This window comes from Amborella trichopoda, chromosome 11 (genome assembly GCF_054954075.1).
Source record: "Amborella trichopoda isolate Santa Cruz 75 chromosome 11, AtrichopodaSantaCruz75HAP2 v2.0, whole genome shotgun sequence".
Classification (NCBI taxonomy): domain Eukaryota; kingdom Viridiplantae; phylum Streptophyta; class Magnoliopsida; order Amborellales; family Amborellaceae; genus Amborella; species Amborella trichopoda.
In genome coordinates this window covers 10,636,342-10,693,741 of record NC_142346.1, presented here as the reverse complement: position 1 = coordinate 10,693,741, position 57,400 = coordinate 10,636,342, and the positions used below count along the sequence as shown (strand labels likewise).

Below are 57,400 nucleotides of genomic sequence, written 5' to 3'. Positions count from 1 at the left end.
AAAAAAAGAAAAATCTAAGGAACAGATTGAGCGAGATATTTAAGGAGAGGGGGATAAGTGAGAGGGTAGAAACAAATGAGAGAGGAGAGAAACTACCTGAGTGATTGTTAGAGAGAATTAAGGAAGCGGTAATCTTTGGTTTTAAAACTTTTTGAAAAATAGAGTTGGTCGGGCCTAGATCTACCTCACTCGGGCTACCTCGGGGACCCGAGTTCGATTGATCCCCTCTCAACTGCCTGACTTCACGAGCACGTGTGCGGTTCATGTATCATGTGTGGATAGGTAAGTCCAACTATGAGACGATTTTAAAGCAATAAAGGGATGGACTCAACCACCTATCTCACTGCGGTTTGAGTTCGTGGGATAAGCTCAAGCTATTGCCCTCTTAGATCAATTAACGAAAGCCCTCCGGCTGTCCAGCAGCACGGTTTGGATGCCGCCCCCTCTCTAAACTCAACACCTCACCTCAACTCTCACTTGAAAACTGCTAATGAAATCCAAATATAATGTACTCCTTTTTTATGTACTTCTTATGGGTAAATGTCTCTAGTTTTGGGGTAGAATGGTAGGACAAGAATAAAAGGAGATTGATAAGAAATTGGATTAGAGATGAGAAGAAGAAGAAGAAGAAGTAAAAGAAGCCAAGGGATGACGCAAAGAAAATTGGGCAACCTCCGGGTGTAACCTCTCCCAAGAGGTATTACCGAAGATAAGAAAAAGTACTAGGCACGAAGCCTTGGTGCCCAGATGATTTGGAAAGTGGAGTTTGAGGACTGAGCCTATAACTATGTCACTAAACCAAATAGCCTTCTAAATGTAATCAAGGAAGAGAAGAAAATGAAAGAGAGAGAGACAAAGAGAGAGAGAGAGATGAGAGATGAAAGTCTCTCACAACCCAAACATTGTGTGAATCGGTGGTTAGAGTAGTGGAGGGGTTAGAACTCTAAAGGAAGCTGACTCAAGATAACCCTAACCTGAGTGATCGAGTGTAAAAGAATCAATGTCTCTTAGAACCCGACTTCACTGTATGAGCTGATGGTTAAAGTAGCTATCCAAGAGTTAAAACCCTAAAGCACTATCTCAGGATGACCCCAAATCGAGTGCTCGAGAAGTGAAAGAAACAACGAGTAAAGAGAGAAATAAAGGAGTGATGAAATGAAAGAAAAGTAAAATAAATGGGAAGTTGAAGTATGATTTAGAGAGAGAAGAGAGTGTTTAAGGTGAGAGAAAATGAGATGAATGGACTCAAGGAATGATGGACCCACCTATGGTACGTGTTCGGACTCTAAAGGGGAGATGAGAGGATAGAGTTGGTGAGAGAATGGAGAACATATGAGGCTAGTATGAGAATGTGGGGGAGATAAAGTAGTGTATAGAGCTTGGGGCGGATAGGAGAGCATGAGAGTAGGGCGTATAAGGGTGTGTGAGGGTAGAGTAGATAAAGGAGTATGTGAAGGTAGGGCGTATAGGGAAGAAAATAAGCATATAGGGGTGTGTGAGGGTAGGGAGGATTGGAGTGTGTGAGGGTAGAGCGGATAGGAATGATGAGAGGGAAGGGCGGAGAGGGTAGATAAGAGGATAGAGAGGATAGGGCAGATAAGGGCTATGAGAAGGTAGAGCGGATAAGAGAGATGAGATGGTAGGGCCGATAGGGGAGATGAGAGGATATAGGGAAGATGAGAGGGTAGGTCGGATAGGAAAGATGAAAGGATTGGGTCGATGGGGGAGATGAGAGGGTAGAGCGGATAAGGAAGATGAGAGATACGACAGATAAGGGAGATGGGTGGATAGGGAAGATGAAAGGGTATGGGGGATATAGGAGATGAGAGGGTAGGGTGGATAGGGAAGATGAGAGGGTAGGACAGATAGGAAGGAAGAGAGGGTAGGGCCGATGGGGGAGATGAGAGGGTAGGGCGGATAGGAGAGATGAGAGGGTATAAGAGAGAAATAGAGAGAGAGAGAGAGAAAAGGTAGCCAGGCCCTCCCTAGGTGCGGATCCGAGGGTTTGAGCGTGAGAGAGAGAGAGAGGTGAGGGCTCAAACTCGCCTTTCGAGCAAGGGGAGAGAGAGAGAGAGGGAAGAAAGAAAAAGAGAGAAAGAGAGAGAAGAGAGAGGAAAGAGAGAAAGAAGAGAGGGAAGAAAGAGGAAGAGAGAGAAAGAGAGAGAAGATAGAGGAGAGAGAATAGACCTATGTCACACCCCAAGAATTTACAATACTATTATTCCTGAGATGTGACGGACAAAACATATATACATCTATTGATAGGACAAATTTACAGTGGCGAGGTCTTACATAGTAAATAAAGAAAGCTAGCACAACAACAGTATCTTCCAAGGTTGATCTTGACTAGCACTCAAAATGAATCCGTAGTTATCCTGAAAAAAATGTTTACCATAGTTTGATGAGTTTGGCTACTCAGTAAGTGATCATCATAATCCTAAAAATAATCATGATTGAAAGATATCAATATTTTCCAAAATGAGATCTATTAACAGAAATGCATCAACAGTTTCACTTTCAATAAATGCATAATTTAAGTATAATCCGAGTAATTGAAATGCTTATAACACTTTTAACGGCAGTACATAATTCAAAGGATTTCACAAAATACCCTACTGGCGTCCCAAGTAGGTCACCTATATACCCCATCAGCATCCTGATGGGTCCACTTAATCCCTATCGACGTCCCAGATAGGTCCACTTAATCCCTGCAGGTCCACTTATACCTCACCGGCGTACCGGATGAGTCCACTTAATCCCTACCGGCGTCCCAGATAGGTCCACTTATACCTCACCGGCGAACCGGATGAGTCCACTTGCACACTTAAATTATTTTTAAATCTCTTTAAACATTCGAAAGCAGCAATATCATGTACTCAACATATCACTAAAATCATTAATATGAATTTCACTTAAACCATTAATAACAGTCACTCTTTATAACATTTCAAAAATAACCAATCAAATATTTTTGGGCTCAAATTTAGAAAGGTAGCAGTTTGTAAAGGCATTCTAGCATAATTGCCAATTTAATATGTATAAAAAAACTCTTATAAAAATTCAAGAATACGGAATTATCACAATTTATGGGATATCAATCCACAAATAAATATTTCACAACAATACTATAATCAATTGCAAGAATGTCAATTTTTTTAAATAATAAGGCAGTCATTTGCACATGAATTTTACAATGTCTAAATATTCAAAACAGTAGAAAGAAATATCACAATTTTACTAAAAGCAGAAATATCACATTTATTTCTAACAATAGACAAGAAAAATAAATAAATTTATTTTTCTAATTTACAGCATTCGAAATTTCTAACATAGATAAAATATCACAATTTTTATTAAAACGATTATTTTTCAAGATAATGAGGTCACGTGCGCATAAAATTTATCGCGCCTAAAATTCATGATAATAAGCAGAAATAATTATTTCATTTTATTTTTAAAAAGAATGGATTATTTTTCGAGACAATGAGGTCACTTACACACAAAACTGATAAAATAAAGATCCTAGACGGAAATATCACTATTTATTAAAAATAGACTATTTTTCAGAAAGACGATGTCACTTACCCACAAATGTTTGAGAGGAAGCTTCCGATAAAAAATTCGGTTTGAGAGAGGAGTTCACTGTGTTTCGACCAGAGAGAGAGAGATCTCAAAATTTTGTTTTAGGGTGGGAATGCTCACATCCCCTATTTAAATTCTTATAACGTATTATTATATTATTTTATTACGCTCTACCTCATACCTGCGGTGTCGCGTTAAAAGTCTGCTTTTATCGTACAAAAACCACGTCCGCTAAAGGACGTTGCCAGCTACAAGCAGGCAAAGCAAAAGTTAAACCAAAGTAAAAGTTTTGAAAATAGTGATGGTCCCCAAGGACCATCATACTCAATCAGACCATCACCTATTAAAAGCATCATTTCCCCCCCTTTTTTTTTTTTTTTTTTTTGAAATTTTAGGATTGTTACAACCTAGAATGGGCTTGAGCCTGGGTACACCTTCGTCGATCCCTTTATGTGCACATGAGAGAGAAAGAAGTCTAAGTCTGGGATCCATTTGTGCACACATGAGAGGACTTTAAAGTGATGAAGGGATGGACTCAAGTACCTACCTCACTGCGGTTTAAGTTCATGGGATAAGCCCGGGCTATTGCCCTCTTAGATCAATGAACAAAAGCCCTCCGGCTGTCTAGCAGTGCAGTTTGAATGCGACCCCCACTTTAAACTCAACACCTCACCTCAATTCTCACTTGAAAACTGCTAACAAAATCCAAATATAATGTACTCCTCTTTGATGCGCTTATTATAGGTAAATGACTCTAATTTTGGGGTACAGTAGTAGAACAGGAATAAAACGAGATCCATAAGAAATTGATTTACAGATGAGAAGAAAAAGAAGAAGAATAATAAGAAAAAGAAGTTAAAGAAGCCAAGGGATGACCCAAAGAAAATTGGGTAGCCTCTCGACGTAACCTCTCCCAAGAGGTATTATCAGAGACAAGGAAAAGTACCAGGCATGAAGCCTCGGTACCTGAAGGATTTGGAAATGGAGTTACATGACTAAACTTATAACTATGTCACTAAACTAAAGAGCGTCCTAAATGTGATCAAAGGAGATAATAAAATGAAAGAGAGAGAGAGAGAGAGAGAGAGAGAGAGAGATATATATATATATATATATATATATATATATATATATATATATCTATATGAGAGATGAAAGTCTCTCATAACCCAAACAATGTGTGACTTGGTGGTTAGAGTAGTGAAAGGGTTAGAAATCTAAAAGAAGCTAACCCGAGTGACCGAGTGTAATAGCATCAGTGTCTCTTATAACCTCAACCCGAGTGACCGAGTGTAATAGCATCAGTGTCTCTTATAACCCGACTTCACTGTACAAGCTAATGGTTAGAGTAAAAATCCGAGAGTTAAAACCCTAGAGCGCTATCTCAAGATGGCCCTGAATCGAGTACTCGAGAAGTGAAAGAAACAACGAGTAAAGAGAGAGAAAAAAGAGTGATGAAATGAAAGCAAAGTAAAATAAATGGGAAGTTGAAGTATGATTTAGAGAGACAAGAGAATGTTTAAGGTGTGAGAAAATAAGATGAATGGGGTCAAGGAATGATGGACTCACCTATGGTACGGGTCCGAACTCTAAAGGGGAGAGATGAGAGAATAGAGTAGGTGAGAGAATGGAGAACTGATGAGGCTAGTATGCAAATGTGGGGGAGATAGAGTAGTGTATAGAGCTTGGGACGGATAGGGGAGTATGAGCGTAGGGCGTATAGGGGTGTGTGAGGGTGGAGCGGATAGGTAGGGAGAATAAGGTAGAAAATAGGACGGATAAGGGTGTGTGAGGGTAGGGCGGATAGGAGTGTGTGCGTGTAGAGCGGATAGGAGAGATGAGAGGGTAGGGCGGATAGGGGAGATGAGAGGATAGGGAGGATAGGGGAAATGAGAAGGTAGGGCGGATAGGGGTTATGAGAAGGTAGGGGTTGATAGGGGAGATGAGAGGATAGGGCGGATAGGGAGGATGAGAGCGTAGGGAAGATAGGGAAGATGAGAGGGTAGGGCGGATAGAGGAGATGAGACGGTAGTGCGGATAGGGAAGACGAGACGGTACAACAGATAGGGGAGATGAGAGGATAGGGTGGATAGGGAAGATGAGAGGATAGAGCGGATAGGGGAGATGAGAGGGTAGGGCAGATAGGGGAGATGAGAGGGTAGGGCAGATAGGGGAGATGAGAGGGTGTAAGATAGAAATATATATATATATATATATATATATATATATATAGAGAGAGAGAGAGAGAGAGAGAGAGAGAGAGAGAGAGAGAGAGAGAGAAAGGGTAGCCAGGGCCGCCCTAGGTGCAGGTCTGGGAGTTTGAGCATGAAAGAAAGAGGAAAAGAGAGAGAGAAGGTGAGGGCTCAGACCCGCCCTGGGTCCGAGAGAGAGAGAGAGAGAGAGAGAGAGAGAGAGAAGAGATGGAAGAGAGAGAAGAGAGAAGAGAGAAAGAAGAAGAGGGAGAAAGAGAAAAATAAGAGAGGGAAGAAAGAAGAAGAGAGAGAAAGAGAGAGGAGAGAGATGAGAGAGTGGACCTAGAATGGGTTTGGCCTAGGTGTACCTTCGTTGGTCCCTTTGCGCACAAATGAGGGAGAAAGAGGTCTAAGTCTTGGGTCAAGATTAGAGTTTAGGGGCTTAAGTGTCTAGCTTTGGTGGATTGGGTTGAGGTATGGTGGATAGAAACTAGGGTGTATGGGATTGGGTAAGGTATAAGGTAACTAAGGTGTATATGTGTTGTATGGAATACTATGGTGTATGGTGTAGGGTAGGGTATAGGCTAACTAAGGTAGGGTGTAGGGTGTAGGGTGTATAGAGTAGGATTGGAAGCTAGGGGTCCAAGGTATATGAAAGCTAGGAGTTTTACGGTGTATGGGTTTGGGAGTTGGGAATCTTAAAGGAGTTGGAACTTTGAGGTTCTATAAAGTGTAGGGTTCTAAGGGTATTTTCTCTCTCTAAAAAATGTTTCTATCTCCTCTCCCTTTGGTCTTGAACTTGAAAGCAAAATGAAAACAAGAAGCTAAGAACTCAAGAATCTCACTCTAAAATGCTCAAGGATTCAAGAATTTTATTGCAAATGATCAAACTGTATTACAAATGATTTGGGTTCTCTTATATAGAGCAACCACTAAATAAGGGTGGAATGTTCAAAAACATCCAAAATTATCAAAAAAATACACATTTTATAAATTAAAATATTATACTGTTTTTTGACCAAATGACCAAAATACCCCTAAGTAATTTTCAACCAATGACAAAATCGTCATTCCATGAGGGGCCTCCTGCCATTGCTAGACTTTGGAAGCCTTTTCGAACGCTTACGGTGGTAATTCAGGCGATCAATCATCGTAGAATCGATGCTTGAACTATTGCGCACATTTTGATACCCTTTTATTGTCTTGCAACTGATTTTTATAGAAAAACCCAAATCCGGTCAAGTCCATAAACTTTGTGATTCTTCAACCACAATTCGGCCAAGTCAAAAAATATGCATTTTATGAATTAAAATAGTAATCCTAATTTTTAGACCAAATGACCAAAATACCCCTAGGCACTTTTCAACAAATGACATATCCATCATTCCATGAGGGGCCTCTTGTCATTGCTAGACCTCGAGAGCTTTTTTGGATGCTTACAATGGTAATTCGGGCGATCAATCGTCGTAGAATCGATGCTTGAACTATTGCGCATGTTTTGATACCCTTTGATCGTCTTGCAACTGATTTTTATAGAAAAACCAAAATCCGGCGAAGTCCTTAAACTTTGCGATTCTTCGGCCACAATCCAGCACAAACGTTGATGTTCCAAGCTTTCATTTTGATTACAAATTGAAGATGATACTATCACGATCACTTTCCAATAAATTTTGTTCATATTGGTCTCCGTTTGAGCACGTTCCAATTTTCGGAAGTCACTGGAAAATGGGATTCTAACGACCGAAAAAGTATGCCATTTTTTACCTTAAAATTTGTGTCATCTAATCTCTAATCATACATAAAAATTATATCAAAATGTAGCTCTTCGAAGCACAGTCGTAATGGACCCATACTTGTGACGATCTAACATCGGGATTTTGAGCTATGACCTCTCAAAGAATTGGATGTTCTTCTTTGTAAAATTTATATTTTCATGTTTCAAGCTCATTTTCTCTCTAGAAATTCTCTCATTTCGGGCCACACCATGACGCGTGCTATACGCCAAAACGATCGGGTCGTCGAGATCTAGTCATGTCCGAATTTGAGCTTAATTGGACTCAAAACGAGTGAGTTATGAGCATTTGAAAATCATCCCAAGGAAAACACAGTTTCCATAAATGAAAACTGATTTACTAATGCTGCACCACAATAGTGTAAGACCCACCATTTTATTGTAAATTAAGCCCAAAATGGTCCCGTAGGTCCGATTGAGTCGAAATTTGGGATCTAAGGGTTTTGCGATGTTTTTGATCCAATGGCAGTGGTTTGATACTATTTTGAGACCAAGAAAATGGAGCTATAGTTATGGAGTCCATTTTCATTACGATAGGAACTGGATTTGAAAACCAAGTTTGGTCTTGATCATATCAAAACTCGTCAAAATGCGATGAAACTTTATGGGTGTCATTAGGATATCCAAAACTACCCTATCATACAATTTGAAGCTATTGTGACATATCTTCAAAGGTCGCTCAATTTTAGGCTTATTGTTACAATGTTCTTGTGGTCTGACAACATCTTAGGCACAGATAAGATCAGGTTATTACCGACTCTGTGCTTATTCGCCCCAAGGATACAAGTATGTCAAATGATGTATAACAAGAGACAAATGTTGAACCATTTTGTACAAAGAGAGAGTAGGGAGAGGGATACGTGTCATAAAAATAATGTCCATCTCTTTCTTGCTTAATATATAGTAGGTAATGTTGTTTTTCATTTGGTGGCTCCAGGTGTATGTTGCAACTTGGGAAAAGATTTCTTAAATTTTCAAGCATGACAAACCACCAATTTTAACATCTAGTGGCCAAGAGTGTTAGTGACTGTCTTATGGCAAAGGTAAACGTCCTGATCGTATATCTTTCTAAGAGGTGGTATAATTTAGTTGGACATTGGAAACACAATTATCAAGACCTGCTTAAAGAGGAATAGGGTGATCGCTTGCTTACCTGTTCCAAATGGCCAAGTGATGGATTCATACCTTGCTTGGGTACCTAACTCCAAAAAAAAGATATTAACGCCCAAGAAACAACTGAAATTATCCCATTAACTGGAGAAAAGCCTAAAAATAAGCTTAAGTACCTAAGCAAAAGATTAAAGGATTGAGAAACTGAGAGCGGTCCAAAGATTGTGTTTGAGTGGGATAGTTCAAAAGAAAAATTCAACAAAAATTCAATGATCATTGTCAAGGAGATGTTGGGTATCAACTTAGGACAAGGGAAATATGAGGATAACCAATAATAGAATTCCCTGTCACTTGGAGAAGGAGAATATTATCGAACTCTTACATGGTCATAGGATGAAGTGTCACAACAAAGAACGAAAAACACCTCTGCCCTTTCTTTTTCTCCCCCTACTCCTTTATCATCACCATCTTCTTCTCCTCGAAAAAAAAAAAAAAAAAAAAAAACCATTTAAAGCCGACAAGCACCATTTAAAACAAGAGATAGGTCCTTATAAAATAACCGCAACATATTGATGCCTGCAAAGAGTTTATGGACAAGACAAAAACAGTGGGATTCTAAGCGGCCCACAAATGATCCCACAAACCACCTTGTCAAAGAAAATTAAATGATCCCACAAACCACCTTGTCAAAGAAAATTAAATCGATCCACTACCCCAAATGGGTCTAATGGAAAAAATATTTGGGTATGGAATGAGAATACCGTGCTCATACTTCCTCACCAACAGCAAAACCTCCTCCTTCCTTTTTGCACCTCCTAAGCCCCACACATTCCAAGAAAGCACTTCATGTTCTTCTACATAAGTCGCATGCTTGCTAGTCATCCTCTAACCAGCAAACCCCAAACTCCTTTTTATTTCTAGCCACCATCCTTAATATTATTTCTACTAATAAGGTCCCCTTTTATCTTGTCGCACTTGTCCACCCCTTTCATTACATCTTTAAACTTGTAGCATAGATAGATATTCAAATAATATTAATAAAGATTTAATATTTCTTTTTTCTTCTATCCCTTTTTCCTAATTGTCACGTGTAAATCCGCCTTCATGCGGCTCATACACACTACACTTCTATCTATGAAAAGTTTAGTTAAAAATAACTGAAAATAATGAAACATAATTTTTATGTAAATGAATAAGGAATGGGAAATTTATCAAAATACACCCTATTTTTTAACAATATAATTTCGATGAAATTTCTATAAGGCCTTGAATTTACAAAAACAAAATAAAACCTCATCTCAAATCTTTGTTTGGAAGGCATTTTCGGCGACAAAATTATCCATGATGGCTCTAAAATCAATTTGCAACACCGACAATAAAATTTGAAACTAAAAAAAGGGTGATAACCTTGCGGATCTGTGAACAATGAATGGTCTAGATAACTTGTTACAATGTATGCTATTTTAAGAGGTTGAAATCCTTTTTTTTTTCTCTTGGCAACCATAATTTTCAAGCTGAGATGATCGATGTAAAGGTTTTGCAGTACTTGAATTGTAATTTTTGATGAGTTATGAGGCCAAACTTTATTTATTTTGATAACGCTGCAAACATTTTCCTCAAAATTTTACCCGAGGTCAAAATCATTGTATATTTTGATAGATTTGTAATTTAAAATTATATACAATGAGACCATTTATTTTAGTCCAAAAAAATTACTCATAACCATCCGATCTAGCATAGGTGTTTCATTATATACTTTTCCATAGGGTGAATATTTTGTAATTTAGATGTATTGTGACAAATGTCCCCGCATCAAACTTTCAAAAGAAAGCTCATTTAATAATTGGTAAAATCGTACCGTGAGAACAACGTACTCGAAAATGGGGCCTCAAGAAGAAATTCTCTTTGGGCGTATCGCCTACTCGAACAACGGAGCCAGCATGGGTTTGGGATGAATACTCTTTCTCTCTCTCTGCACTCAGAGAACCTTTGGCATTGGTGCTTGGATTGTTTACCTGGCTACCAATAACAATAAAAGCTCCAAAAGCAAATTCTTTTGATTCCATTGCCCCTTTATTCCACTTAGGGTGGCCCTTCTGCAGTTTCATAGACCCCACGCTCTTCCTCTCTCTCTCTCTCTCTCTCTCTCTCTCTCTGATAGTTCACCCCACTCTAACTTACACCTGCCTATATTCGTCGCTCCCCTATTCACCACTCTTTTGGAAGAATCCACCCATGGCGATTGGTGCAGGAGGATCAGGAGTTGTGGGTAAGGCCCCATACTCTTACATTCATCTAATGATATTACACAATTTTTCATGCGTTTTTTTACTTCTTGATCACGCAAATTTGTTGGGATTTTCTCATTTTCCAATTGTAAATTAATACTGAGTAAGATCGGGTGTTGTATTTTGATTTGAGGTTAGTTTTCAGTCATATTATTTTGTTTATGTCTGCCCTAGTCAGATTTTGGGGAGAATCATGGTGGGTTTTATTTGTTTTGAGGAAGCTTTACTGGGATAAATGGAAAGAGTGAATATTTTTGGGATATCAGGGGTTTCTAGCTTTGATGATTGATCTAGAGAGTGAAACGGGTGGAGAGAGAATTGGGTATTTATGATTTTCTTTGATAACTTCTGTTGTTTTCTTTTTACTATCCGTTTCAAAACAATTCAGAATCATCCTGTTGATGATCAGTAGATAATTTTACCCATCAGAGAAAGGGAACACCAATCGATCATTCCTTTCTTGGCCAGTTGAGGTAATTGTAAATTAATTTCATGTTTTCAATGTAAAATGAGAGATTATTATTTTTTCCCCTCACTTTCTTTTGGTGAACACATTCCTTCTCAATCGAAGTTTAGGCTGCAATGGACTATAAGGTATTTACATGGAACTCAAGGCTGCAATGTGAATCATTTTGTGTCTGTAGAGGTTTTTATCATTTGGGTTCTGTTAAGTATTGTGTGCTGTTCAATGTCTAGAGTTATCATGATGGATTTAGGTTCAGTTTTGTGTACTCTTCAATGTTTACAGAATTACAGTTATCATGATGGACCTGCAATAAATTACATGGATGTTTAACGTTTCGAGTGTGTATTACTGACCAATGATGTTCTACCAAATTTGGTTGGGGGTAGCTGTGTCGTATTGGACATGAGTTTGGACTGGTATGATTATGCATGTTTCCATACATTGGGAATGAATAAATCATTGGAATATTGTTGATAATATAAAAAACAATAATTGGAAAATCATTGGAATAGCTTTATCCAAAAAAGAATCTTCAGAATATTTTTGAAATCGACGTGATATTTACTAATACACAGCTAGAATCCTTTGAAGATTTGAACCACTACCAAATTATCAATAGTGGTAGTGTGTAATAACAAAAATTGGACCATCTATGGTTGATAATATTAGTCGTCTTGTAAAGTATCTTGTTTGTCTCACTATGTGTATTTTACCATTCATTGTAAAGATTATTTATTGCTTGCAGTTGGCTCTGTAGCTTTGATTTGAATGTTTTCTTCTCTCTCTCTCTCTCTCTCTCTGTAGCTTTGATTTGAATGTTTTCTTCTCTTTCTCTCTCTCTCTCTCTCTCTCTCTCTCCTCTCTCTCGCTCTCTCTATTGTGCTTGCAATTGTAAAGATTATTTTGTGTTTACAATATTTTTGTTATCCCTTGAATCCTGCAACTCTTGGGTTGCGAAGCTTTGGAAGTTCAGATTTCTTGCCATGGTATTATTTTTGGTTGTTGGAACAGTTTGGCTGGGGTGTAGTTAAACGTTGGAACCTTGTATCGACCAGAATTTATTCTAACTGGGGTTCAAAAACTTAGACGTGGTGTGGTCCCTAGCCATGTCAACTAGCTGTGTCCCAAGTTGTTTTGACAAGAAATAATACTTTGATAAAAATCTATTAAAATATTAAATTTCAAGACATGGCTAAACATTATGAATGCTGCTCAAAGATTTGGGACCTCCTTAGATTCTTCAAAAAGGCTTTCTTATTATGAGCTTTTCTATTTGAAAAAATAGTAGTTGGCTTAGACAAGTTGACTTGAATGAAACTTGAGTCTTTTGCAGGTTTTAAAATTTTTATTTTATAATTTTATTAAATAGCTTTTTATAATATCGTGCACGGGTAAGTATTTTTTATTTATTGTTTTTGTAATATTATTCATCTAGAAATTTTATCTTCTTCTAACAATCAAAAGAAAAAAAGTTGTTTGATTTTGGTAGAAGTAAATCATTTGACCTAGGGTGGATGTATGGACATATTCTTGATCCCAATGAGGAAAAGTTGGAGTCTTAATTGAGCAAAAAGAGGAATGCAATTTATTGGCCAAATGATAATAAAAGAATTTGGCCCATTGATTCCCTCTCCTATAACTCTTACACATACTTGGATATTCAGAAAAGACAGGATGGTGTGAATCAGTTAAAACAAACAACTGCACACATGAATTTGAGGACAAGGGTTATATTTTCTTTTATTAGAGTCTTGCAGAAAGGCAATGGTGACGAATGGTTATTGATGTTGCACCACCAGTACAAGTTGAAAATGTTGGTTGTTGTGTCGTGTTGTGTATTTAGGTAAAGACCTTATCAAAAGGTTCCCTTGGATAGTTTTGCTGCAGTTGATTCCAACAAGGTCATCTAAAAGGATGTAAATAAATACAAGTGAATGTAAGATATAAAGAAAGAGAATGGGGTTTGCATATACCAGTATATAACTGGCAGTTCTAACAAGTGGAGGTGGCTTCTAATGTTGCCCAGTTGGAGAGCTTTTAAACTATGTTTCAGGCCGTAGATTGATTTGTCGAGATTGAAGGCTATGAGCTTACATGAGTTGAGTGTGCTACTCTTGAAGAAAGCTGTGCTTAAGACTAAGAAATTTTTGGAGACACATGGAGCAACCTAGAGGAAATATTTTTGGATGCTCTAACTCTTGGGCAATTGGGTAAAGAAAAAGAAATATATGGGTACTCCAATTATTTTGCTTGGGTGAACCAATGGAGACAGTCAAACTTCAATAATTTTTTTGGTTAAATGTCTCACTTGTTCTATTCTTCAAGAATCTCTTGATGTTTTGCACACGTAGAATATGGAAGCCCATTCATTGCTTTGTTATATGGCAAAATCCAAAAGGTTGCTAATTTAGTGTAGTACAGGTTGTTGCCATTTCGATTTGTGGCAACCAAATAAGCTTTCCTAATTTGTTTTGGACACAATATACAACTTACTGCATCACTTGCGAATTTGTTGTTATAAAAGGTTGATGGTTGGAGCAGAATACATGGTTTTTTTTTACTTCTGACCATAGCAATGGTTAATTATGATGAAAAGGTTTACAAAGAAATGGATTGGTCATTACAAAGCTTGCAACAACCTTACTTTGCCATGCATACGTGGCTAGAAAATTGTGAGTGAGCTGCAGTTCTTTTTTCTTGAAGTAGCATTAATTTTGCAGCCCTCTGTGTAATATAGATTCTCTGGAAGTATTCTGCCCTCTAGTTTGAGATCTTTACCTGCTGTACAATGGAGAACCTGGACTCATGATCTCTACATTTATGAGGCCACGGATCGAGCCCAAGATTCCATATAACTGGTCTTGAACAACAAGGAGCCAAGCTGGTTTCAGGTATCATTAACAGATGGGGCATGAAGTCCTTTCAACTCCCATTTGGAAAATCATTTATTCCTTATTTTTCCTTTAATTTACCAATCATCAAGCTCTGAGATTATAAAGGGATCTCTAGAATTGTGTAGAGAGCTTAGTTCTTGACCTAAGGGTTTGTTTGCCAGTGGCTTCAATTCCTTCTCTACTTTATTTACACTACACTTCATTGTAAAATCACTATACAAAAGAAAATACCTAGTGAGGTCTTTTCTTTTCTATAGTGAAACACGGGTTGGGAGATGCGTTTTCGTTACCTCTGCAATTGTAAACTCACTAGCAAAATGTGGTCCATTGGCTACCCTGGCATTCTTGAAAATATTGGAATTCCCTAATGCAATATAAACCTATTGGACCAATCACTAGTGATATGAGTCACTATAGAAGCTTATAAGTATGCTTAGAAAGAAAATGGCAACTCAACAAATGAGCAAAGCAGCTACCTAGTTATTCTTTTTTTTTTCTCCCCATATAGGCTAATTTATGTATATTCTACTAGAGTTAACCACTCCATAAATTTTTGAAAGATTCAAGTCTTGTGACATACAAACTGTTTATACGTTATATGATTTTAGAGACATGCCATCGCTATGATGTACATAGCGCACTGGCATGCTATATCAAATATAGTAGTGACTAGTAACTATAAGTTACACCTAGGATTGGCATGCTACCTTGTATAGCTTGAAAAAATGGCTGAGATAAATAGATTTGTGTGCATCAAGTCATCCATTTTTTATGACTTGATCCATTCCATATGGAACGGATCTTTTGGCAGGCTTTGGAAAATGAAAGTATTCGGTGCTCTGTTTTTCTTCTATCTGTTTCCTTCAAATTCATTGTGAATCCACATGAAGAAATTTTATGTTGTTATGTTATTTTACTGCACATTATTTTTTAATGTGTTGGCATTAAGAATAATTGCGGGTTATTAGAGCTTATTATTTTAAGGACATGGTTTTTATGCGAGCAAGCCCATATGCCCGCATACAACCTCCACCGTCCAACTTTGTTGGATAGTCAAGATTGCAATGTATCCCTGAAATCTCCACCATCCAACTAAGTTGGACGGTGGATGTTGTATGCAGGCATGCGGGCCTTCCAGCGTAAAACAATTTACCTTATTTTAATCTAGGATTCCCATTAGTGACATGTCTTTTTGTGCAGTCCCAAGAAATTTCAGATTACTGGAGGAGCTGGAAAGAGGAGAGAAAGGTATTGGGGATGGAACAGTTAGCTATGGCATGGATGATGGAGATGACATATACATGCGATCTTGGACGGGCACCATCATTGGTCCTCGGCATGTATGAAGCAGCTTTTTTTAAATTTTTTCTTCTCTAAATGGAAAAGGAGTTTGTGAAACGAACACCACACAAAAAGCTGGAAATTCCCACATGAAAGCTTAATTGGTTTCATTTTATCCTCCTATGTGACTCGAGATTTGCTTTCATAAATCCGTGTGTGTGAGAGGCGTGTTTGCTTACGAGAGGTTGCAGTTGTCCAGGTGAATGGCATGTTTATAGCAATTTTTTAATGAACTTGTTGAGCTTCCAATCAATTTACTTATATAGTTCTCACATTCATTTCTATTTGGGTCATTCTTTCAAGGCCATTTTTCTTTCCCAAATTTTGCTTTTGATATGTTTTTCTGTTTGTTATTTTTTGTTCTTTTTTGTTAAGCTGTAGATAACTACCTCTTGGCTTTGGTTCCTTCTTACACCCATTTAAATGTATCATGAGAACCAACAAAATGCCAAGCCTAATCATTGATTGACTTTCTTGGACTAATTCTTGAACTCATCAAATCATCAAAAGCCAAGCTGATATAACCCTCGCCTTCTACTGGATGAAATAATTTGGGGCCTGCAAGCTAGGTTTCAGCCAGTGTGCAGAAACTCGTCTTGGCCAGGGAACTCACCCCCTGGCCGAGGCGAGTTACTTGGCTGAGTCCAGTCACACATAGAGGTCCGAAAGGCCCTGAAAAAATATTTAAAAAATCAACAAAAACTTGACAAAAATAAAAAAACACTTATTAAAAGTAAATTCAAACAAAAAACGCCTTTAAAAAGTTAAAACAAGGTTAAAAATGTAGAGAAAACATGGATTTAGAAAAAAACCCAATTTGCAGTTTTGGGATATATTTTAAAAATCCAAAAAAGAAAATATAAAAATGTGATTATGGAAAAGAAACACTCACCTATCTTTGCCAAATATATCTAAATTATGTAAGAAAAAATTGTATAACATTACTTTAATTTTTTACAACTTTTTATTGTTATTATTATTATTATTAATATTTTTAATACCCCGAGTTGTGTGACGACTCGGGAGTACTCAGCCTCACCCATCGGGCGAGCCCGAGTGGGCACGGTGGAGCCCTGGTACACTGCTTTCAGCCTACCTATGGATACATTGTCGCTGTACATGAAACAATGTTGATTCTTATAATTATTGGAGTAAATAGGGGAATGAGTAGAAGAAGGGAGAATAAATATGAGTAGAAGAAGGGAGAATAAATATGAGTAGAAGAAGGGAGAATAAATATGAAGTAATTCCCATTTTCATTGATGTTGGTTGTTGGAAGGTTCTTACAATCCTTAAGCCATGTTAGAGAGTTGTATGTTAAGTTTTCCTTTACTCTCACTAAATCTACTTGCATCTGTTTTATGGTTGGTACTGTACTTGTGTTTCTCTCTAATTACCAATTTCTGAGTTCCATTGCAGTCAGTCCATGAAGGTAGAATCTATCAATTGAAGCTATTCTGTGACAAAGATTATCCTGAGAAGCCTCCAAGTGTTAGATTCCACTCGAGAGTCAACATGACCTGTGTGAATCATGAGACTGGAGTGGTAAGAAACCAGTTTTGGATATGCACAGTATAAAGCCCTTCACGTGCCAGACACTCTCTCTCTCTCTCTCTCCAAAAACTAGTGGTAGTGGTCCCATCGAATTTCCATGTTGCAGCCTCAATAGTGTGTGCTTGGCCCTTTGTCACCAGTAAAAAAATACAAAACATTGCTGACCAAAGAGAGATTCCCAATTATGTTGATGATCAAGAGAGATTTTTTTTTTTTTTTTTTTGTAGTTTATCTAAGTAAACGATTTTAGCTCAACAATCAACAAAAAAACTCATGTTATCTCCTGTAATAATCCTTTTTTGATAGTTTACTCCAACAGTGCTACTGTTATTAAATTATCGGTGGAGTGAAACGGTTATCATGGTTCTTCTTTATTGTTTCTCCACTATGACATTGGAGGAGGATAAAGGATAGATCAGTCGGGTTTTGACCCATAATTTTTTATGATTGCTGATCTATAAATTTACTGGGGTTTTTCAGGTAGAGCCAAAGAAATTTGGAATGCTAGCCAATTGGCAACATGAGTACACAATGGAGGACATATTGACTCACTTGAAGCTGGAAATGGCAGCACCATATAACAAGAAACTGGTTCAACCTCTGGAATCCACCTTCTTTTAGAGCCAATTGAGCACTTTTATTACATTCGAACTTTTATGTAATTTCTCCCTTCTTTCGAGTGTGGTGATTGTCAAGACCACTTGTGTAATCTCTCCATCTTTCTTCTTGTGTTGGGGGTTCTCATGGAGCTTCTGCTCTATGCAACTTGCATTGAACTGTTATAAGTGAGTGAGAAAATATACTACGCTAAGCTATACTATGTTATAAATGTTAAGCCTTTGCATTGAACTGTTATATCAATTTATCTATTTTGCAATGTTCAATAACTCGGTTTGGGCATGGCACTTGGCCTTGCCCGAGTTGAGTAACTCAGCCGAGTTGTGTACACCTTAAAAAAAGCAAAAAGAAAATCCTAAATACTGGGATGAAATGGTTAGAGGGGAAATAGGCTTGAGGGAGAGAGAGGGCACTTGGGAAGAGGGAAAGGGGGAGACAAAAAATGTGAACAGATTTCCACCCCTGTTTTTTGAGAGATGGAGATTGCTTTAGAGAGATCATGCCATAGATGGAGCTCGGGTTTGGAGAAAGAGAACCCGGCCTTGACCCCCAAGACTGAGTGGACTTGATGAAGTTCTGATCACTGAATTTTTTTTTTTTAATTCACTGATATTTTCTGATTATTTATTCTTTTAGACCATGGACCTCAAAATTGATCATATCGCTTGTTCTTTTGACAAAGCAATGGATAGGAAAACAATTTCAATACTGACAAATCACTTTGAGGAAAACAATTTGAATACTTCAAAAAAAACCAACTTGAATACTTTAGAAATTCAATGAACTCAAGCCCACCACCAAATTATCCGAAAAGGTAAATTGAATTCCACTATCAACAAATTGAATGAATGGTTACATATCGACACTATCAACAAATTGAATGAGTTGTCACAGATAGGCATTCTCGAGGATGAGTCCCGTCTGGACTCGATCCCAGCTCTCAAAGTTCTCCAGGAGCGAGATTGTTGTTACAGATAGGCACTCTCGAGGATGAGTCCCGTCTGGACTCGATCCCAGCTCTCAAAGTTCTCCAGGAGAAAGATTGAGGCAGGAGACAGATGAGTCCCGTCTGGACTCGATCCCAGCTATCAAAGTTCTCCAGGAGCGAGATTGAGGCAAGAGAGTATGGGTGTAGCTCTCAAAGTCTCTCAAAGTTCTCCAGTAGCGAGATTGAGGCAGGAGAGTATGGGTGTAGCTCTCAAAGTCTCTCAAAGTTCTTCAGGAGCGAGATTGAGGCAGGAGAGTATGGGTGTAGCTCTCAAAGTTCTCCCGATTGATGTTACAGATAGGCACAGATAGGCATTCTCGAGGATGAGATCCCGTCTCTCGAGGATGAGTCCCGTCTGGACTCGATCCCAGCTCTCAAAGTTCTTCAGGAGCGAGATTGAGGCAGGAGAGTATGGGTGTGTTGAGGGAGCGAAATCCTTGAAATTAAATTACCAAATAGGAGCTAGATTGAGGCATGAGAGTATGGGTGTGTTGGGGGAGCGAAATTCTTGATATTAAATTACCAAATAAATCTTCGATCGAGAGTGTATAGGTGTTTTTGAGATGGGTGTTTCGGGAGAGCTAAATCCTTGAAATTAAATTACCAAATAAATGTTTTGAGATGGGTGTTTTGAGAGAGCTAAATCCTTAGAAATTAATTACCAAATAAATGTTATGAGATGGGTGTTTTGAGGGAGCTAAATCCTTGAAATTAAATTACCAAATAGATTGAAATTTAGTGCCTAAAATCAGGAGGATTTCCTGTCGAATCGAATCAGCTAAGGTGAGATCGACTTGGATCAGATGGAGAGAGTGCCTTCGAGTGTGTGGTACAGAAAGTCAGAGTATCCCTTATAACTTTTGGATGGCCACACCAGGAAATTCGGTGTCCATTGGGAAACGATCTACAAGATTGTATATCAATCCAAATTCCGGTTCGAGGTTTTCAGCCCAAAACTCTCGAATCTTAATCTTCTTAGATTTCATGGCTGTTTTCATTTCCGGGCAGTGGTTAGTAGGTTTTGGAATCGCTAAGTCTTTGTTTGACAAAATTCTGGGAAGGCGTGTCAAGAAAAAACAAGGAAAGTTTCTAAAAGTTAAGCAAAAAAAAAAAGAAAAAAAAGAACGTTTCTTAAAACTTAAAGGACATACTTCCATCTTGTCCAAATGTTTTCAATTTTTATTTATTTATTTCATATTCATGATCTCCATGTTAAAAACATTTTCTAAATACAATTTGATCCTAATTTTTCGAGAATATAGAATTTTTATCGTCAAGCCCGCATTTCCGCAATATGCAGAGGAAGAACTCGAAACAACGAAGAGTTTTCTAAAAAGTTAAGTAAATATCTAAAATTAGAGGGAGAATCTGATATATTTCAACTAGAATCGGATACTCCATTAATTAAGATCAAGATGGATTGAATGAGAACGTAAACGGTCTTAACATCATCCACAACACAAAATATCCCACTTAAATCAAATTTCAAATTTTATTTATTGGGGAAATAACAAGAATAACAATAATAATAATGATAATAATAATAATAATGATAATGATTATGATAATAATAACGACAATTAAAACAATAGTAAAAGTAAAAATAGGGACATATCTTGTGCCCAATTCAGATTTCAAAGTTGTTTGTAAAGAAAAAAAAAAAAAAGATCAAGAACAATAAATTTTTTTGAGATTAGTTTGAGAACCGATTTAGGAAATGACGTCCTCCCTAGTTTTCTAAGAGATTTAGGACTCAGAAGTAGACCTCAATTCACTGTCAATTTTTTATTAGGATTCATGAATTTGGAACTTCAATAATAGTAGGGATTTTAGGACCTTAAATACATTACAAGTCACTATTATGGTTCTATCTTTTGCCTAAGATTATGAATATGAGGCTCCAAAATAGTTAGCTTCAATAGGGATTTTTGGACCTTAAGGGGCCGTTTGGATACCCTGAAATATATTGTTTGTGAAATATATTACTAGTGTAATACATTACATGTAAATGGATTATCACTGTTTGGGTATTACCTGCAAATGGATTGTCACTGTTTGAGTAGTATTTAGATGCAACTTGGGAAATACATTGTTTGAGTAGTATTTAGACGCAACCTGAGAAATACATTGTTACTGACTATATCCAGAACTTACAATCCCTATTAGTATATAGCTTAAATTTTATCCCTACTATATGTAGCTTAAACTTTATAATTGCATAATGCATAAGAATTAGCCTTTACAATTTTATCAGGCATAAGAATTAGCCACACCTTTTGTATGCCTTTGTATCTTGACTTGGAATCACATGTTTTCAAGGTGTTAACACTTTGGAATAACATACTTTTATTATGATAAGCCATCATATTTTTTATGTTTTATTTTTTTGTGCTAAAGCCTTTCGATCGTCTCTTTCTAGAAAACTTCTATGGGCAAATTCAAAAGAAAAGAAAAAGTTTGGAGAAATTTGGCTATTAATCTAGAAGGCTTTATGACTAAATAAGATGTATTGGAGGATAAATTATGTTGGGGGCATTGGAGGAGATTGAAGAGGTAAATTAATTTTTAAAAGTTATGAAAAAAACATAAACAATTCAAGCACAATAATTTAACGATTATATGTGAGTGAACTCAAGTATTTCGAATTTATCAGCAAACAAGCAAAAAAAGAAAAAATAAACAAACCAATGTTAGCAGAGAACCCAAATCCGTTTATTGTTTTTGGAACAACAACTAGATCCAGAACTCAAAAAATAAATCTTCTATATCTAGAACAATAGCTATAACACTCGTTGCACAAGATGGGGATGCTGGGTATAAATATTGGATATCTAGAAGAATAGCTCAAATTGTGGTTGCAAAAAATGGGGATGCTGGGTATAAAAAATATGAGGATACTGGGTATAAATCTTGGATATCTAGAACAATAGCGACAATTGTGGTGGTGCGGATTTTAGCCGGGCTAAAGATAAGGATACTGGGTATAAATCTTAGATATCTAGAACAATAGCTACAACTGTGGTTGCAAAAGATAGGGAACTGGTTTTAGCCGTTCTAGTGCTAGTTGAACAAAAGGGCTGTCGGGTTTGCTCGTTGAAAGATGGGACTATTGGGTTTGAACACCGTAATCACGGGATTTTTTTGGTAGAGAGAGGCGTCCGAAAGATTTACCCCCAATTAGTGTAATAGATTTTTTACCTTTAATCTAGTTTTATGTAATAGATTTTGAGGTTCCTAAACAGCACCTAAACACACTACGAACGGCCTAAATATATTACAAGTAAATATTATCGGTCTATTTTTTTTCTTAAGATTATGAATATGGGGCTTTTTTGCCTAAGAATATGAATATGGGCTCCAAAATAGTGCAGATAGAAGAAATGAAATAGATGATCCAGAATCATACCATTTCAACCATCAATGTTTTCTTGTTTTAATATCATGATCGAGTATCTCAAAATTTGGAATTAAAAGATGGAGGTCGACTCACTGTAGGACGTTCCTAAAACTACCTTCTACTAAATTTTGATTCCTTTATGAAATTAATTTACGGGTGTGGTTTGCATAAGGCGGAGGCCCTAAACAATCAAAGTAAGACGCACCTTCAAATAATGCTGGAATATGTTGTTTCGGTGTAAAAAATCTTTATGGTGACCTTAAAATTTATTTTCATCTTGAATTATAAAATTTAAAGATTAAAAAAAGTCTATATCGAGAAGGTCTTCTTGAATTATAAAATTTAAAGATTAAAAAAAGTCTATATCGAGAAGATCTATGGATACTTGAGAATCTTAAAAATTGATGGTCTAGATAATACATTACAAGATAAACTATGTCAAAGACTTGAAATCTATTTTTTCTCATGTCGATACATCTAGAGGTCGAGATGATTGAATTGAGAGTTTTTTAGCATTAAAATATACCTCTTCTAATGAAATTTTGAGTTGCACCTTAATTTAGTTGTTTAGGGCTCACCCTTATGTAACTAACTGTTTCCTTAACCAAATTAAGTAACCTACCGAAACAAATGTAAATAACAGGGCTTTAATACTGGCATTGGTGAAAGAAGAAAGGATACCGAATGCAAACTTTACATAGTACATGGTGCATAACTCAAAACTAGTGTTAGCACAGGGTATAACTCAAAACTAGTGTTATGCACGTGCAACGTTACACGTGATCTGATATGATTGTAATTGATTTTGAGTTACTTTAAATATAATCAGATTGACTAATTACATTCATGTTAACTATTTTTTTGATAAATACTATTAATTCATATAAAATACAAAAATATAAAAGTTTCAGGAAATTATAAAAAATAGACCTTAATTTTTTAATTATTAGAAATAAACTCTATATTTTCTAAAACCTTATCCATATCCCTTTTCTCTAATTTTTACGTTTTTTTTTTTTTCCATAATAACCTTAATCGTAAAACCATGAAGGCATCACGGTAGCCTTAGAACCGTGATAGTCATGGTGGATACAATGTTTGGAAGCATCACAATACTTAAAGAGCAGTGATGGTCGTTAAGCATATCATAGTACGTCGACAAACGTGAAGATAGCCTGGTATACAATGGAGCTTGAACGGTTAAATTAAAACTGTGATAGTTCAATAAACCATCACGTTTCGTTAAGAGCCCTGATGCTTCAACATTATATTTGGGTCATAACTTACCAAGAACATCACAGTTTTCACTTGACCATGATGCCTTCATGGATCTAAGATTATCTTGAAGGTTATTTTCGTCCGAGTGCCTTAAAAAAGGGTATTGTTGAGGTTTTGAAAAATATAGGGTTTATTTCTAATAATCTAAAAATTAAAGTATAATTTTTTCTCAAAGGTTTATTATTTATCAATAAATTTATATATTTATCACTATACGATCATAATAGAATAACTAATATTTACCTCATTTATTAATAATTAATTGATAACACTATGTAATTGTTTGCCAATAAATTATTAAATAAAAATAAATTATATATAATAATTATATAATTCATTATTATTGATGAGTGATACTACTCAATTAATTTATGTAATTATCATTATACAACTATAATAAATTAGAATAGGATGTCATTCTAATCATTATCATAAACAAAATAAAAGTATGATACTAAATAGATTAGGAAAATTGTTTGGTGTGGCCAAGCCCGCACCTACTACTATGTGCACCGGAGATCTACACCATCTACCAAAACAAAGTCCCTTAAGTAACGGTCCTCCAAAAAAAGGTAAAATCAACTGTTCAAATATTTTCTCCAAAAAAAAATATCATTTATAGTTTTTAAAATCTATTTATTTTACCGATTAATTTCCAAGTTAAAGATTCTATATTCCCTAAAATTTAGAATCAAATTTTTTTTCAAAAATAAATGATTAAGGGGCCCGCATTTCTACATGTGAGTCCATGGCCGGCATGCTAACCATGTCCAATAGATTATCATAATTAGATTATTAATATTATTTTATATTATTTTCTTATATTATAACTTTCCCGCGGAGTGAATTATATGCAGGGATACATACTTTGCGTATCTATGATAGCGACAAAAAATCTGTCCCAAAAAAAACAGAGACGCATGTTATAGATAATTATAATCTTATCATTAAGATACATGATTAGGATTATGTTAAATACAAAAATTTCCACAAAAAATAAATAAAAACCAAAATAATTATCGAATTCACAATTTGATGGGTGGCATTAAATAAAGAAAAAGTAAATACTTACATGTGAGTTTACAGAAATAAAACTTTTAAAAAAGAGTGATATACTTGATGTTTCCTCTACAAATCACATTAATAAATAACATAAATATTATAACAAATTAAAGCAAAACCCTTAATTTTTTATTATAATAATAAAAAGCAAAACCCTGAAGTTGTATTCTTAATCTAATATCCTAGTATATAGGGATGTAAAATTACTAAAAAGTCTATATGCAAACCAACAATAAAAAATGACTTTTTTGTTGATTATTAGTCGCATTTACCTAATTATTCATGCAATCTAAAAAAAATAGTGAGCCCCTTTTTCTAAATAAAAAATCAATGCGATAAATTATTCAAGTCCAACAATACACTTCTTCATTTTGAATCACATAAAAAATAAATTTATTAATTTCATAAATATTAGCTTAAAAGGAAAATGTTAGAAATAAGGAAAAAGTTTATATTAGGTTGCAACCTTAATGTAGAATGACGGATGCACCTCAAAAATACATTACAAAATATTGTTTTAATATTGAAAAAACCTCTAATTGAGCATCTCAACATCGAGATGTCTAATTATGAAAGAAAAAAGGATTTTGAGTCCCATAAATAGTGTGTCTTACAACACATTATCTAGACCATCCATTTTTAAAATTATATGTTTATAGATATACTCGACTTTAACCATTTTTGGAGTTTAAAATTTTATAATTAGATATGAAAATAATTTTTGAGATAATCCTAAGAATATTTTACATCAAAATTATATGTTATGATCAAATTTGAAGGTGAGCCTCAATTGGATTGTTTAAGGTTGCAACCTTATGGAAACCGCACCCCATAAATATTTACAATACCTATCTTTTTCATGCTCTTCAAAATTTGTCGGTGTCAAGATCACTATAAACAATTCTACCAAAAATAAATAAAAGCCAAAATACAATCAAATTTATAATTTGATGGTGGAATTAAATAAAAGCTGCAAATAGTAAATACTTACATGTAAATTTACAAAAATGAGATTTAAAAAAAGAGTGATATACTTGATTGTTACCCTTGCAAATCTTATTAACAAATAACATAATTATCATAACAAATCAAAACAAAACCCTCAACTTTTTACTATAATAATTCAAAGCAAAACCTTGAATTTTTATTCTAAATCTAACACCCTAGTATGTTGGGATCTATAATTGCTACAAAGTTTACATGAAAAAAATAAAAATTGACTTCTATTAGTCACAGTTACCTAATTATTAATGCCATCCAAAAAAAAAAAGTGAGCCTTTTTTTTCCATATATAAGGTCAATACCACAAATTATTCAAGCCCAACAATGTACTTCTTCATTTTGAATCACACATGGATCTAAAATTGATAAAAAGTTTACATGCAAAAAATAAAAAATTATCTTCTCTGTCGATTTAGCCATGTTTACCCAATTATTCATGCTATCCAAATAAAATAAAATAATGATCCACTTTTTTCAAATATAATGTCAATTAAATTAAAAAATAAATAGTAAATACTTACATGTGAATTGACAAAAAATGAGAGTTAAAAAGGCAATGATAGAACTGATGTTACCCCTGCAAATCATAGTAACAAATAACAGAAATACCATAACGAATCAAAGCAAAACCGTCAACTTTTATTCTAAATCTAGTACCCTAGTATATCAAGATCTAAAATTGCTAAACAGACTATATGCGAAAAATAAAAATTGACTTCTCTATGGATTATTAGCCACATTTACCCAATTATTCATGCCATCCAAAAAAAAAAGAAAAGCAGTTAGCCCATTTTTCGAAATATAAGGTCAATGTCTCGAATTATTCGAGCCCAACAATGTACTTTTTCATTTTAAATCACATAGGGGTTTAAAATTGCTAAAAAGTCCACATGCAAAACATAAAAATTGACTTCTCTATCGATTATTAGCCACATGAACCCAATTATTCATGTCATCCAAAAAAAAAAAACACAGTGAGCCCTTTTTTCCAAATATAAGGTCAATGCTACAAACTATCCAAGCCCAAGAATGTACTTCTTCATTTTGAAACACACATAATTGAAAAATAAAAATACTATTAGGTTAAATGGAAAATGACAGACATAAATGCAGTTTCTATATGTAATCATAAATTGGGATGAAAATTATTCGGCAAAATCAGATTGCCGAAAAATCCTAAAGAAATTATGTGGAGAGAGAGAGTAAGAGAGAGAGAGAGAGAGAGAGAGAGAGAGAAATTTTAAAAGAGAAAAGGGATATTTTAAAGAGTAATGATCCTATAGGACCCTCCCCCACCCATGTGTGTGGGATTCCAAAGGATCACCATTAAATTTGACACAGATCTCTAGAAAAGTTATCACATAGGTGTGGGATTTGACTTTTCTATAGATCCGTTCCAAATTTAATGGTGATCTATTGGGGTCCTACACACATGAGTGAGAGCGGGTCCTATAGGGCCATTTCTCTATTTTAAATTAGAAAAGATGAGATAGTTTAAGAGAGATAGAGAGATTGATTTTTTGAGATCTTTTAAAAGTATAATGGTTAGATTTGAGGGCTGAGGGAGAGATTTCCTGGATGGGAGGGAGAGACGTACTTTTTAGTGAAAAGATATCTTTGCAATATTCATATTCATAACTACTTTAAGAGGAGAGTGTAAAGAGAGAGAGGGCACGTGAAGAGAGAAAGAGAGGGAGAGAATGCGGAGAGGAAGAGTCTGAAAGATATCTTTGCAATATTCATATTCATAACTACTTTGAGAGGAAAGTGCAAAGAGAGAGAGGGTGTGTGAAGAGAGGAAGAGAGATTTAAGCAGAGAGGGGGATGAGTGAGAGGGGAGAAAGAGTGCAAAAAGAGAGAAGGTGCGTGGAGAGAGAAAGAGGGAGATAAGGTTGAGAGGGAGTGAAATGAGGAGAGGAAGAGAGATTTAAGAAGAGAGAGATGAGTGAGAGGGTAGAAAGAAATGAGAGATGAGCGAGCCTATACGAGATACTTAACTTAAGGAAAGAGATTGTTGGAGAGATTTAAGGAGGTGGGAACATCTGACTTTAAAATTTTTGAGGAGGTGGCAACCTTTGGCTTTGAAACTTTTAAAAAGTTGAGACAATTGTTGAACGTTTTTCTAAAAAGAGAGAGAATAAGGAGATGGATACGTGTCATAAGAATAAGTGTAGTCATCTTCTTGCTTAATATATAGTAGATATAGATAGTTAATATGAGATATTCAAACTGTCTCCTATTTAGGACCGTCAATGGGCCGGACGACATCGCCTTAAATGGGTAAGGCAGGCATGGGGCCATAAATTATCGCTCGAGGGCCTTGCTAGGGCCAATGTTGGCTGGAGTCGGCTGAGCCCAACCCTCTTTTTTTTTTGCCTCGGCCTTCCCAGCATGGCCTTGCTCTAATAGGCCCAGGCCCAGACTGGCCTTATAGGAAGAAGGGCGGGGGTCCAGCCCATTGCACCCTTAGTCTTCATCGTTGTGAGAAAGTGTATGGTACATACCCTGTTAGTCCCAATTTAAAAATATAACTAAATAAATAAAAATAAAATCGATATACAACTTACTCGGATTTGTCCTTAAATCATACGAGGGATCTAAGGTTCCATACCAAATCCTATAAACCAAGCTATCTGGTGACAGGCAACCTTGAGAGTCATCTTTGATGAATCTTATTTACCTCTTTTATATCTTTCTCTCTTTTTTCTAGAGGGGTTAAGATCTTTTTATAGAGAACACATTTATTTAGCAACTCTCATATTCATGGTCTATAGGAGTTGAGATCCAAGTGTAACTCTTGCCTTAATTTATTTAAGTGCAGCTAATTAGTATTAACAAGTTGTCACCAAACTGTTAATTCTATCCAGTGATACATCCTATTAAAGCTAAAAAATGGATCCATATATATGGCATTGCCTCATGTTAACTACATGAGATTTCACATATACTTCAATATGGATTTTGTACCATTATTGAAAAAATGAATTTTCGGGAGAAAAAGGGTCTGATATGCCACATCTCGAATAAATCCCACTTAGCTTGAAAGCCTTTTAACATCTTCTGCATGCCATTACCTCATGCTTTCCATATGGGATTTTCAAATACCCAGAAAGTGTAGTCACACATAACTTTTAGATTTTCTGGCCTCAACAACTTTATATATGGCATTGCCTCATGTTACTTGTATGAGATTTCACATATACCCTACCAAGGTCATACACCGCATTCAGATTTTCTGGCCTCAACAACCTTGTACATGGCATTGCCTCATGCTTTCTACATAGGATTTCAAATATCTCATGCCAATCTGGTTGTACACCACACTCAGATTTCATGGCCTCAACAACCTTGTATATGTCATTGCCTCATGCTATTTGTATGGGATTTCACATATACCTTGCCAAAGTGGTCATACCCCACGTTTAGATTTTTTGGCCTCAATAACCTTGTATATGACATTGCCTCGTGCTACTTGTATGAGATTTCACATATACCTTGCCAATGTGGTCAAACACCACACTTGAATTTCTGGGCCTCAATAGTTTTGTATATGGTATTGCCTCATCTACCTACATGGGATTTCTCATATACCTTACCAATATTCATCAAAACGTTGAATTTTATTTTCATCTATCTTTTAGCCAAGAGAAAAAAGACCTATTGCTTCCATTGGTTTTTAAGTCTAAAGCGCAGATTCGGATCATAGGTCAAAATAATAAAAAACAATAATAATTTAACAAATGTGTTGGTATTAGAAATCTTTAAGTGGTCTCAACCTTAACAATAAAAAAAACAAAAAATATACTATCATTTCTGGTTAGCGTGTTCAATAAGATTCAAATCGATGACGTTATTAAACTATTCAATAATAACTTCTACTATTCTTAATGTATGGTTGTCATCATAATAACAAAAATTAGTACAATATAGGCTAGCATGCTAGAACAGAAATTGCTCTCACTTTCTTAATGTGCATTGATAATTATAGAGTTAACAAATTCAAATCTAATTTGTAAATGATGATTAACTCCCACTATCTAATGAACAACTATCATCGATATGATAATTCAATCGAACATGATACATCATTAAATATTTTTAATGTCATTTGGATATACAACAAACATGATAAGATGTCAATGATAATTACATCTCATTGAAAAATAATAGCTCAGCATCACATCCTCATGGGTACAAATTTAGCTTTCTAAATAAACGAAAGATTACTAAGCAAAAGAAAATACCAAAAAGTAAGTCACAACTTGGTTAAAAAGTAATAAACAACATTATCAATCTAAACAAAATATTCTTAATGCTTGTAGAAAGAAAGGGGAATAAATATCTTGGCACAAATATACATATATTGTTGAACTTGAAATATTCATAACCATTGATTATCATGAAAATTTTCAAATCAAGTATCTCTTTAAATAAAATTGATAACCAATATTTGTCTCATCATAATATGTATAATTGCTAGAGGGCCATGTTGGAAATAAATAGGAATATCTTTAAATATTTTTCTATAATTTATTTATTTTTAAATAATGAAGAGTGAAAGATAGAGACCCGCGTATGTTGGATTTGATGCTATCCAAATCACCCACAAAAGGAAATCTCATAATTTATGGGATTGAGATATTTCTATATTATGTGCGATATCTCAATGAAATAGAAATCTAAAAAGATTAGTAGGAAGAGCTTCCTGTGCATAAGATGCAATTTCCTCTTAGAGAGAAAAAAGATTCATTTAGACATAAACATTGTGATGATGCCTCTTTTAGACTCCCAAAGATTGAAATGTTGATTTCTTGTATAAAAGCGGTTTCCATGGAGGTTTTTAGTTGTTTCCTTTTTAATAAGAGAGAAAGTCAGTTTCTTGTTGCTTTCGCATTTTTATTTGGTGTTGTCGATATTGCCATATGTAAATAGAAGGAATTGAGGGTTGTTTAAAAGGGTTGGCTCGATTTAGGTTTTTATCGAGGTTTATTACAAAATCTTTGATGCAACTTTCATTGTTATAGTGGATTTCAGTTTGTCGTGCCCGTGGATGTAGCCATTTTATGGTAAACCACGTCAATCTTTGTGTTCTTGTTGTATGTATTTTATGATTATTTTTTTCATACTTTATTTGCCAAAAATTAACTCATCGGGTTTAGAGCTTCCGCGCACAACTAGTAGAGCATAACAAGTGGTATCAGAGCTTGGCTTTGGGGTTGTCGGTATGGCAGTAAAGGTTTCCAATGAAAGGTTCGAGGTAGAGAAATATGATGGCAACCACTATTTTTCAGCAAGAATGATGAAGACATTTATTGGGCAAAAGATGAAGAATCCATAAACTATCCAATGGATGTTGGAATAGTAAACAGGTGATTTTGATATCAAGATGGAGATTGTTGGATTTGGTGCTATCCAAAATCATTAACATAAGGAAAACCCATATTTTCCATATTATTTGGGATTGAGCTATTCTGATAGGAATTAAAATTGATATTAATAAGTTTCCTAAAAGAAATAGAAATCCAAAACGATTACGACTCTTAGATTTATCTCTTGGGTTTTGAGTTTTGAGATATATGTAAGATCTGTAGGAAGTTTTCTATTCAGTATGGATTCATAACCTTATATATATGGGAAGAAAGTACAAGGAATTTGTATACCTTATTTGGGTTACCATATAGGAATAGTTGTTTCTCTAGAGAGAGAGGGAAATAGAGCCTCCTGTGCATAAAATACAATTTCCTCTTAGAGAGAAGAGAACTTCCTATGAAGAGAAATATTGATGATGTCTCCTAAAGACTCTTGTAGAGTGAGAAGTTGGTTTTTTGTAGAGAAACGGTTTCCATGAAGATTTTGGGTTGTTTCTATTTTTAGTAAGAGAGAAAATCAGTTTCTCATTGCTCTCACGTCTCTATCTGTTGTTATCGATATTGCCATAAGTAAAGAGAATGAATGATGAGTTGTTTAAAAGGGTTTGCTCGATTTGAGTTTTTGTCGAGGTTTGTTCCAAAATCTTTGATGTAACTTTCATTGGTATAATGGTTTTCTGTTTGTCGTGCCTGTGGATGTAGCCTTTTTGGGGTGAATCACGTAAATATTTGTGTTCTTATGTTATATGTTTTATGATTTATTTCTCATACTTTATTTGTAAAAAATCAACCCATCGAGTTTAGTGCTTCCACGCACAACAGAAAATGTTGTCTTGTCTTATATATAAAAAGAAAAGTGATTATCCCATATTAAAGATGTGAAAGAGGGAAACCTTGTTTAAACATATAGGCTTCCTCTTCATTTGTGAACAAAGAACCACAGGGAGAGAAGGTATATACGGATCATGTGTAGCGTATGATCGAACACGTGCAAGGGCGCTTGACTTTGCGCTTTGCACTTCTCAAGTTTCCATTGGAGCATGAACATCCCTCGCACGTGTGCAAGTTGGGAGCACCCCTCGGCCGAGCACATGGATAAGTCAGGGTCATGGCTCGTCTATCTTTTTGTTGCTACATATATTGCCTCCAATGGATTGGTATTGAAGGGTGTTCCAATATATAGGTTCCGGTAGTTTGGTGCAATTTGGTTAATAGTGACGTGCCAGTGAAGAAGCACAAGTAGTGTGTCCTCCAATGGATTGATGCGCTCTAGTGAGTTGTGCCCCTCCGATAGATTTCCAATGGTTATTTTACTAGAACCCGATAAGACAAACGTGTGATTGTGGGTGCACATGTGGTTTGTTTTCGAAACCTAGAGTCCCTATGTGACTGTAGGATTTCATGTTTAACATTACTTGAAACAAATTTGCCATTCTGACAGTTGACATTTCATGAGACGTAATTCTTGATCTTTCGATACTTGAACAATCACACATAGAGGATAAAAAAGTACTCTATAAATAGGGACATGTTTCCTCATGGGTTTTAGAACAAGTTTACCTACTAAATTTTCTTAGGACACGTTTGTTTTATGTATTTTAATAAATATTAATATAAATATTAGGGAAAATTATGTAAATATCTATTATATTTTTCCATTATTACTAAAATACCAAATACTTTCCGTTATTATTGGCATATTCGTTTTTTTTCATTTTGTAATGAAATTCTTTAAAAAAATCGTTTTTATCTTTTTTCAATTTTATAAAAACTAAAATGTTTGGAATTTTGATTTTTAAATAACCGAAGACACGACAATTTCGATTCTTGAAAAACTGAAAATTGGTGGTCGTGCTTCGACACCCCTGCTCATATTTTCCTCCTCTTCTATTGCAGCAGTCCTCTTTCACATGTCTACAAAGTCTCTCTAACAATAATATTTGATTCTCAAATAAGAAATCATACCTATTATCACAAATACGATTCCTTAATCCAAAATTCCCCCTTTACTATCTTCTCTTTTTGAATTCTATCTCTTTTCCTCCTCTTTTTTTTTTTTTTTTTCAACGTTGTTGAGGTTCATATAAACAAAATATATATGAACAGTGTTTCCTCTTTCTAACTGCAAATATGCTGTCTCTAATCTCTGTTCTCTCAATCAAGAAGAAAAAGAAATTGGTTCCAAGGGGAGGAGAGAGAGTATTGAGGGTTGGATTGATGGGGAGAGCTTTTTGGATTTCATAGAGAGAGTGAGAAGTCCGCTTCAAGGGGAATTGACTTGAGAGAGAGAGGGAGAGAGATTAGATTGAGAAGCATTGGTTAGAGAGATTGGGTTGAAAAGCCATTGATTTGAGAAGATTCAGTTAGGTTACTCATTCGAGTAATGGCTCGCAGAACAGGGGAAGGAGAGGAGAGAGAAGAGGAGGAATGCTTGCTTCCTAGAGAGAGAAAGAACGCATTCTTGAGGTGCGGGTCTCAAGCCGACGATGAGCTCAAGAACTTCAGGCAATGTGTCGGAAGGCTCTGCGTCGATCAATCCAATCGATGGCGCTACTTCGTCTCATGGAGCCTCTTCCTGTTAATGGTTGCCGTGGTCCCGGCCGCTTCTGTCTTTGTTCTGTCCTGCTCGCATTTCGAACCCTTTGCCGTCGTCCCGGCCGCTTCTCCCTTAGAAACGAAATGGCAACTCAACAAATGAGTAAAGCAGCTATCCAATCCATATGGAATGGAACTTTCGACAGGCTTTGGAAAATGAACATATTGGGTGCTCTGTTTTTCTTCTATCTATTTCCTTCAAATTCATTGTGAATCCACAGGATGGAAATTTTATTTTGTTATGTTATTTTGCTGCATATTATTTTGTTATGTATCTTGGCATTAGGAATGATTGCGAGTTATTAGAGCTTATTACTTTAAGACATGGTTTTTATGCAGGCAAGCCTACATGGCCGCATAAAACCTCCATCGTCCAACTTACTTCGATGGTCAAGATTGCAGCATATCCTTGCAATCTCCACCATCCTACTAAGTTTGACGGTGTATGTTTTATGCGAGCATGGCCTTCCAGCATAAAACAATTTACCTTATTTTAATCTATGGTTCCCATTAGTAACATTTCTTTCCCAAGTTTTGCTTTTCGATATGAACTTCTATTTGTTATTTTTAATCTTTTATGTTAAGCTGTAGATAAGTCACTCTTGGCTTTGGCTCATTCTTACACTTAGTTAAATGTATCATGAGAACCAACAAAATGCCAATCCTAATCATTGATTAACTTTCTTGGACTAATTTTTGAACCCATCAAATCATCAAAAGCCAAGCTGATATAACCCTCACATCTTGTACTGGATGAAATAATTGGGGCCTGCAAGCTAGGTTTCAGCCAGTGTACAGAAACTCGCCTTGGGCAGGGAACTCACCCCCTTGGCCAAGGCCAGTTACTCGGCCTAGTCCAATCGAGAATATAGGTATGAAAGGCGGTGATAAAATATTTAAAAGTTAAGAAAATTTTGACAAAAACTAAAACACAAGTATTAAAAGTAAATTCAAATCTAAAACACCTTTTAAAAAGTTAAAATAAATTTTAAAAATAGAGAAAACATGGATTAAAAAAAAAAAAAAATCCCAATTTGCAGTTTGGGATATATTTTTAAAAGCCAAAAAAATAAAATTATAAAATTGTGATTATGGCAAAAAAATACTCACCAATCTTTGCCAAATATATCTAAATCATGTAAGAAAAAATTGTGTTACATAACTTTAATTTTTTACAGTTTATATTGTTTTTATTATTATAAATATTTTTAATACCCTGAGTTGTTGCACAACTTAGGAGTAGTCAGCCTCACCTACTGGGCAAGCCCAAGTAACTCAGCTGAGTCGGAGGGGACACGGCCTAGTCCTGGTACAATGGTTTCAGCATGCCTATGGATACATTGTCACTGTATTTGAAATAATGTTGATTCTCATAACTATTGGAGTAAATAGGGAATGAGTAGAAGGGAGAATAAATATGAAGAAATTCCCATTTTCATTGATGTTGGTTGTTGGAAGGTTCTTACATTTCTTAAGCCATGTTAAGAGAGTTATATGTTAAGTTTTCCTCTACTCTCACCAAATCTACATGCCTCTGTTTTGTGGTTGGTACTGTACTTGTGTTTCCATCTACTCCTTACCATTTTCTGAATTCCATTGCAGTGAGTCCATGAAGGTAGAATCTATCAGTTGAAGCTATTTTGTGACAAAGATTATCCCGAGAAGCCTCCAAGTGTTAGATTCCACTCGAGAATCAACATGACTTGTGTGAATCATGAAACTGGAGTGGTAACAGTGTAAGCCCTTCACCCACGCTAGACACTCTCTCTCTCAAAACTAGTGGTAGTGGTCCTATCAAATTTCCATGTTGCACCCTCAATAGTCGGTGCGTGGCCCTTTGTCACCAGTAAAAAAATACAAAACATTGCTGACCAAAGAGAGATTCCCAATTATGTTGATGTTCAAGAGTTTTTTTTTTTTTGTGTCGTTTATCTTATTAAATAATTTTAGCTCAACAATCAACAAAAAAAGCTCATGTTAACTCCCGTAAAATCTTTTTTTGATAGTTCACTCCGGCAGTGCTACTATTATTAAATTATCGGTGTAGTGAAACAGTTATCATGGTTCTTCTCGACTGTTTCTCCACTATGAAATTGGAGGAAGATAAAGAATAGATCAGCTGGGTTTTGACCGGATAATTTCTTATGAATGCTGATCCATAAATTTATTGGGGTTTTTCCAGGTAGAAAGCCAAAGAAATTTGGAATGCTGTCCAATTGGCAGAGTGAGTAGACGATGGAGGACAAATTGACTCAATTGAAGATGGAAATGACAGCACCTTATAACAATAAACTGGTTCAACCTCCTGAATCCACCTTCTTTTAGAGCCAATTGAGCACTTTTTATAACATCCCAACTCATGCAATTTCTCCCTTCTTTCGTGTGGGGTGATTGCAAGACCACTTATGTAATTTCTCCATCTTTCTTGTGTTGGGGGATTGTCAAAGAACTGCTGCTCTATGCAACTTGCATCGTATAGAACCTAAAGTGAGAAAATACACTATGATAAGCTGTACTATGTTATAGGTGTTAAGCCTTTGCATTGAAATGTATAGAAATCGCCCCTTTATGTGAATTACTGTTGAATATCAATATCTATTTTCCAACAGTAGATATGAAACACATGATGCATCGCTACAGGGAAAACAATTTGCACAGTTACAAAAAAAAAAAAAATAAAAAAAATTCGATACTAAGAAATTCAATGAACTCAAGCCCATCAACAGATTATCTCCAAAGGTAAATCGAATTCCACTATCAACAAATTGAATGAATTGTTACATATCGGCACTATCAAAAAATTAAATTACATATCGGCAAGAAAGACAGAAAAAGCAACAGTCACTGGGTCTCAAGGCCATAGAGAACCCCAAGAGTCAGTAGTTTTCAAGGCCATAGAGAACCCCTGCATAAGGCTCAGTAACTCCCCCGAAGAACCTATCCCTCAACGCCACAAAAGCATGCCAAGTGAGCAAGCTATCGGACCCGGCTTGGTGGCAGGAACCCACGGCTCGGTCCACGTTCAATGCTTCAGCTAGCCTGGCGAGCCCACCATACAAGCCCCCGCAATATTTCATCATGTATTTCAAATCATAGATCTCTCCAAAGTAGGCCTTAACCATGGCTAAGAAGAGTTCCAGTTCACCAGGCATCTCTGCACACGTCAATAGTTTCAATAGATATCCAAAGTCATATGCACTATGGAAGGTCACCCACGTCACCCTATGATTGCACATCACACCCGACCTCATCAGGAGGTCGGTGAACTGCTTGGAGTCAATCCCGGCCGTCAAATTCTTTTTGAAATCAATCCCATGCTTCTCTAGTAGAGAGATTGAGGCAGGAGAGTATAGGTGTTTAGAGAGATCAAAATCCTTGAAATTAAATTGCCAAATAAATTGAGAATCAGTCCCCAAATCAGGAAGATTTCCTGTTGAATCAGCAAAGGTGAGACCAACTTGGATGAGATTGAGAGCATCTACGTTTACCTTGAGGGTTTGGTACAGAAAATCAGAATATGTCTCATATGTCGTTGATGGTTTGAACACAACACCGGGAAATTCAGTGTCCATAGCCACATAAGGGAAACGATCCACAAGATCAGTAATGAGTGCGAATTCCTCTTCCAGATTTTCGGCCCAAACCTCGCGGATCTCAATCGGTGGGTTGTTCTTCTTAGATTCCATGCATGGAATGCAGTTCTCAGCAGATAAGAGATTTTGGGGTGGAATTGGTGGTAGGTTTTGGAGGGGCGATGGAAGGGTATGGATTATAGGGATGGTTTTGGATGAAGCTGAAGGTGTCTGTCTCGCTCTTTACTCTTTTGTTTTACTGGAAATTAGTTATTGGAAGGCGGTCTCTTCTTTCTCGAACTCTTTGTCTCACTGCAAATTATTGCGTCTAAATTTCGCACGAGGATTTGATGATAGGAAATCTTGGATATATTTCTGGTGCCAGATCAGACTCCTATACCACTTGGGACTCCTAATAAAAAGAAGGTTTCCAAAAACGTTAAAAAATCCCCAATTTCCCGAAGAATGAGAAAATTTTGGAAACTTTTCTCTATGGGAACTCGTAATAAACCTAAAGAAGATGACTACATAGAGAATCATATACTCCATAAAAAAAGTGGATTGAATGAATGAGGAGGTGAATGGTGGTAAGAACAACCCCTAGATCCCGCGCCCCAATTAAAGCAAATTTGAAGTTTTATTTATTTATAGTGGTAGTAATAACAATAAGTTTTGTTACGACCGCCACGTGTATACCCTTAAAATCTTTAATTTTTTTGGGCAAGTAGACACTCTTAAATTCTAATACAAAATTTTTCAAAATATTTCTATAAAAAAATAATAGGTTCTATAAGATACTCTTTACCCTCGGTTGATGTCTTTCTTTTCTTTCTCTATCCAAGTCTCTCTCTTTTCTTTCTCTTCACTCTCTAAATCTTTTCTCTCTCTCTAAGTCTTGACTGCAAGAAGGCGGGGTCCAAAAGGGAGGAAAAAGAGGAAGGTGAGACGCATGTGCAAATTGAATTTGTTTTTATATTCTTTGAACCAAAGCAGCCCACTTGACTCGTGGATAGGAATATTTCCGAAATTTAGGCTTCTAAATTTTTGATAGAGATTTGATTATATGAAATCTTGGATAAGTTTCCGGAAACTTGGGTCAGATTTAGTTTCTCCTTGACCACTTGGGGCTCCGGAAAATTAACCTAAGAAGAAAACCGGATAGAAAATCGTATACCGCATAAAAAAAACATGGATTGAATGAGGAGTTGAATGATTGTAAGAGCACCCACGACACAAATAGGATTCCGCGCTCCAATGAAATTAAGGGAAAATTTCATATGCAACTTTAATTTCTCGTATTATTTCATGTTAGACACTCTTTTCGTTATTTTTTTCAAACAGCTTAAAAAAAACCTTAAAGATTTCACCATATCTCCTCATCTCTTATCTCCGTCTTTTATTTACTTTTAATCATAAAAATTAGCCCCAACAAATCTTTTTATACCATTTCAATTTAAAAACGGTTTTAATCGATGAAAAGGGCAAAAAAGGTTAAATTTTTTTTTGGGATGAAATGGTATAGAAAGATTTATTGGGGCTAATTTTTATAGTTAAAAGTTAATAAAAGAGAAAGATAAGAGATGAGGGGCCGCTTGAAAGAAAAACAAAAAGAAGGCCTACCATGAAATAAAACGAGGAATTATGGTTCTATATGAAATTTCAAATTTTTTTTTTGATGAAGTAGTAGTAATGATGATGATAAATAATAATAACAATAATAAGGGTGTGGCTTGTATAAGGCCGAGGCCTTAACCATCAAAGTGAAGTACACTTTCAAATAGTGTCGAAAGATATTGTTTCAATACTGGAAATCTTTGTGATGGCCTAAAAGTTTATTTTTATATCTAGTTATAAAATTTAAAGCTTTAAAAATAGTTTAGATCGAGCAAATCTATGAACACTTGAAAATCTTGAAAATCAACGGTCCAAAAATGTATTACAAGATGCACTATTTCTCCTACTTGAAATCCATTTTTTTCATGTCCGTTCATCTTGAGGTCGAGATGATCATTGAGGATTTTTGGGCGTTGAAACAACTTCTTGTAGTGAATTTTTGAGGCACATTTTAATTTGATTGTTTAAGGCCTGGCCCTTATGTAAATTTTTTAATAATGATGATGATGATTATGATAATAATAACAACAAAAACAACAATAAAAATATGGAAAAGTTTATATAGAGTTGAGGCTCTAAACAATCAAATTAGAGCCTACCTCAAAAATTTTACTAGTAGAGGTTGTTTTGATGCCCAAATATCCTCAAATTAATCATCTCGACATCAAGATGCATGAACTTGAGAAAAAAAAAATGAATTTCAAGTTTTGAAAATATTGTATTTTGTAATACATTATTGGATTGTCAATTTTCAAGATTTTAAAGTTTTCATAGATCTGTTGATATACGCTAATTTTTGAAGTTTTAAACTTTATAAATAAAAATGAAAATATATTTTAAGACATCACAAAGATTTTCCGGATTGAAACCACATTTCTCGACACTATTTGAAGGTAGGCTCTAATTTGATTGTTTAGAGCCTAGGATCTATACAAACCGCACCCATAAAAATAGGGACATATCATGCGCACAACTCAATTTCAAAAGAATTTTTAAGGAAATAAAGATAAAAATAAGATCCTGAAAAATAAGAAATTTTGATAATAATTTGAGAACCGATTTAGGAAATGACGTCCTCCCTAGTTTTCACGAGATATAAGGCTCAGAAGTAGATCTCAATTCATAGTCAATCTATTTTTGCCTAGGATTCATGAATTTGGATCTTCAAAAATAATAGGCATTTTAGGACCTTAAATACATTGTAAGTCACAATTATGGTTCTACCTTAAATGCATTACAAGTCACAATTATGGTTCTATCTTTTGCCTAAGATTAGGAATATGGGGCTCCAAAATAGTGAAGAGGGAAGAAATGAAGTAGATGAACCAGAATCAGACCAGTTTCAACGATCAACGTTTTCTTGTTTTAATATCATGATCGAGGATCTCAAATTTTGGAATTAAAAAGATGGAGGTCGACTCACTGTAGGACGCTACTAAAAGCTAGCTTCTACAAAAGTTTCTTTCCTTTATGGAAGTAATTTGCATACCCAAACAAATGTTAATAACTCAGGCTTTAGTGATCTGTTTCCTTCACCAAATTAATTAAGCTACTCAAACAAATGTGAAAGAAGAAGGGATACCAAACCCAAACTTTACATAGTACATGGTGCATAACTCAAAACAACTGGAGATATTGAACCTGTCTCCTATTTAGGACTGGCAATGGGCCTTGTGGTAAGCCCATAAAAAAAGGTAAAGCATGGGGCCACAAATTGTGGCCCAAGTGCCTAGGGCCAAGGCAGGCCTGGTTTGTACTAGCCAGCCCTCTTTTTTTTTCTTTTTTCTTTTTTTGCTTCATTTAGTGTTTTCTCAGCCCCAGCCTTCCCAGTATGGCCTCCCAAGGCCTAGGCCAGCCTTCTGGGAAGAAGGGTTAGGGCCCAGCCCAGGCTTGGCATGTTGCTACCTTAAGTCTTCATCGACGTGAGAATGTGTGTGGTACATACCCTCTTAGAGCTAATCTTACCAGGTGTGCTGGTAGATAGCAGGTTAAAGGAGTGCAAGGCCAATACACAACTTATGGCCCAAGCTTTATTGAACCAATGTAGCAATTTTTTTAAGGATGTGGTTTGTATAAAGTTGCAACCTTAAATAAACAAATTAGGGCACACCTCCAACTTTTATCATAAGATGTAATCTTAGTATAAAAAATCTCAAGATGGCCTGAGAATCCATTTTCATATCTAATTATAGAATTTAAACTCAAAAAATGGTTCAAATCAAGTAGATCTATAAACACATGAAAAGATTGAAAAAAGACAATCCAAATAATATGTTGCAAGATGTGCTATTTTTTAACTCGAAATCGGTTTTTTTTTTTTTTCATATTCATGCAATTCGATGTCTAGATGATCGTTTTTAACATAAAGACACCCTGTTTTTTTTTTAATTGACTTTTGACGTTGACCTTAATTCTACATTTTAAGGTTGCAACCTTATATAAACTTTTTCCTTTTTTTAAAACCTTTTTAAAAGTTCACTTTAGATATTTAGTTTCAAGCCCAAGACCCTAATGCATTGACAACGACAAAAGAGTTTGTTGAACATGTAGAAAAGGGCAAATTCCACAAATTCTGTAAAGGTTGAGACCCTCAAGGAATCGGTCAATTGATTGACAAAATGTATCTAAATGTGCATTTAACACATCTTGGCCACCTCTTTTTTGTTTCTTGGCTGAGCTAGTCAAAGGCTTGAGTGGTACCCCATTCGTCGCATTAATAAGGGAAACAAGTACAATGTGAAATTATAAATAAGGGTGTGGTTTCAACAAATTAGAGCATACATTTAAATAGTATTGAAAAATGTGGTTTCAACACTGGAAATTTTTGTGATAGCTTAAATATATTTTCATCTTTATTGATAAAGTTTAAAGTTTCAAAAATGGTGGGATAGACAGATCTATGAAAAATTGAAAATCTTGAAAATTGACAGTAAAAAAATGCATTACAAAATACACTATTTCCAAAACTTGAAATCAATTTTTTTCTCATATCCATGCATCTTGATGTCGAGATGATCAATTTGAGGATATTTGGCCATCAAAACAATCTCGTCTAGTGAAATTTTGAGGTAGGCTCGAATGTGATTGTTTAGAGCCTCCGCGCTATATAAACTTTTCCAAAATAAACAGATCTGCTCTCAGATCAGTGGCAGAGCCAACATCGATCGTATGCATGAAATACTAAACTAAAGAAAATAAAACTACTTAAAATATAATAAATAAATAAAAACATGGAGAAGAAAAGTTAACTGGCTTAGCCAGTTGCCCGAAACACCCGAGGCTTCGTCAGTATTAAGACCGCGGCTATGTTTACACCATGAGTCCTTCGTATCTATCGTCAAATTCGACTAAGCCTTGGCTTGCTTGAAATAGGTTTTTCTAGATTTGATTTAAGGATTCGAGGTTGAAGATCTTGGATGGGCTAGGGTTGCATGTTTCTGGGGTTTTTCTCACCAATTTTCTTAGTTGACGGTCTTTAACCCTAAAATTGTCGTGCAAATGCACTTTTATAGGCTAAAAATCGCGTGGAATGGATGTCTGCCAAAAACCATCGGATCTGCCAGCTCAAATTCTAATTTTGGGGGACCAAAGGGCTGGGCGACACACCCTGTGTTGCTTAGACCAAGCCCAGACTTGGGTGACACAACCCAAAAGTGCCCAAATTCATTGAATTTTGACTGAATCAGGTTGGGAATGATTTGAAAACTGAAACCTTCCTGAAATCCATGATTTGGGTTGATCTAGTGTGTCTCCCAGACTAGACTCGGGTTGGTCGCCCAACCTAGATCCATTGGATTTCGCCGAAATTTGATTGGCAACATTGAATTAAGTTGGGACCAGACTGGGAACTGAAAAAAATCAACTTGAATTGATTTGGGCTTGGCGATGCACTTTGTGTCTCCCAACAAATCTAGGCGACACACCTTGTGTCGCCCCATCCAAATCATAATTTTCCACTTCCGAGGTGTTTTAAACGCTTTTGTGATGTTGCTTGCCAAACATCAGATAAAAATAAGTTGTTTTGCTATTTTTACTTGATTTATTACTAAAATAATGTGTTTGCAGGATTTCAGATCACATGATGGGGACAATGGACTATGGTGTTCTATGGTTCAGGGGTTATATGGAATAGTGTGGTCTTAAGGGTTCAGGAAAACCATGAACTTTGCCAGTTTCAAAATAGGGTGTCTACAGTTGCCCCACTTTGGCACTCCCTATCCTTCGAGGGATCGGTGGGTAGCAAATATGTAAACATTGCAGACATTTTAAATTTATCCAGATGTTTCGTGGTTAGAGGGCATACCAGCCTTTCCCTCCAAAACATTACGTTCACCGCTCACCCACCTAAGGCATTTTCATCCTAGGATTTTTGATATGAGATGTTCTGATGAGTTGCACAAGCTTGGAACTCAAGTTGAATTTTCTAGCCATGCTACTTAACTTCAAGGGTTTTTCTAATTGCAAATCTTTAAAGTTGAGATTATCCTGTATTTTCCTCAAGGACTTTCTTAGGTCTTAAAAGGCTTTACCTATTGGGAAGATGTTGCTCAGTCAATTATGAAAAGAGAGATGAGCTAGTGACGTGGAGCATCATGTACGGGTACCCAGCTCCCTTATTTTAGAAGATATTTCTAGAAAATTTTGAAAATAAGGGAGAGGCTTGAAATAAATCCAGGATCTTGGGCAGGTTATATTTTTAATAAAGAAATCAAGGTTTTTGAAAACATAAGACATAGAGTGAATTTTTTTAAAAAAAGAATTATATTTAAAATTTTAGTTAGCAGGTTTAGCTCCGTCAACCATAGAGTCCTCTAAGCAGTTTATCATCATACAACGATGGACGGATATACCCTACTTTTTTGTGATACGGGATTAGACAAATACATGTGTTTATGATGCAAATCTGATAGATCTGGTGGTGAAGATCTATCGAATCTGATACCTTAAACTAATGAAAATGAAATGGTAAAGAAAGTGAGACAAATTGAATTCAGATCTGAGGCCAGATCTGCCAAAAAATGAGCAGATCTACTCTTAGATCTGTGGCAGAGCCAACATGATCCAAGACACTAAAATATGATTTTTAAAGCAAACTAATCCAAATAAGGCTAAAATGAAATGAAAGTAGTGACAGAAAGTAAAAGAAAGAGAGATAAATGATACCAAATCGGGCTAGATGGCCTGGGACTCACGAGCCCTTGAGGGCTCGCTTGTATCAGAACCTGTAATCTTTGCCTCACTTATCCAAATGTCGGTCAGCAAGTCTTGATTAAGTAGGGTCGTTGTGCCTTGAAAATGGCTTAAAACTAGCGTTCTTAGGCTTAGGTTAAGTTAGGGTTTTCTCCTTAAGTTTTTCCTGAAGATCTCTATCTTTTGCAACTCTCTAAGGTAATTCATATCCTAGGTTTTCTCTCTCTCCTCATAGGGTTTTTTCTCTATCCTCTCAAAATGCCACGAACAAGAGGGTTTATAGGGGTGAAAATCCGTTGGGAAGGATATCCTCCAGCAATAAACAAATCCCTTCAGTCAAACACATGTTTTGAGGATCTCGGATCTGGGCGACACTGGGCGGGTCGCTCAGTCCAGGCTGGGTGACAATGCTGGTGTCACCCAACTCAAAAGGTGTCCAAATTGAAAAGTTCTCTTCAGATGTGTTCTTTAGCCTCTTGTGAAGCTCTCAGAGAAATTTTGGGGCCAAACTGATGTTTTTACCATTTTTAATGATTTTTTTGGTAAAATAGGGTATTTACGGGAATCTAGGTCAAAACAGGGTTCTTGCATAATCTCGGGCGGGCAAACTGATTCCGAGTCACAGGGTAGGCTGTGTGAACTATGGATTTTGGGTTTACTAGGATAATGTGGTCCTAATGATTCAGAAAACCATAGAATTTACCAGATTTAAAATGTGGTGTCTATAGTTGCCCCTCTTTGGCACTCCCTATCCTTCTGGGGACAGGTGAGTGGCAAAGAAGTAGACACTTTGGCGTTCCCTGTCCTTCAAGGGGCAGGTGAATGTCAAAGATTTCTTCTTGATGTCACGTGATGAGAGGGCACACTAACTATCTCTCCAAGTCATTGCGCTCATGGAGCTCACCCACCTAAGGCAATTTTCATCTTTGGTTTTTGACGTGAGATGTCGGTGAGTTACACAAGCTTAAAACTTGAGTTGGATTTTCTATCCATGCCACTTAACTTCAAGGGTTTTGCAGTTCGAAAATTTTTCTTCTTTGATCTCCTTAGAGTTTCCTAAGATTGTCTATAGGAAAAGGCTTTCTACAGGAAAAGATTTGTCTGGCTAAATCCGAAGAGAGACGAGACAACAATACGGTAATCGCAGCAATGCAGTGATCATCATATACGGGTGTCCAAGCTCCTTTGTTCGAAAAATCATTTTAGAAAATTTGAAAGTAGGGGAAGATTTGAAATAGAACTCGGAGCAAGGACAGGTGTAGTCGGCAGTTATACTCATACGACCGTGGAGTTTTAATTATTAATATTTTTTTTGTTGCCCCTATTGGGGGGTGGTTTTCTTTTAATGTAGGTCTTACAGTTTAACCACTTGTGACCTTTGGTGAACCCTATGTGAGCGTATGAGGTCCTTACTTGAATCTTCGAGACAAGGAATCATCAAGTATTTTTTGATCTTCCAACCTCAGCTCTTGTATTGCAATTCAAAGGAGAGTTCTCTAGAGTTTCGAGAGAAATAAAGTCTTGAAAATACAGAATACCGTCCCTGGATGTTTAGAATCTCTTTGGATTTCCAATTTCGTTCCCCCACCACCACCTTTCGACGTTTCAGACGATCTAGGTCCTTAACAATGTTCCTTCAAGATAATGCTTATTGATTTTTCTTTTAACACCACTTTGACTCAGGGGAGGAAAAGAAGATGTTTAGAGAGCAAAGATTTTGGAGATTAGAAAGGAGAGAACTTCTTCTTTTTTTGTGGCCCCGGGTTCCCTTTTGGGTGTTTAGCTCGATAGCCTTTTTTCCAACGCTTGGGGTTCCTTTCAGATTTTCAGCCCAGTGGATTTTTTTTTTTTTTTTTAATCGCTCTGGGGCCTGGTAGCCTTTTTTCCAACACTTGAGGTTTCTTTCAAATTTTCAGCCCAATGAAAATTTTTTTTTTTTTTTGAAAAAGAAAACAATGACAAAGAAAGAGGGGGAGGAGGAAGAAGAGTCAAAAGGTGTCCCTTTTTCTTAGTAATTTGCCTTAAGATTATGTAAGAATTCGATCATCTTTCCCTCCTCCAAGTGGTAGTGAGGTTCTATTATCGGTTTTCCTTTGATTTCCCTTAACTTAGGTTGTCATCCAAAATCTCTTTGACAATGATTGTTGAATCTTCGTTGAACTTTACCTTTAAACTACTCCACTTGAACCTTGATTTTGGGACTCAAAATCACTCTCAGTTTCCTAATCCCTCAGTCTTCTGTATGGACCAATGGTTTAAAAAGCGGATCGGTGACCCGGATCGGGCACCTCAAAAACCAATCCGGATCGGCGAATCGGCGATCCAGAACTGGAATTGGCTGAATTGGTCGGATTAAAGCATCAAAAAAATCCGAAAAAATTATTAAAATTCATGATAAATGTTGTTTTTTAGGAATCCAATAAAAAATGAGGGTACTACATTATTAACTTTCATTTTTTTTATCAATTTGTGAATATTGAGATGCTCTTTCCCTGTATAAATTTATTTTAACTATTAAATTTGCATCACATAAAAGAAAAATCATAGAATTATCATGGATAAAATATATAATTATATATGGACTATTATAAAGAGTAGACTAATCAATGAAAGAATGGTCATTAAAATCTCGTTTTGGCGAAAAACCCTAATCCGCTAAAAAAACCCAAACTATTATAGCCTAACTAACTATAATCCAAAATTATTACAACGACACTAATTATAATATTATATACTGAAATTATAATTATTAGTTTACATTTTATAATTATTTTATTAGACACATAATAACAAATTAAAAATATTTTATAATATTATCTAATTTAAAATGTATTATTGACAACTGTAAGAAAAATAGTATATTACATGATTTATAATGTAAAAATTCATAAATAAAATAAAAGATTTGGTTGTCAATATAAAAATTAATAAAATACGTACAAATTTTGGAAATAACACTTCAATTTTTCAAAAAATTATTTTTTTAGGTTTCTATAATAAATTTAGTAAAAGAGATTGTTAGTAGAAAGATGAAGATTTCAAATAGAATAAACTTTTTTTTTTTTTTTATACCTTTCATATTATTTACAAAAATAATTATACCACTATATACAACAAAAATTAACTGTTATATAAAAAATTAATTTTTTTATTTTTCATTTTTTTATGTCTTTTATATTATTTACAAAAATATTTATATTTATACCAACCACTATATACACAACAAAAATATTTAAATTTATACCAACCACTATATACACAAAAAAAATATTTATATTTATACCAACCACTATATGTACAACAAAAATGCAACACATGCCCAAGGGGATTCGAATGCAACACATGCCCAAGGGGATTCGACCTTGGAACATCAAGTAAAAAAACCAAAGTCATAACCACCAAGCCATCTAACTACATCTAATTATAAATTGTTGATTAATAGACTATATTTACATTTCGTTTTCATTTAATGATGTTTGGGAATTATCCCACATCGAAAGATGGGTATTCAATTTTGGTATATAAATACCTATGTAATATGAACTATAATATATGTGAAAAAATATTAGGGCAACCTCACACGTGCGCTTGGATACACGTGTGCACGCGTGAGTGTGCGTGGGGCATGCTCGCACGTGCGCTTGGACACACGTGTGCACGCGTGAGTGTGCGTGGGGCATGCTCTCACGTGCCCTCGGACACACGTGTGCACATGTGAGTGTGCATGGGGCACGCTCGCACGTGCTCTCGGACACACGTGTGCGCGTGTGAGTGTACATGGGGCACGCTCGCATGTGCGTGTCATGCGTTACGTGTGTGAACCGGGTTGAACCGGACAGAACCGGATGGGAACCGACAGTTCTACTCTATAATCGACGGTTCTCGATTTTGTGCTAGAATCGACATGGGCTGTGCCGTTTTTCAAGTCGAACCAGGCGAGTCCGGTTCGACTCGCCATTTTTTAAAACACTGGTATGGACGGATAGGCGCATCAGGTTTTCCCGTTAATGGAGTAGTTTATGTTACACATTAGGCGTTAATGCTTTTTGAAGTGTGAGGCATGAATGCCTCATTTGGTTATTTTCAAGGGGCAAGTCATCACCCAACTCCTTTTCGGTAATCTTTTTCATTGTAAATTTCGAATTTCTTTTCGAAGGTTAACTCCGTAGTAGACTCCATCTCAGTGCTCGAGCTTATGTGAGACTCTCGCACTAGAAGAGTGATTAAGTTGGTATTAGATGGACTTACGGCATGTTGGGAGTCAACAAAGAAGGGTTCAGTCTCATTAGTTGCCCCTATTGTATCCTCTTCATGATAGGAGTTTGCCCCTATTGAATATTTTGAAGGGGTTGCCCTTACAGGGCTTTCTGTTCCGTTGGGAACTTGTTCTTCACAGGATGAATTCTCTTGATATGGTGGTGCTCTGGCTATCGAAGTTCTGCTCATGTCGTTAATGACTTTTAGAGAGCTTGCCTCTTGAGGAGGTAACATGGTCAAATTTTCAATATCCAATTCTTGATCCCAGATTGGTGGATCATTCAAGAACTCTTGTGAAGGTGGCCTAGTTGGGCCCCTTAGAATTTTTAAAGATTCGAGTTCTATCAACTCTAATGAAGATGTCAAATCTTTGTGAATAGTCAAATTTGGGCTATTTGCTTCTCCATCATCTATAACTGGGTATACCTCAAGAGGTGACTTAGTTAAATCTTTTAAGATTGGCTCCTCATCCCATGTAGGTGGGTTGGCGAGGAAGTCTGGTGAAGGTGGCCCAGGTGGGCCCCTTAGAATTTCCAAAGATTCGATCTCTTTTGATATTTGAGGTGTTGGCCCCTTATTTGGAAACATAATGGGAGACTTTGGGGTGTTGACCCATTGTTTGGAAGATGATCCTTTCTCGTTAATCTGGATCACGTCTATTTCTAATACGTTGTCCTCATTATATTGATCTCATTTAGGTGGGTCGTCGAGGTTTTAAGGAGAAGGGTTTCCTTTTAGCACTTGCTCATTTGCCCCCTCACAAGTTATTGTCCCAGAATTAAGATTTTTCTTGTCATCATGAGCATGAGAATCCATAGCTTCAAAACCTTGGTTGAGCTTATGCTCGAGTTCATATTGCTCTTGCGAGTTTGATTCATTACCACACACGTATGAACTATTTATTATATTAACTTGAAAGTACGGGTTGAAGGGTTTATATGCTCTAGTGTGACTCTTGATGATGGGGATTTCTTGTGCCACTTTTGGGAGTGTATCTTGGAGTGGAATTCTATATGCGATACCCCTTTCTTCTCCCCCTTCTTCGATTATGGGCTTGGAGCTAAGGTCATCATCACTGCTTTGATTTTGAGTATCCTTAGTCATTAATTCCTGGGTAAGGTTATGCTCATTTTATTCTTCATCTACTGGACTTTCTAGTTGATTTCTTCTTGTGCTCCAAGTCCTTTGTGAATGTTCTTTGGGTTTGGGCACAACTTGTGATTCTCCTGAGTTAATCAGGTTGACATTAGAATTGTTTGTCGAAGCATCTAGAGTTTCTGGTTTTTCTATGTTGTCAGCCTCTTTCTTTCTGACACTTATCGTGTCATTATCAATGAGGTCCTAAACTCTATGTCTGAAAGCTCGACATTCCTCCGTGCTATGGGCATAGTTTTGATGCCAATCGCACCATTGAGATGTATCGCCTCCATGAAAAGGAGGAATCTTGGCTCCTATCGGTAATTCTTTGAGCCTTGCCTTATCTTCCTTGAGATGGTTTTTCGGTTGCGACTTTATCTTCCTTGGCTCGCTCATATCGTGATGCGCTTTCAAGCATATCATCAAATGAGTAAGGGACTACCCCCACACTAAAGAACATTTCATATAAGTGAATTGAGTCGTCGTTGTAGCTGTGAGCTAGCTCGGTTGTATGGGCTGTTGAACTTGATTTTGTGGTATGTGACTCGTATGAACCGGCTGTTAAGCCTATGTAGCGGGTTGGCCCAAGGACTGAGCCTGAGGAATGTGTTGAACTTGATGTGCCAGTTGTCGGCTTGTAGGCTCCTCCGAGTTGAATTGGGTCAGAGCATACCCATTACTCAGAGGTTGCACAACTTGGCCATGCAAGGAGGCCTACAGGATAAGATCTCCGCTTAACTGGGATGAACGACTCAAGCTACTATGACCACTAGACCTCTAACCTTGGACGGCTAGGTCTACCTGATCTTGCCCTTAGTTGGATGATCTATCCCTACGGTTATGGTCTTCTCTTGCCCTAGCACTGGACTGAAAAAGTGAAGGAATGCCATTACTACTACCAGGTGGAGTCTGCCCTCTAGATAGTCTTGGGCTCGAGTGATGATTAGAACTAGACCCTAGCCAGTAGTGGGTTGGATTGGCAGACTAACAGCCTTAGGACTATCCTGGTTTGAGCCAAAATGTTGAACTTAGCCTACGACTTGAGTTTCTGACCTGACTTTCTTGGATTGAGTGCGCTGGATGGTGTATCCTCTAATGAGAAGGCCTTGAAAGTAAGCATGCACTTTAGGATTGTCTTTATATCGAGTTAAATCAAAACACTGATCTTCACTGGTGATGGGTTGCTTGGGTAGACTTTCTCTTATTGTATGTGAACCCACTCGCCCACTAACTGGCTGATTGCCAAGACTAGAATGTTGGGCTGCTAGTTGACCATCGGGGTTCACACGGCTGAGATTGGCTGACTCAGGGATTTGGGCCGGGGCTTTATTCTTGTTGTGCCAACTGGATTTGAGGTTAACCCCTATGTCTTAGAGGATTGCCCCCAGCCTGATCCCTTGACTATTCAGGGTATTACAAACCTTATAAAACTGTTGGCTCATGACTTCTAAAGGGTGGCCTTGAAGGTGGCTTAGATATCTAGGTTTGGTTTTATGGGGGTCTAGAGTCGGCTTACTAACACGAGTGCTATGGATGATTTGTGAGGGAGCACTGTAACGGTGCCTCTCGGACTGACTAGGTTCTCTGGATCTAGACTGAGCGGGGGCCATAGGGTTGGACTTTTCTCTACCATGATCTTGGGTCATAATTCCTAGGCTTGGTGAGATCTAGACTCAACGCCTCATGGAGACCTGTTATGTCTCTAGGGGCAAAACCTTAACTAAGATCTAGGCTAGGACTAGACTGGATAAAACCTGTTTGATCTAATGGGCTTTGGCTTGAACCCTGAACTAGGTAAGCCTAGTCTAGTTCTAGAGGCAACTCTAAGCTTAGACCTGTGCTAAAACCTAGACTAGATGGGTACAAGTCTCGGCTCGGACCAAGAGTGGGCCTAGGTTCGGACCAGGGTGTGAACCTAGTTCGGACCTGAGCTAAGCTAGGTACAAGCCTGGACTTGGACCCAGAGGATTCAGTTCGGACAAAAAACGGGTCCGGATTGAGATCTAAGATTAACCAATCAGAAACTACCAAGCAAGCACACAAAAACGTTTGACCTAGATTGATTACAGGTAGGCTTGGCTTGACAGTGGGTTCCTAACTATTGAAATGCGGCTAGGCTGATATAAGTTCCCACATAGGTCATGGCCTCTTGTTATAGGATGTTCACCAGGTCCTACTATACACGAAGTTGCTTTGAGGCAAAGGATTACGGAGGGCCGCTCACAGTTAAAGTTATGCGAATCCCAATCGTCTCGACTCTCAAAGCTAGGTTCTCCTCACGTCGTTAACACAGACTTTGGGGGTTTTCGAAATATTTGTTTGCTGGTTTCCCGAACACTCCCGGTCCAACGTGTGCTTGGAATGTGTAAAGAAGCACGCAATTAAAATAAATTCAAGCACACAATGCACACAAAACAAGAAAGGAAATAAGTGATCGTTCGGCACTGATTGTGCCTAGAGATGCGTGCTTCGAGGCGAAACTCACTTGAAGCACAATATATATGGAGGGGTAGGAGCCCTCGTCTCATTAGCAAGGCACAGTCTGTGCTAAGTCAAGCACGGCCCGAGTCGAGGGTGACTCGAACGGGACACGGTTCAGGGAGGGTGAAGGAGCCCTCGATGTATTTTTTTTATTTTTTATTTTTATTTTTTATCTTTTTAAATTTGATGAGACAGAGTTAAACTAAGCATGGTGAAAGCAGGAAAAACATAGTTTCAGTCAAAATTAACAAACTAAAATAAAAATACAAAAGTCAGAAACAACACAGGCCTATCTGAAGCACAATATATTTTTTTATAGTTTTAAAAAATTTATTTTGAGCCAAAACTTGGTCAAAATGGAGCCAAAAGGTTCTGGAACAAGCATGTGGGGCCCAGAAAGTTTATGGGACCTTTGCAGTTGGGCGACATGGGTGGTGTCGCTTGGGCGGCACTACTGGTGTCGCCCTTGCTTAGTCGCCCAAAAAACTATTTGTTTTTTTTTTTTTTTTTGTCAAAATTGATGAAATAATCCCACTTTAAAGTTGGAAGAAGCAGGAAAAAAAATATATTTATGATGAAACAAATTAAAACAGAGTAAAGTAGAACAGTGAAGAAGGAACAGTAAAATATTTTTTTGTTATTTTTAAAATTTTAATTTTTCTTTGAAATTTTGTGGACAGTCACAAAAGAGATCCTAGAATAGATCTAAAAAAAATTCAGATGATTTTGAAACTTTTGAATTTGGGCGACAAGGGGGGGTGTCGCCCTGGACCTAGGCGGCACTAGTGGTGTCGCCCAAAAAATTCAGGTTTTCACAGCACCAAAACCCTGGATCCTGGTTACTGTCGACTTCTGGGACTCTTTGTGATTGAAAACAGTAAAAAAAGATGAATAAAAATTGTATTTTGACGCTTGGATCAAGCTCGAAATGCCCCACGGTGGGCGCCAAACTGTTTATGATACAAATTCGACAGATCTGGTGGTGAAGATCTCTCGGATCTGACACCTTAAACTAATGAAAATGAAATGGTAAAGAAAGTGGGACAAATCCAATTCAGATATGAGGCCAGATCTGCCTAGAAACGAGCAGATCTACTCTCAAATCTGTGGCAGAGCCAACATGATTCAAGACACTAAAATATGATTTTTAAAGCAAACTTATCCAAATAAGGCCAAAATGAAATGAAAGTAGTGACAGAAAGTAAAAGAAAGAGAGATAAATGATACTAAACCGGGCCGGATGGCCCGGGACTCCAGAGCCCTTGAGGGCTTGCGCATATCAAAACTGATCCTCTTTACCTCTCGTATCCAGATGTTAGCCAGCAAGTCTTAATGGAGTAGGGTAGTTGTGCCTTGGAAATGGCTTAGAACTAGTGTTCTTAGGCTTAGGTTAGGTTAGGGTCTTCTCCCTGAGTTTTTCTTTAACATCTATATCTTCTACACCTCTCTAGGGTTTCTAATCCCTATCCCAGGTATTCTCTCTCTCCTCCTAGGGTTTTTTCTCTATCCTCTTAAAATGCTACGAAAAAGAGGGTTTATAGGGGTCAAAATCCGTTGGGAAGGATATCCTCCCGCAATAAACAAATCCCCCAGTCAAAAATGTGTTTTGAGGGTCTCGGATCTGGGTGACAAAGGGTGGTGTCGCCTAGGCAACACTAGCAGTGTCGCCTAAATCTGGGCGACACTGGGTGTGTTGCCAAGTTTAGGATGGGCGACACGGCTGGGTCGCCTAACTAAAAGGTGTCCAAATTGGAAAATTCTTTTTAAGTATGTTCTTCAGCCTCTTGTGAAGCTCTCAGAGAAAATTTGGGTCAAAACGGATTTTTTTACTATTTTTAATGATTGTTTTGGTAAAACAGGGCATTTACAAGAATCTGGGTCACAACTGGGTTCTTACAAGGTCCCGGGCTGGTAGATTGGTTCGTTGTCATAGGTTAGGCTATGTGAATTATGGCTTTTGGGTTTAGTAGGATAATATGGTCCTAAGGGTTCCAAAAACCATAGAATTTGCCAGATTTAAAATGGGGTGTCTACAACACCCTACCTTTTACGTCATTCGGGGCTAAAAGTTTTCTAAATACATGCAACGTTTTATGTCATATGAAGCTTGATGTTTTCTAAATACACCTAACCTTTTATGTCATACAGGGTTAGATGGATACACTCAACAATTTATGTCATATGGGGTTGGACGAATGCACCACCTTTTACGTCATACAGGGGTTAGATGGATACACTCGACCTTTTACGTCATATGGGGCTAGACATTTTTTTAATACACTTGACCTTTTACATCATACAGGGCTAGATAGGAATAAAGGTTTGTCATGGTTAGGAGGACTAAGGATGGGAGGTTTGGTTAAGTACTCCTTAATTTGGCTAAAAGCCAGTTGACATCTGTTGTCCCATATAAATAAGACATATTTTTTAAGGAGTCTATTAAATGGTGCGCACTTGTCTGCCAGATATGAGATAAAACACCTTATGGTCTATATACGACCTTGAAGCCCACGAATTTCTTTGATGCTTGGCTCGTATTTTTTACGGGTCTACCTTGATGCCCCTTTAGCTTACTATAAATTTCCTAGCTGGAGTCAACTTTTGAGTTGATGTTTTCTGGAGTCTTTCGAAGGTTGTTCTCAGGTTAGTGAGATGATCGGCCCTGGCCTTTGACTTGATCAAGATGTCATCGATGTAGTCTTCCATAATTGTATGCAATAGGTCGTAAAAGATTCTAGTCATTGCCCGCTGATAGTTTGCTCTTGCATTTTTTAGACTAAAGGGAATGACACTGTAGCAATAGGTTCACCAATGTATTATGAAGGATGTTCTAGCTTGGTCTTCTTCTGGTTGTAACCTGAGAAGCCGTCCATAAATGCAGCATCTCATGTCTCGCAGTGTTGTCGACTAAGACATCTATATCTGGTAAAAAGAAGTTATCTTTGAGACATGCCTTGTTTAGGTCTCTGTAATCGACATACACTTGAATCCTCCCATCTCTTTGGTACAACCACTATGTTAGCCAACCATTCAAAATAGTCGACAGGGGTGATGAATTAGGCCTTGACGAGTTTATCAATTTCTTCTTTAATTTGGAGCTCAAGGTGAGTCTTTTGATGTCAGAGTTTCTACTTACCGGCTTTGCCCCTTCGTGAAATATTAGGCGATGTTGCACTAATGTAGAATCTAACCCTGGCATATCATCGTATGACCAAGCGAAGACATCACGATATTCCTTGAAGAAAGAAATCATGTTCTCTCGTTCCTCAGGCGATAGGGAGGTTTCAATCTTGGTTAGCCTTGGATCATTCTCAGTTCCTAGGTTGACATCAATTGTCTCCTCGATGGTAGCCATTGGGTCACCATCGAATCTCTTCTTGAACTGCTCAAAATGGGTAGTGAGTTCCTCAAGTTGGGGGATTTCTTCAAACTCTTGATCTTCGTCGGGGTTATCTGATTCATCATATTGAATGTTTTTCACCATCAGTAGGCTATTATGGGTGTCTACCGATTTCAAAATTTCTTCTTATTTATCATTTTCTGGATTTTCAGTTTTTGTGATTTTGCAAGAGGTATCCCTTATGGGACTCGCAATGGATGGATATGTTAGGGACTAGATGTGTAGGGTGGCTGGGCAGCTACCCCGCTCCTATCCGTTTTTTTTGCACCGGGACGCAACGGCACCGTTGGCATGCTGTCAACGATTCTTGAGATAGGGGAATGATCGACCAATTTCGTTCCTAGGTTCGACCAGGTGAATGAGCACGATTGGATATGTTAGAGTCAATTGTGCATACTTCCAAGTCTAGGTCGGCGAAATGGTCTTTAATTCTCAAATCTTATGTGTGTTGAAGTTTGGAAGCAGAATCCTCCATCGTTGGGGGACTAAGGATCACCTTTAGCCGTTTTGAAGGATGGGAATCAAGAAGATCAAATCTTTAAATGCGTCCATATACAAAGCTTGGATGGCACGAAGGAATCATTCGGCTTTGAAATAAGGTGAGATAACACTCAAGTCCTCGTCGATCTCTACTTTCGGCTTTGGCTTGGGATGATTCAGAGATTGCCTCTGTTATGCCCCGCCGCTGACTTCTCAAACCTTGGCCTAACTGGAAGCCTTAGGAGAAGAGTATATGCCAATACTCGAGGGACTAGAAGCCATATTGTCGTTGACACTGGATTGTCATCGAGTAATGCGGAAGTTTAAAGAATTTGAAGAATGGCATAAGGTGGTGCAATCAACTTGCTCGAAGGAAATGAGCAGGACTTCTTCGAGCTCGAGTCCTAAGGGCAGCTTTCCGTTCCCTATACTAACGCTCGAAAGATAGAAAAGTTCAGCACATACCTTGGCGATGCCGTTATTGGTGGGGAATTTCAAGCGTTGTTGGAGTGTGGAGGCAATAACGAGGTTCTCGTGCAGTCATGGTCTTCCAAACAACATATTGAAAGAGGGCTTTCTGTCCAGGACATAAAACTTTATTGTTTGCATGATAGGGCCGATCTTGAGAGTGAGTCGTAATATGCCTTCTGTCTGTCTCTTTGTGGTCTTCCAAACAACATATTGAAAGAGGGCTTTCTGTCCAGGACATAAAACTTTATTGTTTGCATGATAGGGCCGATCTTGAGAGTGAGTCGTAATATGCCTTCTGTCTGTCTCTTTGTCCCATCATATGCGGCAATTTTTACCTGGCATGGCTCGAAGTCATCTGAAATTTTGCTTATCTGCCTCATTGTTTTCATAGGACATATGTTTAAGCATGCCCCATTGTCGATGAGTACTTTCCTTATCTCATATCCTTGCATGAAAATGGTGATGTGCAGTGACTGGACATGAAAGCGATTGAAGCTAATCCGGATGTCGTTGTCGATGAACACGATTGGTGTTGGTGCCATCAACTAGTTGATCATGCCACTTAGCTATTCTTGTTGAATGTTGCTTGGAATATGTGTTCTGGTGAGGACTCTCTCAATCTGAGCCCTATGTGCCGGTGTGCTAAATAGTAAATCCAAAATGGAAATGTGAGCCTGAATCTTGCTAAGGTGAGCCGGAAGGTCGTAGGTGGTTGAGGTTTCTTGGGATTCCCTTTGCAGTTTGCGGAATATGGCATTTATCAGCTGCTTGGGCTTAGAGACGCCTCCCATTGTTTCTTTGAGGGTCTCGGCCATCAGTTGGATGGGTTTGAAAACTCGCCCTCCTCAGGTAAGGAATCACCCCTCCTACCTGAAGCACGATAGGGGCTGTCGTACGGAGAGTAATGGGATTTTGGTGTGTTAGCCCCTTGATTAGAGTAAGATCCTTTCTTATTGACTTTCACATCAATTTCCATCATGTCATCCTTGTGTTGATCCCACTTTGGTGGGTTGCCATAGTTTTGTTGTGAAGGGGTCCCTTTTAGAAGATCAAGTAGATCCTCTTGGGGTTCTTGAAGGTATTGATCTTGAGGGAATATGAATTGGGCTGGGTCTTCTTCTTCAGCTCCACTCTCGATCATGTGGATAATGAAGTTCCCTTTTGGGTTATCATGGGCTTCCGTCTTTCCAGTCGTTGTGGGTATGTTTTCAAGAGGAGGTTTTGTGAAGATTAGGCTCTTCAACAGGCTGATTTTTCTGTGGAACAGTGA

The 57,400-nt window shown here is 37.0% G+C and overlaps 1 protein-coding gene, 1 long non-coding RNA gene and 1 pseudogene across 5 annotated transcripts; 2 read left to right on the top strand and 1 right to left on the bottom strand.

The window, feature by feature from the left end:
* The first annotated feature begins 10,613 nt into the window (after nucleotides 1-10,613).
* Nucleotides 10,614-18,074, top strand: LOC18444488 (ubiquitin-conjugating enzyme E2 variant 1D). Of its 3 annotated transcripts, none has more exons than XM_088851644.1 (4): nucleotides 10,614-10,945; nucleotides 15,525-15,664; nucleotides 17,085-17,210; nucleotides 17,700-18,074. In XM_088851644.1, exons 1-4 carry the CDS (start codon nucleotides 10,912-10,914, stop codon nucleotides 17,838-17,840), a joined length of 441 nt encoding a protein of 146 aa, XP_088707770.1. In that variant the 5' UTR covers nucleotides 10,614-10,911; the 3' UTR covers nucleotides 17,841-18,074. The 3 variants fall into 3 exon arrangements, with proteins under 3 accessions (XP_088707770.1, XP_088707772.1, XP_088707771.1); XM_088851645.1 differs by lacking the exon at nucleotides 10,614-10,945 and adding an exon at nucleotides 13,044-14,321; XM_088851646.1 differs by lacking the exon at nucleotides 17,085-17,210.
* A 14,678-nt stretch (nucleotides 18,075-32,752) lies between these two features.
* Nucleotides 32,753-36,103, top strand: LOC148779743 (uncharacterized). Its single transcript, XR_016044214.1, has 2 exons — nucleotides 32,753-33,697; nucleotides 35,131-36,103. It is a non-coding gene; the product is annotated as an uncharacterized LOC148779743 (long non-coding RNA).
* A 152-nt stretch (nucleotides 36,104-36,255) lies between these two features.
* Nucleotides 36,256-37,761, bottom strand: LOC148779742 (putative CCR4-associated factor 1 homolog 9 pseudogene; annotated as a pseudogene). The gene has a single exon (XR_016044213.1). The product of XR_016044213.1 is annotated as a putative CCR4-associated factor 1 homolog 9 pseudogene (transcript).
* Between the last annotated feature and the right edge of the window lie 19,639 nt (nucleotides 37,762-57,400).

Excerpts from the sequence above, each read along its gene's own strand:
- LOC18444488 (XM_088851644.1), top strand. The coding sequence starts at position 10,912 with ATGGCGATTGGTGCAGGAGGATCAGGAGTTGTGG. Across the intron at positions 10,946-15,524 it reads AGGAGGATCAGGAGTTGTGG|TCCCAAGAAATTTCAGATTA; the intron begins GTAAGGCCCCAT and ends CTTTTTGTGCAG. Across the intron at positions 15,665-17,084 it reads CCATCATTGGTCCTCGGCAT|TCAGTCCATGAAGGTAGAAT; the intron begins GTATGAAGCAGC and ends GTTCCATTGCAG.